This window comes from Gossypium hirsutum, chromosome D12 (genome assembly GCF_007990345.1).
Source record: "Gossypium hirsutum isolate 1008001.06 chromosome D12, Gossypium_hirsutum_v2.1, whole genome shotgun sequence".
NCBI classification, from domain to species: Eukaryota; Viridiplantae; Streptophyta; class Magnoliopsida; order Malvales; family Malvaceae; genus Gossypium; species Gossypium hirsutum.
In genome coordinates this window covers 60,414,033-60,472,618 of record NC_053448.1, presented here as the reverse complement: position 1 = coordinate 60,472,618, position 58,586 = coordinate 60,414,033, and the positions used below count along the sequence as shown (strand labels likewise).

Genomic DNA, 58,586 nt, shown 5'->3' with positions numbered 1-58,586 from the left:
ATGAAGTACACTTGGATTATCGTGTTTAAAATTCAACATCAATTCGACTCTTTTTAAAAGATTGATTGTCAAATTTGACTCTCTTTAAATGGTGATAGTCAAATTTAACTAACAAAATAAGTGTCAAATTGACAAAATTATAAACATTAATAGTTAAAATTTTTATTACGCGATGTTTAAAAAAAAATTGAAATTCATGATGGCTAGTTGTGCCATAATTATATATATATATCTTAAAATTCAAATAAAATAAAAAAAATCAATAATTTTTATATAGAATCTTTTCAAAAACAATTTTTTTATATAATGTTTTAAGGTTAATTTTTTACTATTTTAAATATAAAATAAATTTTACATTCATAACAAATTAATAAATTAAATAAAAATATAATTCGAGTTGAATAACTAGTATACAAGCTATTTTTACCCATTTCTTAACAGATTCAAATCGATTTCCATTTTTCGATTTTTCTTCTCAACATGATCTCTTCAATTGAAGACTAAAATCTGGATGGAGCTCATTTACTGTATGCAGCCCAATAAACCCTAAATGAGAAAGAAAAAGCTTCTAAAGCCCATTTAGGCTGAAGAGGCCCCTTTTTAGAAGCAGTAATTAAACGACCAGCCAAGATGGGCTGTCTTATTCATAGCCTTTTTGTTGTTTTTTTCCCTTTTCAACCCGTTATTTTCCCAAGTAATTTGTTTTGCGATTCATCTTCTTCTTCATCCATATAATTTTTTATGTAATAAAGAGAAAAAAAAAGGTAATTGAATTGAGATCTTGAAGAACAGAGGGACAGTAGCTGGCGCAAGGCACCGGCCATGGAGGAATCTGTTAGAGAAGTGCTATTCGAAGCACGTCATCACGCCTCCCGGCCTTTCACTTCCAATTATCCTCCTCTTCCTCTTCAACAGGTCTCCTCTTTTCCTTTAACTTTATTTTATTCTTACAAATCAGCTCAGTTTTACAATTTTCTATTTTTTCTTCTCTAAATTCAGTCAAGTGAAGCTGATAAAGGCGGTTTCTTATCGTTTCTTTCCTCTCGAGGTATACTAGATTTAATTATTTAAACACCTTTATTCTTTTTTATGTAATTCAATTGCGATACTGATATGATTAGTAACTATTCTTGTTTTTAGTATAATATATGTAGTTGATAGAATTGTTTAAAAAATTGATTCTTTTGTTGAGTGAAGGTGTAAGTCAGCTGAAAGAGAAATTGGTTGGCAATAAGAATCCGAAGAAAATAAAAAAACCAGTGTCATTGATTGTATCCCCTAGAGGTGAGCGTGTCGCTGTGGCTGCTGGAAATCAAGTCACTATATTGCGCAAGGAGGATGATTACCAGGAACCTTTTGGCATTTTTACAAGTAAGATTTGTGTTCTCTAATTTATGCTCAATTATTTTTCTGATGAACATATATTTAGATTCTTTTTACTGATAGAAGGATAAAAGGTTCGGGGTGATTTAGATTCATAACAAGAAACTCGTGATAATTACAGGAAAAGAGTTCTTGTTATAAGATTGTACTCATTCCATGTTATAGCTTGAGGCAGAAGAAAATATATTTCTTTTTGGTTAAAGTTAGAATTATAAGTTCTTTATAGAAGCTGTTCCTTGCAGTTTATAATGGTCTCCAACTTGGCTTCTATGCATCAGGTCACAGCATTATTTCGTGTACATGTGGAGCTTGGTCAGAATCTCATGATATCCTTGGAATCGTTGATGATGCTGATGTAGTGTATTTTATTAAAGCAAATGGTGAAGAGATAACAAGGATTACTACAAGACATCTAAAAGTATCTTCAAAAGTAATAGGTCTGATTGCACCGGATGAGTCTGATGTAAAACAGTCTTTCTTGTAAGCTTTTGTTTCGCTCATGCTAGTTTTATTTCCGGTATGAATTCATATAACAACTTTTGCTTGATGATCATGTTGCTTGGATTTCTAAATATATTAAAGTACTATAGAAGGTAAAGAATTACTACATGCATGTATTTAATGGGCTTGTTTTCAGGTGTAGCTTCACCGTTTTGACATCTGATGGAGCTTTTCATCAAATTGAGATCAGTCAAGAGCCAAGTGCCTCTATTTCCTCCTCTACAATCAACAGTGGCTTAGCTTTAAAAAAGCAATTCCCTCGGAATGTTTTCTGCTTTGACTATTGTCCAGAACTTTCTTTGCTTGTTGTTGTTGGTAGTGCTGGTGGCAACTCCATTACTGCTGATAGGAAATCTGGTATGGTTATATACTTTATTCTCCTTGACCTTAAATGAAAACTCAGATCTTAAATTTGAACTGTCTTTAAACCATTATGTTGCATGTCTCAAATCTTCTAGGCTTTGTTAAAAGTACTAAACTTAATCAAATAAGCATTTGTACCTGTATGATAGAGGATTGGATGAGCAGATGAACTTTTACCATTATCACCTTTTAGTTTAAGACTTAATAGTTCCTTTTTATCATTCTTTATAGGATCCTGTTATCTTTCTCTTTGGCGTAAAGGTCAGGATTTGGTTTTGGAGCCTGTAGCCTCTACTCAATTTGAGGGCCTTTACGGTGAGCAACAAGGTTATGCAGCTCATCTTGCCTACCCAAAGGTGTTAATTTCACGCCAAGGAAATTATATTGCCACTTTGGATATGAATGGATGTTTGCATATCTTTAAGCTGGATAAAGAAAGCTGTTTGGTTACGAGTTTTGCTTTCAGAGTGAGAACTAATTCTCAAGTGACCGATGAACTGTTAAATGGATGCTCAGAAATTTTAGCTGACATTGTTGATTTTACTTGGTGGTCTGACCACATTCTTACTCTTGGTAAACGAAATGGCTTTGTTACCATGCTTGACATTCTTAGTGGTCTGAAACTAATAGAGAATGAACCTATATATTCTCAGCCTGTTGTAGAAAGGGTACAGCAGTTTGAAGGATATCTTTTTGTTTTAGAGAGTTTATCATCTGAAAATGAGTTTGATTTATCTAATAGTAATAGAATAACACATGACTTGAATCAAAGAGAGGAAACTTCTGAAAATGGATCCAATCTATCTGACATTTCTAAGTTGCATTGGAGTTTGAGATCTTTCTCAGAAAGATCTGTTCCTGAAATGTTTAAGATACTAATTGGTAGTTCCAAGCATCAAGCTGCCTTGGACTTTGCTGACCGTCATGGATTGGATAGGGATGAAGTTCTAAAGTCACAGTGGTTGGGTTCTGGCCAAGGAATAAACGACATACATGCCTTCTTGTCAAACATTAAAGATAAAGTTTTTGTGCTTTCTGAGTGTGTAAATAAAGTTGGGTCATCAGAAGAAGTAGCAAAGGCTTTACTTGCATTTGGCCTGCAGTTAACTAACGGATACAAATTCTCTGAATCAAACAGCCAAGAATCTGATGAGATTTGGGATTTCCGTATGTCTAGACTTCAGCTGTTGCAATTCCATGACAGGTTGGAAACATTGATTGGGATAAACATGGGCAGGTATGTGCTTTCGAGCTTTTAATAGTTGCACATGCTACTTCTAGTTTTGAATGTATAGAGGTTTCCACTTTCTTTTGTTTCTACTGATCGATGGTTTAATGACATGGGGTTTGTAGGTTTTCCGTGCAGGAATACAGCAAGTTCCGTGTTATGCCAATGAATGAAGCAGCCATTGCACTTGCTGAAACGGGGAAAATTGGGGCTTTAAACCTCCTGTTCAAGCGTCATCCTTATTCACTTGTTCATTTCATGTTAGATATTTTGGCCGCTATTCCTGAAACAATTCCTGTGCAAACATATGCGCAGCTGCTTCCTGGAAAGTCTCCTCCTGCAAGTACTGCTATGAGGGAAGAAGATTGGGTTGAATGTGACAAAATGGTAAGTTTTATTAATAAATTACCCGAGAACCATGACATTGGGAGTCAAATTAGAACTGAACCTGTTGTCAAGAGATTGCTAGGATTTTTTTGGCCTTCAACAGATGACCTTGCAGTTTGGTATAAGAATAGAGCTAGAGATATTGATTCCTACAGTGGGTTGCTGGACAACTGCCTCTGCTTGATTGACTTTGCTTGCCAGAAGGGTGTCTATGGGTTAAAGCAGTTTCATGAGGACATCTCATACCTGCACCAGCTGGTTTATGCTGATAATGATGGTGAGATAAGTACCAGCATGAGTCTTGTTGCATGGGAACAATTATCTGACTATGAAAAATTTAGAACAATGCTTCAAAGGTGCAAAGAGGAAAATGTTGTTGAATCATTACGGAATAAGGCAATTCCATTTATGCACAAAAGGTCCCATAGTGTTACCTTGGCTACCCAACAGCACACTGCAGATGGCCATTCCGAAGTAGATCATACTAAGGGTGAGTCATTTCTGGTTAGATGGCTAAAAGTGATATCTTTGGCCAATAAATTAGATTTATGCTTGATGGTTATTGAGGAAGGGTGCAGGGAGCTCCAAAGCTGTGGCTTCTTCAAGAATGAGGTTGAAGTTGTAGATTGTGCTCTGCAATGTGTATACTTATTTACAGTTACAGATAGGTGGAGTACCATGTCTGCAATATTATCAAAGCTTCCGCATAAGCAAGGTAGTTTCTGCATCAAATGGACCCAACTCGCTCAAAATATTCTACTTTATTACTTCCAATCTGTTTTTCTTTTTGTTGTTAATCATTAATCAGTTTCACATGATTGTACAAAGTGTGAAGGGGCTTGGAATGAATTATGATTTTCATTTCATCTTGGTAGTGTCCTTATATTGTGCACAGACTGGTTAGGTCCTACCATGCTGGATTATATTAGTGGCATTTAAAAATCTTTTACTTTAGGAAATAAGGCTATATAAGGTTTAATTTAGGGCTGTAAGTAAGATGGAGAGTTTTGAGTGAATTAAGATTTTAGAAGTCATATATGCTCTGGTTCTCTGTCTTTCTCCTCCTTTTCATCCTCCTAGGGCTTGAGTTGTTTCCATTTCTCCACCTGGGTCCGTCACTTCTTTGATTCCAGATCCCTTTATAACTTTAGGCCTCAGTTTTGTCACATTGAGCTCTTATTCTCCATCTATAATTAATTCAGATTCTGAAATATGCATTGGCATCCTTGATCAAAGATGTAAAGTGGCAGAAGGCCATATAGAAGCAGGGAGACTTTTGGCCTTTTACCAGGTTTGTCTTCATTCTTCTATGCTTTTATCATGACAAATGTGAGTGTGAATTTTTGTTTCTAATTGTTTCCCTTTTAAGCATCAGTTTGAGGTGTTTATCCTGCAGAGCTCAATGCTATAGGTAGACTAAGTCTATGTTGATGATATTTTTCTACAGGTCCCAAAACCAATGAATTTTTTCTTAGAAGCCCATTCTGATGAAAAAGGTGTAAAACAGATTATTCGCCTCATACTCTCAAAATTTATCCGCCGTCAGCCTGGCCGATCTGATAATGAGTGGGCAAACATGTGGCGTGATATGCTGTGCTTGCAGGAGAAGGCTTTTCCTTTTCTGGACCTTGAATATCTGTTAACAGAGTTCTGTAGAGGACTGTTAAAAGCAGGGAAGTTTTCTCTTGCAAGAAGTTACTTAAGGGGTACGAGTTCAGCATCCTTGGCAACAGAAAAAGCAGAAAATCTTGTTATTCAAGCTGCAAGGGAGTATTTCTTCTCAGCTTCAAGTCTGTCTTGCTCTGAAGTAAGTTTGGAGTCAGTTCATGATCTTTTATGGCTTAGTTTATACAGGAATAGCTTAATAATCCAAAACTCTGGTATCCTTCTAAAAGATTAATCTCATGTATGATTCCTCTGTTATGATCATTAAAATCAATCGAATCCCTGTTCAACTGATTGAGCTATTGTGATTCAATGATGACAGCATAAATTCATATTGTGGTTCAATGATGTCAAAAGGAATGAAATATACTGTTTTTTCTTTTTGTTTTTCATTCAGAAAACAAAAAATTGATTGTGTTGCTTTAACTTGTTTCAGATCTGGAAGGCTAAGGAATGCCTGAACTTATTTCCAAGTAGCAGAAATGTTAAAGCAGAGGCTGATATTATTGATGCACTTACTGTTAAACTTCCATACCTTGGAGTGACTCTTCTACCAGTGCAATTTAGGCAAATAAAAGATCCAATGGAAATTATTAAAATGGCAGTCACAAGTCAAGCTGGAGCTTATCTACATGTTGATGAACTAATTGAGGTTGCCAAACTTCTTGGATTGAGCTCCTTGGATGAAATATCAGCTGTGGAGGAAGTTATTGCTAGGGAAGCTGCAGTTTCAGGTGATCTGCAGTTGGCCTTTGATCTCTGCCTTGTTCTGGCCAAAAAGGGTCATGGTCTTGTTTGGGATTTATGTGCTGCTCTAGCAAGGGGTCCTTTTGAGAATATGGACATTAGTTCTCGAAAGCAGCTACTGGGTTTTGCTTTGAGCCATTGTGATGAGGAGTCAATTAGTGAGTTGCTCCTTGCATGGAAAGATTTAGACATGCAAGGGCAGTGTGAGACTTTGATGACGTTGACAGGGACCAATGCTCCGAATTTCTCCATTCAAGGTTCCTCCGTAATCTCACTTCCAGGTTACAGTATTCAAGATATTGTCGACCTGAAAAATTCATCTGAACTGGCTGATGGGTTTAATGGTGCTGATCAAGAAAGTCATTTCAGTAGCATTAAAAATACGCTTTCTCTTGTTGCTAAAAATCTGCCTGTTGAAAATGGAACAAATTGGGATCTGATTTTGCAAGAAAATGGAAAGATTTTATCTTTTGCTGCAATACAACTTCCATGGTTGCTTGAATTAACTAGAAAAGAAGATTACAGTAAGAAATTTACTTCTGGCTTGATTCCTGGGAAGCAATATGTAAGTGTAAGAACACAAACTGTGATAACTATTTTGTCCTGGTTGGCGAGGAATGGTTTTGCTCCTAGAGACGATTTGATTGCTTCTCTGGCAAAATCAATTTTAGAACCGCCAGCTACTGAAGAGGAAGATGTCATTGGTTGTTCCTTCCTATTAAATCTTGTGGATGCTTTTAGTGGTGTACAAGTAATTGAAGAGCAGCTGAGAACAAGGGAAAACTACCTCGAAACATGTAGTATTATGAATGTTGGAATGACCTATAGCATATTACATAATACTGGAGTTGATTGTGAAGGTCCTACTCAGAGGAGAGAGCTGCTACTCGGGAAGTTTAGAGAAAAGAATAAGCCACTTAATGCTGGTAATAGACTTAGTTCCTGTAGTTAACTGCTTAAACCAGACCACATAATTTTGCTTGCACTATCCTACATGCACTTTCATGCAATGATGTTCCTTTTTTCTGTTTTACTTGTTTTCAGATGACATAAATAGGATCGATGCAGTACAATCCTCATTTTGGAGGGAATGGAAACTAAAATTAGAAGAGAAAAAGCGTGTCACAGAACATTCTAGATTCTTAGAGCAAATAATTCCTGGGGTTGAAACTACACGTTTTCTGTCTGGTGATGCCAGTTACATTGAGAGTGTCATTTTTTCTCTAATTGAATCTTTGACATTGGAGAAGAAGCACATTTTAAAGGATACTTTGAGAATGGCTGATACCTATGGCCTAAACAGAGCTGAGGTATGTGGCCGTGCATGTATATGTTTCTTAGCTCAAAATGGTAGATTATTATGGTATGCCCTTCTAAGCCATTAAATGACCTTTTTTTTTCTTTTGCAGGTAATACTCAGGTACTTAACTTCAATCCTTATTTCTGAGATCTGGACCAATGATGACATCATGGCTGAGATCTCAGAAATTAAGGGAGAAATACTTGATAATGCTGCTGAAACTATCAAAACCGTATCATTGATCGTATACCCTGCAGTTGATGGTTGTAATAAGCACCGCCTTGCTTACATCTATAGCCTCCTCTCTGACTGCTATAAGAAGTTAGAGGAAAGCAAAGAACCTTTACCAATGATACTCTCGGATCAAACACATGCATTATCTTTGGGATTAGTTCATTATTACAAGGTTATTGAGCAAGAATGTAAAAGAATTTCCTTTGTGAAAGACCTGAACTTCAAAAATATTACTGGATTAGGTGGTTTGAATCTGCAGTGTTTCAGTAGTGAAGTCTATGCTCATACCAATGAATTTAGCTTGGAAGCTTTGTCTGAAATGGTAAAGACTCTGGTCAGTGTCTACAGGGATCCAGTGCCTGAGGGTCTCATATCGTGGCAGGATGTCCACAAACATTATATACTGCGTTTATTGACAAAATTGAATGATAGATTTAGAACAGAGTTTAGCACTAAGAACCCTGAAACTTTTCTGAACACAAGCAGTGAACTTGAGCATATATATGACTTGTGTAGAAAACATATTATACTCTTAGAACCTTCAGAGGCATTGGATATTATGAAGCAATATTTCATTGTAATCTTACCTCCAGATGGTGCATATGAGAATCTACCTGATAACTCGACATGGCAAGACTGCTTGATCTTCCTTTTGAATTTCTGGATCAGGTTGACTGAAGAAATGCAAGAATTTGCTTCCGCTGAGATTTCTGTAGAGAAAATCAAGTTCCACCCAGGTTGCTTAATGAGTTGTTTAAAGGTTTTCATGAAGTTGGTAATGGAGGACTCTGTTTCTCCTAGTCAGAGCTGGAGCACCATTGTTGACTATGTCAAAAATGGTTTAATCAGTGACCCTTCTAGAGACATTTTCACTTTCTGCAGAGCTATGATATTTTCTGGCTGTGGTTTCGCCACTATTTCAGAAGTATTTGTTGAAGCACTGCAACACCATGCAACCACTGTAACTGCGTCAGCTGAAACTGAGTTCCAGAATCTTTCCCATCTTTATTTAAAAGTGCTAGAACCAATTTTACAGGATTTGGCTAATGGATCTCGGGAACACCAGAAATTATATCAGTTGATATCATCCCTGAGCAATTTAGAGGGTGATTTCAACGAGTTAAAGAAAGTCAGGTGTGCAGTTTGGGAAAGACTTGCCAGATTCTCTGAAGATTTGCTGCTAGCTAGTAATGTTCGAGTTCATGTCTTAGAGCTTATGCAATTTATCGCTGGTAAAAGTGTGAAGGGTTTATCTTCTGAGCTGCAGCTAAATGTTCATCCATGGGTAGGGTGGGATGAGTCACTATGTGCTAATAACAAGAGCCAAATTACTTCAAATGATGGGTTGCCCGAGCAAATAGATACTTCCAGCAGGTTTACAAGTACTTTAGTTGCCCTGAGATCATCTCAACTTATGGCAGCCATTTCTCCTGGCTTTGAAATCACCCCCGATGACCTATCAAGTGTTGATACGGCAGTTTCTTGCTTCTTAAAATTGTGTGCCATTGCCAATGCAGATCCTCATCTCGATGTTTTGGTAGTCATTTTGGAAGAGTGGGAAGGGCTTTTCATGATTAAGAAAGAAGAGGAAGCCTCTCCAGAATTATCTAATGCAGAAAATAGCTGGAGCGATGATTGGGATGAAGGATGGGAGAGCTTTCAGGAAATTGAACCTTTGGAGAGAGAAAAGAAAGGGGATTCGCTTTTGATCCATCCTTTACACGAGTCTTGGACAGAGATTTTCAAGCTCCTTATTAAAGCATCTCGAGTTAAAGATGTCTTAAAGCTGATTGACCAATCCATATCAAAACCCGGTGGAGTATTACTTGATGAAGGCGATGCAAGGAACTTGAATGACATCGTACTCGGAATGGATTGTTTCATGGCTTCAAAGATGATGCTTTTACTTCCTTATGACGGGTTGCAGGTGGAGTCTTTGACTGCACTCGAAAACAAGATGAAACAAGGTACTTCTGACATTGCCAACGACCACGAGTTCTTAACGCTAATCCTCTCCTCAGGGATTTTATCAACTGTCATCAACAAATCTTCCTTCGGCACTATTTTCTCCTATGTCTGCTATTTAGTAGGCAATTTCTCTCATCAGTTCCAAGAAGCACAATTGCCAAAGCTTAGAAAGGAAGGAAGCAATGAACATGGAAACACCAAGGGAGACATCTTGTTTCTATTTGCAAGAATCTTGTTCCCCACATTCATATTGGAGCTCGTTAAGGCAGATCAGCTGATTCTAGCAGGATTTATGATCACAAAATTCATGCACACAAATGCTTCATTTAGACTCATCAACATTGCAGAGGCAAGTCTTAGAAGATACTTGGAGAGACAATTCCAGGTACAAGAACACAACAAGATTGATGAAACGAGTTGTTACGAACCATTGAAGAACACAGTTTCAAGCTTGAGAGACAAGTTAGGGAACTCACTTCAATCTGCTTTGTCACTACTTCCTAAGAATGAAAGCAATAGATAAAGAAAAGCCTGCTTTGAGCGGCTTTTAAGAAAAAATCATGGAGCTTTGCAGAGTCATTGTAGAAACTAGCAAAAGACCATGAAAAGTAATGGATATTTGTAATTTTGGATAATGTACACAAAATTTTAGGGGGGTCGTCGACCCAAAGTACCTGAGAGGACAAGTTTTCGTATACTTGTAATCGTCATGGATTGGATGAAGGATCTAATTTATGTGATTTATTGAATCTTTCTTTCTTTCTTTTTTATAGAAAATGAATTATTATTGTATCTTGATTGCTGCTCGGTTTGGTATTTAGTTAAGAATTCTAAATTTTTGTGGTGGCGATAGTCAGTACTTTCATCTGCGATTTAGTTTATGCATTATTAAATTAACGTGCACGAGCATCGTCACCAAGGATAGTTATTACATCAGATCTAATCTTTTTAATCTTTTCGGTTTCTTAAGCTCACCTACGTATATCCAGATTATTAAAGAAGTGATAATGATAGAGTTGCCCACATCAAGCCCTCCTCTTATAAATACCCCTTTTTCAAGGAAAAAGAATTAATACAAATCTCAAACCTCCATCATGTATTTTTAATATTGGTAAAAAAATAAAATTGATAAGAAATAAAAGTCCAAATTTAGAGTGAATTTCAATTTTGTTATATATAACACATTAATACAAATTAGAAACACTTTTAAACTAACAAAATTATTATTTATTATATAACAAAATTGACATTAAATTTTATTTTATTTTATTTATATATACAATAAAATTTTGGATTCAACATATTCATGTAATATTAATTAATTATTAATGATAGTCAGAATCATATTAATTAATATATTAGATTAATTATCATGAATAATAATGATTAAATATAACAGGCTTTATCACGTCTAGCCGAGCGAGAATATCTTGTCCGGCTTAAAACTAGACATTGCTTTGAGTGAATCGAGTAAATAGATGGCATTTCTAATGTTCTCTTTCTTTCTGCATGGAATAATTTAGTTCGTATTATGACTTTGGAAATAAAACCATTTTCACCTACTCATCAAAAGAAGAGAAATTTTAAAAAACTAATTATATCTAAAATAATCTGATGGAGTTTATTCAATTAATTGAATAAATTATTTAAAATATTTAAAAGAAAAAAATTAAACTAATTTAATTTTCAATTCAATCGATCCGACCAATCGAGTACTCGATTCACAAGTTAACCATTCCAACTCTTATTCTGAACCGATATTTTATGATTTTTTATCCAACCAATCTATCCAAACAGTTAGATTCTGAAATCAGTGATTATATTAATCAACTTAAACATAAAATCAAGTCTTCGATTGACATCATATTCAATTTCTGGACAAAGACTACCCTTACCCTTTATGTTAAAAAAAAATCTAAACCACGTACCCATTAAGAATTATGAAGCACTCTAGAAAAAAAGAATAATATCAAAATCAGAAAGATTTTGAAACTTGGTTAATTATTTTTAATGCTGAACTACTGACAGCCAAAAAAAAACAAATCATGAATAGTCGATAATGACCTATTATATAACTCATATCTTCTTTATTGGGTAGACCCCTATTTTCTTATACACTGTATTTTTACCTCTTTTACCATGAAATCAAAATACAAACCCTCCAATCTGTATCAAGTAGCAATTGCATCTCTAAAAGGGAAATGAGTTATGTTGTTGCTTTCTACCTACCAAGAAAATCCTTGGTGACCCTGTATGTAGCCCAAACATCACTCTCAATCATTTAGTGGCTCTGCCTCAGGGTCCCTTTCTTTCATAGCTGTCCAGTTTTCCATCTCTGAAAAGAAAATAATAATAATCATCATCAAAATGTTTGAAAAGAGAACAGCTTGAAGTGACTTGAAAGATAACACAGGAAAATGAAGGATGTTTGGTGTGATATGATGTTGTATACATACTTGGCTTGTCTGAAATTGCCATCAATCGTCTTTGCAAGATAGAGGCCACGAAGAGGAAAATCGAGCACATACCGAACATAACAGTGATGGGAAATGCATTAACCTTCACAGCCAAAACAAACATTAGCTGGTTAGTTACAGAGTTAAAGCTTTATTGGGTTTGGTCTATGGCACATGATCAAATAAAGCTATTATAGAAAAGCTTATAACATACGTTGTACAACACGATGCAGACAAAGATGTTGAGAGGAATGCGGAAAAAGTTCATAATGGTGCTCCTAGCTTCCTCTGGGATGTACTGGGATCTCATTTTCATAATGGATGGCCAGAATATCCCTACACATGCCTCAAAAGTACAGAAGCCAAGAAGCTGAAGACAGCCAGCAAATGAGATGCTTCCGCCTTTCTCCTTTGAAGGAGGCACCAACAACTGTTACAATCCATATAGTTAGGAATCACTCAATAGAATAATCTACAGATATATATATATAGAGAGAGAGAGAGAGAGATGTTCAAACATACATTAGTTATAATGGGAAGCAGGAGAGAGGCAGAGGAAATCACGAAAACAATCTGCATGTAGCTTTCTACCCTGGGTGATGAGCGAGCCATCAATCGAGATGCAAGGGAGCTTCCCAGCATAGAAGCCAACATGAATGTGGCAAAAATAAAACCGTGAGGGATCTCTTCATCATTGGGGCTCAAAGCAGGAGTCCAAAGGAACACAAAGGTGTACATTGAACCTTCAAACAGAGACTGGATGGCACCCAGCAAAGCAATTTTTTCATCTGAAGTGCACAAAAAATTAGACTAAAGGGAACAAAAAGAAACCTAAGGAAATAATTATTGCACGATGGAGGATGACTGACAACAAGAAGGCATCAAGAGACAGTACTTGGCCTGCAACTTGTCAATCTGATCAATGTATGAGTTTATAATAAATATTGAACTCTACCAGAAGCTATTGCTACAGCAGCACCCCTAAACTGGGTAAGCAGGTCCTTATTTTCTGAGGAATCTCCAAAATTTTCAGTCCATGATGATAAAATAATGGCCATTCCAATGGCAAGAAAGCATGCAGCAGCATCAAAAGGAGCCACAGGTCCAAGGGATAGTGAATCAACCAGTAGGTTCCCGAACAACCCAGACAAAATGGCAACAAGACCATTGCCAAGAAATATTGCCTTAGAAAATGTTAGTGACAACCATTGTTGCTCAAAGCCCCTCTGCAAAGATTAGAAGCAGAAATAGAATTGTAAGAACAAGATTAAATTTAAAGGAGATATCAACATCAGTGATGCAGGCGAGAATGTAGCTAAGCAGAAACAGATGGTTCATGCCTTGACATCTTTGAAAACAATGATAGAAAGTTCAAGAATCGAAGTTTGCATTTTCCTATATACCATTTTCAATATGAGATGTAAGCTAAATGTCTTTGTCATTGTTTTTTTCCCCCAAAATAGGGCATGGTGGCAAACAACCTGACAGACTAACACACAGCATCCATAATAGTAAGGAAGCAAGAGTAAAGGGCACAAAATCAAACACATATATGCCGTAAGTTGTAAGCTTGACTGATATGCATAAGAGTAAAGAGCACAAAACAATTGCTCACCTTATTATGTTCAGCAACAAGCCAAGACTCAAATGCTGAAAACAGAAGGGAGGTGGCGATACCTCCCAAAACACGACCTATCATCAAAATTTTGTATTGAGGAGAGTGCTTGGTGATGCAACTAAGTATGTAAGTTATGCAGTAAGTAACACATGCCCTCCTTCGGCCCCTGAATAGAACAAAAGGTATTTTAGCATTTAAGACAAAACCTTAGACATTCATTCATTGAGTATGACAGGATCACAACAGAAGCCACAGTAAAAGCTTACTGTTTGTCAGCTAGAGATCCAACAATTGTGCCAAACAACATGGAAGATCCAAAACCAGCAATAAAAAGCTGTCCAATCTCCCCTTTTCCAAAGCCATATGTACTGTAAAGATAGTAAACATATGGACCCTGCAGCCAGTCTCCAGCTATTGATACATAAACAACCATTTATCAGAACAGCAAGACAGATATATCACCCAATGACCATGAAGGTTATCTTTCACAATTACCAGATCATACCTCCAGAAGGTTATCATTCAAACATAAGTAGTAATATGTTTATGATGCATTTGATTAAGATCGTTACAGATATGTCATCATAAAAGACTTGTATCAAAAGCTAGATTGACCACAAATTTTGATACAATTCAAATTCATGACCAATGGCATCTCAGACCATTAAATCTCAAGTAGATACGTATCACCCCTACATCTATTGCCACAAAACTTATTAAAGAAGTTAACACAACGGTGCTAAACTCAGCAAGAATCACGAGTTCAAGGCTTCCACTGTAAGCTCTAACAACAATGGATAGTTTCATCCTCAAAGATTTGGTTGTTTCTTTATCCAAGTAATAGCAACCTATCACCAACACACACAAAGATCCAATGTCTCAACCAGAAAACAGAAAGGGACCGACAATCCACATAACGCTTATTGGAAGTCATTTTCTTTACTCTTTCCTTTTACAAGCTGAAACATATGCAGGTTATCCCGTTTTCCATTTCAAAGTGAAACCAAATCACAAAAGAAAAAAATTCAATTACACTCTAAAAGTGAACATCTAGGGAATAGGTTGTGGATTCACGCGCGCACACACACAAATAAAAACCAGCATTAGATCAGATACATGTTAAGAGTAAAAAGAAAAGTGAGATCTAAAGGACAGAAATTAAATCAGATCTGAGTAAATACAAAAAAAAAAATGAGGGGGAGTTATATAGTTACCCATCATGAGAGAGTAAACAACGAGGTAATTGTTCTTAAAGGAATTGAAAGCAGGGGAAGTGTTGATTCGATCTTTGCTGTTCTTGCTTAGCTCTAATGCTGCAACCACTGCTCCCAATGCACCGAACACCATGAAATAGAACAGTTCCATTGTTTCTTCTGCCTAATACTACTACTCACGGTCAAATTTTCTCCCCTTTTTTTCCTTCTGCGAGAGGACGCAGAGATTTTAATATGAAGTTGCGAAGACGAAAGCCAATGTGTTGGGCTTTTAATCAATGAAAAGAGCTCGCATTTTGATTTTTACCTTTTAATGGAGAAAAGGAGTGGGTCAATTTGAAGTGTTCAGAAGTAATGGGTATATTGGATGTGGGATAAATGATGGGGACGAGTAACTGTGGATGAAACGGGAAACAGAATCGGAGTACGCGTTTGGCACAACTTGATAGGAATTTTATATTTTGAATGTAACACGTGGCAGGATCTGGGTTATCCGATATGAATAGTATTAAGGAAGAGGAGGTGTCGGTGGCTCAGATGGCGTAGGCATCATTTGTACTTTGACAAAGGCTCCTTTTGGTCGGGAGACCTGCGACGGTGGGAAAGTGAATGGGTTAATAACCAAATCAATGGTCTAATACGTCAAATAATTTGTTTTCGATTTAATTAAAATTTATAAATATTTTAAAAAATTATTCAATTGTCAATTTTTAATTCAATTTTTAAATTTAAGCTATTTGCTTAAAAGTTGATTCAACCCATTATCCAAATAGATATATTAATTACTTTCCAATTTAACTAGCTAGACCGATTTGGTTCAAATAGCACTGGAAAAGGCCGCCATACTTAATGTGGTATTTATAGATGTAAAGATTATGGTTTGAATTTTTATATTCAAATCTTTCTAAATTTAAATTTCTAAAAGGTTTAAAAATTTGAACCAATAAACTCAACTTAATTCATACATGAACTCAAAATTAATCCAAACACAAAATAATATAAAGTTAATATAATCCAAATCCCAAAATAACTCATGGTCAAAATGAGTTGATCAAATAACTAAAATAGATCAATGCTCAAAATGATACAAACTCATAACCACCCCAACTTGAACCACCCAAATTCAAAATAATCCAAAATCGAGACTGAATCGAAAATCTTAAAATCCAAATTAACCCAACCCAAATCAAATCTACTAATCCAATTAACAAATTTGACTAGTCTGCGTATTGGTGTAATTTGCGTGTTTAAGATTTTGTTGTAATGATTTATATTAAATACATTTTGAAATTATATCGTGTTGCAGAAGTTTGGGCTTTGTCACGGAAAAAAGTGAGTTTTCCTTTGAAGGTTAGAGAGGAAAAGGAAAAAGAAATCATGCAATTGTTATGTAATTACACAGAACATGTACTGACAATTCTGAACTATAATGTTCATCGGCAGTGGCGGCCTACTAATGGTCGTATCAAAATGTAACTACACTCGTGTAAATAACTGCATCAATTCCGAGTCAGCTGAAATCTAGCAAGCAAAGTATACAAAAGCCATTATAGCCCTTCCAAATAAACAACCCTGTCTTCCGGTAATTTTCTTTTTCTTCAAGTTTTAACCCTAAGCTTCGCGGCTTTACAAAGGTACCACAAGTTTAATCACTGTTCTTCTTTACTGGATGGAATGTTAAAGTTTACATGTATATGATGCTTACTCAGGAATCCAGTAGCCTGTATATCGTAATTTCTTGCTGTTTGAAATATCGACGATCCTCTTCATCAACAAGCACGAGATTCAAGTAATTCTTCACGCTGAATTTGTTGTTTATGTTGCGATGCGTCGGCGTCAGTTCATATGGGCTGAGAAACAGCCTGATTGGAATTGATTCACCTTCAATACCAAGAACATGATATGAGCATAGTACACAATTTAATAAAACTAAAATTTCAGCCCAAATCAACATCCTTCAAAGAAAACAGGTTATGAACATACCTCTGACAGGAGCACCATCCATCAACTCATATTTAGCTAGTGTCTCAGTCTCAACATGGGTATTTGCTCCTGATCCTGTTGACTCTCGACGCCGTATCTCAAGATCCATATTCTTAATCTTGATCCTCACAAGAAGAAAATATATCTTGCCGATAATAACATCTTTCAGATGATACCTGTGCAAATTGGATTTCAATAAGTAAGAACTTCAATATATAGTCAAAACTACTTCACAGAAAGTGACTTGGAAATTTGGTTCTTATAGTAGTATAAGTTCAAGAACTTAAATCCTATATGACCACTGACCTAAGCCAGCCTATTCTTCCAGATTTAAGCAAGATCATTAGATGTTTGACTTACTTGCTTTTATTGTACTCAAATTCAATGTGCAGGCAGTCTTCAATTCCAACTTCCATCTGTAGATCGGATTTGATATTCATTAAAATTAAATATTATGAATGAAATCAGTGGTGAGCAGCTCATTAGCAAATGATGAAACAAACAATCTGATGTTCACAATCATAAGAATAAGTTAAAACTATTGCACACACCTTGATGCTATTATTGATGGATGGAGGTGGAGAATAATTGCGAACCTGATACACATAAACCAAGCAAAAGATAAGTAGCCAAGACTGCATAACCGATAAATTGTATATAGCTATATAGATTGATGCTGATTTTCGTGTATAAGAGAAGCATATCAGGTATGAGGGGGAAAGCATGACAGACAATTTAAGTTCTGCCTTTAGTGGCACACAATGTATATGCTTATTTGCATAATAGTGTTAGTACATATGAGAGTAAGGAGCCATAGTATGCTAAGCAAAAAGGAGATGAGATAAAGAAAGCAAAAATTGAAGAGAAAAGGAAGTGGATGCTGCATACCATAAAGTCCTGGTATTCCACTATGCTTCCACCATAATTACGGCTGACTGTCACTTTCAGGACATACCTGAGGAAAGCATAATCAAACTACTATACGATGAGTTGTCACATTATAGCCTCAAATTAACAACCTCATCATCAGACAAACAAAACTAAACCATTTCATAACTTCAAAATAAGCATCTTTTAGTAACATGAATCGGGATAATTATAATCTTTATTAAGGTAAGTACTCCAAAACTATTATCATGATAAGAAACTGATTAATAATCCTTGAAAATACATAGCAAACAAACTTTTGGTGATCAGGGAACCAGTCTTTTCAAATTGATCAAAAGAAAAATGAACAAAATTCTTCAAAGAGTTTAAGCAGTGGGTAGCATACCTGAGCCGCACATTCACACCACTATAAGTTTCATATGGCATTTCAACCGTAGAAAACTCAAATGGGTAAGTTTTCCTTTCATATATATCCCCAGGAACATCCAACTCACGTACTGCAAATATTATGGATATACAAAAGATTACAAAAACTCAACAGTCTACAAGAACTTATTATATGCAAAAATATTTTAACAGACTGAAAAAGGATATAAATATCACAAACTGCAAAGCACAAACTGTACTCTTTGAGTTTTTATTTTCACCCACATCCATTCCAAATGCAACTAATGGAAATTAATTCCTAAGTTGAAGAATGTTGAAACAATTTCCAGGAAAAGCAAACAACAGTAAGGTCAGACTACAGTACTCACCAAGAGAGGTGAAATCATAAAAGTTGCCTCTGTCAAAATACATCTCTGCAAGCAAAATCAAAGTTTGTATAAATTTCATTCGACAAGAAACAACACTCTCAAATGTTCAACCTCATTCTTTCTACCACATCTGAATGATATTTAAAAATTGGGATCAACACACTGAACAAGGGACAGGGACCGACCTATTTGACCAAGAAGCTCGACTTTCACACCATTATGTTCAATTTTCTTCCCTTGAAGTGGTTCTATGGAGATCTGAAGGCGACAAAGAAATATCTTCAAAATTTGAAGGTTGATAGTAGTACATTTAAAGTTACAAGTACAAAGCTCAAATACTATGATCCTCAATCTGTTGAAATAAATACCTTCGCAGCAATATTTTCTTGACTTTGGAAAAGCGGTACCATAACCATTTGGCCATTTTCGTTTTTCATGGGGACCTAATCACATAACAATAATCCAGATTCCAGCACTATGACTCGTGAAAAATAAATTGAACAATCACAGTGATCTAGAAGCATACCTGCTTGCGAGTTTTAGCATCGGAAAATGTGATCAAGATATTGCATGCCGGCTTGAAAGCTCCAAGCAGGAAATTCTAATTTAACAAAATCAAGAAATTCGAATTGCATTCGAATAAAAGGTATATTAGAGTCTTAACTGCAAAATCCAGTCGAAGTAAAAAAATAAATAAATAAAAAGAATGTGCGATCTCACCATGCTGTTACGATTTAATTAATCTAAATCGCCGAGAAGAATAGACGGGAAAAACGATGAGATCAAGTGACAATTGGCAGGTCGAAATCGAGTATCAGCTAAAGATTTTCTTTTTTTTTTTTTGAAAGAGAAAAGGATTGAGATCGGAAATCGCGGCAAGAATTGAAAACCCTAGACCGCAGCGACAAATCCGAGGTTGGCGAGGAAGGGGAACCCCAAAGACTTTTTGAGGTTTGACAGTTGGGAATCGGAAAGCAAAGATTGGTGGCGTCCAGTACTAGTACAAAGCTCGTTGTCGCCGTCGCGAAAAACAGGATAATTTGGGCCGGACAACCACTCGTGGTGGCCCGTGCCAGCTCTTTGATTTGGGACTTCAATTGTCCAATATACATGCTGTATAGGCCCATTAACTTCTCTTGAATTTGAAGAAGCTGGGTTTTCACAGGCCTCTGAAATTTGAATAGAACTTTTCTTTTTCTTTATGATAAATTTCTAAAATTGCTACAAACAAACAACGTAACAATTACAAAACAATTCTTCCCCCGTTTCTAAATCAGTACAATTTCCTTGATGGAAATCAAATTTTCAGTTTCTGTAACTCAAGCTCCTTTAAAATGCCTTCGATTTCTCTCTCCATAAGATAATGAATGCATTCCATAATAATTTCAGAATTAAAGTAAGCAATGATTTTCTCTTGAGAAGAGAAACTACACACTGAATCTCTTGACTCCAACTCATAGTCTCTCTATGAATATAACAAAAATAGAAAACACTCTTCCATACGTTCTTCGGATACTAAATATAAATATTATTAAATAAAATCCATTGTCTGCTCTTGGTAGCACAATTTATGTCTGCTCTTGATAGCAAATGTTTTGTCTTTATGTTTGTATGTTAATCGTGGTACCAAAAACAGAACATGGATTTTATTTAATAATATACATATTTAGTATGCGAAGAATTAGTAAATTTAGATGGTGGCAAAATACACTATTATAATAATTATATTGTTCTTTTATGGATGGTGTTGTGTAAAAAACATATTTTATATTTTTATTTTCTCCCAATATATTTTATAGTGTTATGAATAAATGGTTGACCCCTCCAAGAAAAACCAAATTTTGACCTACATGATGATAAATTTAGTATTTAATGGTTATCTATTTTATCATTTTAGTTCTCAATCTTTTCTTTTTTATCATTTTGGTTTTTGAATTTCAAAATTTTGTTAAATTACTTTTGTTCCAAATAGAAAATTGACTATAGAATTCACAAGTATTTAAATATTCTCCATACCTCCTCAAGCTGTGTAGGGTTTAATTCAAAAAGATATTTTGAACTTTTGATTTTATGTTTTTTTATTGTAATCGTCTAGTGTTGTTCTTGTTTACCAAAAAAAAATTGACTAACTTGTTAAAAATTTTACAACATTCATGTGGTAATTTAGACGGTAATCCACGTGTACTTAAAAATTTTCAACAATTTTCAACAAAATTTTAAAAAAATTCATATTTTTTAAAAAAAATATCCATCTCATTAACGAAGTGCACGTAAATTTCCATACAATTGTTACGTCAATTGTATTAAAATTTTAATAATTCACTCAATTTTTCTATCCGAAACAAAACAATTTAATTACAATTTAAAATTTTTAAAAGTCAATGTAATCCAAATAAATAAATATAGACAAAAAAAATAAAATCAATAAACATCAAAGGTTAAATTTATGTTTATGTTTATTCCTAACAAAAAATTGCCTAGAAAAACAAGTCTAGTGTGATAAAATTCTCTTTTTGCCTAGAATAACGTGAAGCTTGACGTTACAAATTTCAGAACTTTCTAATTCTCTTTAGTTACAAAATTCAACCTTCACGTTTTGAACCTCGTAAAGCTCAACCTTTTTCTTATAGAACCAAAAAAAAAAAAAGCTCCAACTTTTTTTTTACACTAAAAGACGAAGTTTCAATGTTGCTTCAATTATTTTATCGATTCCCAATTGTTAATATCCTCTGTTTCCCCTAAGTAAATAATAAATAGGGTAAATTATATTTAATGTTATTAAATTATTAATGAATTTATGTTTAGGTTATTCAATTTTAAAAAATTATAAAATGGTCATTAAATTATACAAAAAAATTTATTTAAATTATTGAACTATTCGAAAATTTTTTATTTTAGATATTGAGTCTTAAGATTTTCTTTTTAAAGCCCAACTAGTAACCCCAAATAACAATTCAACGATCAGTACAGTAAATCAGTATCCATTAAGAGTAAAAGAACATAATTTAGATTCAAGCTGATCTGACAGTCAATATCAGATATTAGAGAACAATGTTGTTTGGACTTTGGTTCGTAAAATTGTGACGTTCAAACCTATTTCATAAAAAAACACTAAATTGTAGAAGAGAAGGAGAAGGATATCTTCCAATTAGTACGGGCAATGCAAACAAAGAAGGCCATACAGTAACAACTTTAACAACCCAATGACTTAAATAAAAATTTTTAAATTGTTAAATGACCATTTTATAACTTTTTAAAATTAAGTGACCAAAATATAAACTTAGTAATAGTTTAGTGGCGTTAAATATAATTTACTCTCACATTAAAATTTGAAAAAAAATTTATCCAAAATAATATCTCAACTTAACAATTATTTTCAGAACTATTTTTTTAATATATTTTCTAGAAAAGCCTAACATTCTTTTCAGAAACAACCATAAGTTTAACTTTAATACGTGTAGAAACCTTTAAACATGATACCTACTTTCTTAAAATTGACGCAAGTTATTTTAAAACCTAACAGCCTGTACACTTAGATTAAGCTAAACAGCCTAACCAAAACCTGGGAATTTAAGTGTTAGTTAAGACGTGTTAGTTGGGAATTAAATTAAGATTGTGTTTTGTAGTGTTTTTTATAGATATTTTTGAAGCAAAATGAATGCTAAACAATTAACTTTGAAGGAAATTTTTGACTTTTTAAAAGTACTTTTCTCCAAATGAAAAAATTAAAATTTTCAACTTTTCTCTCCTAAAAGTATTTTTGATAGCTTAATTACGTTTTCATCTTTCCAACATATGGTACTTTCCCTTCTCTGGTTAATTGTTTAAAAAATATTTAATATTTATTTTTCATCATATATTAAAATATCAATAACAAATTATAATAAATTATTTTCTATATTCTTATTAAAATATCATAATATCAACTAATTTAAACAGTATTTAAATACTTATTTGTTACTTTATAACAGTACGTTTAAAATGGACATTTTATTTCTCAAAAAACACTTGTTGACAACAATACTAAACATTTAAATCTTAAACTAAACTTTTCAAAAATACTTATTAAAATCACTTTTATAAAACATGTTTTAAAAACAATTCTAAAAAACAATACTAAACTAGCTATAAGCTAAACAGCTTAACACAAAGCTTAGTGTGATCCCTTTACATGAATTTAATAATTAATTAAAATTGCTCACATTTGAAATTTAATTCTATTATTTTTTAGATATTAAAAAATAATTTTAATTTCTAGCACTATTATTTTTTAATTAATTTTAGATTTATTAAAACCTCATTTTACGTTGATAAAAATGGATTCTCAACTAATCATATTAATATATAGCATAAATGTTAAATTTATGGAATTCCATAAACTTAATTTTTGATATATGCGAAGTTATTTGATCGTGATGATTTTTTTTTTGTTTTACTTTTAGTTGTACTTATTAAAAATTTAATGTAGAATTTATCTGATCAAAATTTAAGTAAAATTCAATAACAATTTAATTAATTTTACCAACGAATGAAATAAATCAGGACAAACATGAAAACACCACAAAATTTCAGGACTAATTTGAAAAAAAACTGATGGCCAGAGAAAAACGATAAAAAATAAAAACTGAAAAATGTATTCCTGAAGAGACAAAACTACCCTCATCGAACTGATTATGATCGAGGATAGTTCCGTAAAGTCTGAAGATTATACGGACGTTTTTTGGCCATCAACAGCATAAGTAGAAGCGAAGATCCACACTTTCTTTTGAGTTGGCAATTAGCACTGTCCGTTTGACGCAAAAAAAGCACAAAGACAGTGGGGGACGTAAGCTAAAGCCTTTTCTCCCTTTTCATCGTAAATTCTCTTTCTCTAGTTTTTTTCTTCTTCTTCTTTTTTAAGAACATAGTTGAAGCCTTTTGGACTCTTTATTTTTATAGTTTAACTGGGCTTTACTTTTTTTATACGCTTTTATAGCTTTCTTTTGTGGGTGCTTCAGATCTAATCGGCGGTGGGGTTTTGAAATTTTTGGTGTTTTTCTTTGGTTGGCAGCGTTGAAGGAATGGCTTCAGATCCTAAAGTGCACATTTTCGAGGAGGTTGCCAACCACAACAAAACCAAAGATTGTTGGCTGATTATTTCTGGGAAGGTCAGATCTTGTTCTTTCTTTTATTCTATTAATGTTTCTGGTCTTTCTCTGCTGGATTGTTTTAGTTCCTTTGCTTTTATTTAAAAATCATGCTCATTTTGTTTGATTATGGATGATTTGTGAGTTTAGTTCATCTTTCAATTGCAAGTTTCATCTATGTTACTTGGAAGGCGGATTCTACGAGGAATGAAAATTGGAATGTGAAACGTTTTTTTTAACTTAAATGTATTATTTTTGTGTTTATATGAATACATAATTCTAAATATATAAAATTTGTAAGTTTGTGAATTATTTGTTTTGCTCAATAATTTTATACTAATAAACTATAAGCTAGCGGGAGGATTCCCTGTTCTGAAACATGCGTACCAGTTCGAAAATGTCTGTATTTGTCATAATGACTATTCTCAAGTTTTTCTTTTCATAATTAGGAGGATATATGACATGAAGAAAAAGAGTTTGGATTTTTCCTTCTAATGGAGAGAGAGAGAATTAAAGAGCTATTTATTATATTCATTTTCATGGTAGTTGAAATTTGACTTTTTGCCTTTTAAGTATTTGGATACTATTAATTAATCTTTTAGTTATATATATAAGTGTGTGTGTGTGTGTGTTTTGCAACAGTTTATGCCATTTATGTGGTTGCTTTTGTCTGATAGATTGAAGTTTTTTCAATTGGCAGAACTCATATTATCTCTAATTAGTTAAAAGGGTAATGATGGGATCTAATCACATAAATATGCAAATGAACCATTCCAGTAGTTCCATCATCTGCTCTCATCCAACATTACTTATGTGAAAAAAAGGAGTAGAGTGCTACCTGTAATTGAATACGGGGAATGAAAATTTTGATTTCTGGTGTTTGTAGGTCAAATTTTCGTTATATATCGAACGTTTCTCCTTTGATGTTTAGTAGTCCATTGAAGTCAAGAACAAGGTATTTGATCTTAAACTATTGTTTAAGATTGAGATTTCTCTTGATCCAGGTTTATGATGTAACTCCGTTCATGGATGATCATCCTGGAGGTGATGAAGTTTTGCTGTCAGCTACTGGTAAGTTTTTACAGTCGATTTTGTATTTGGTGCTTTAAGTAACTAACCTTGAATTCGGTAGTTTGATCATGTTATTTGTCCCCTAATTTTTTCAGGGAAGGATGCCACCAATGATTTTGAAGATGTGGGTCACAGTGATTCAGCAAGAGAAATGATGGAAAAATACTATATTGGTGAGATTGATCCAAAAACTGTCCCGGCAAAGCGCACTTACATTCCACCCCAGCAAACGCCTTACAATCCCGATAAGACCCCTGAGTTTGTCATCAAGATCCTACAATTTCTTGTTCCCCTCTTGATCCTGGGCTTGGCTATTGCGGTACGTCACTATACCAAGAAAGAGTAGCTTATTACTATACAGGACTTTACCTGTTACGAGGGAAGAATCAGTGTGTCTCATCTGTTAGTTGAAATAGCACAGTCATATCTTTTGTTTAATTTCCTTTTAGCATTTGTGTGTCGAACTAAATACCTGTTGATGATATGCTCCATTGTCAAAAGACAATATATTTGAGCATCTTTGAGCCCCCATTTAAGTTAGCAGGGAAACCAGACAATGTTTAATATTGTTGGAATTTAAAAGCAGGAGCATGTTTTTATAATTCTGTGTCCTCTTCCTTTTATACTTGTCAAATGACATTGTGATCCATTGCAATTTAGCAAAACCTATTTATCATCTTAACATTTCCAGCATAAGTCCCTAGTCTTCACCCTGATCTAGATCCCATAGACGGGCAAGCCCTCTCTATGTAAGAGCAAAAAGGGCTAGTGGCGTGGCAGGGGCTGACATGATGGATCTCTTATTATGTCTCTTGCAATATGGTACATTGATTGGAATTATGGGCTCTGATTATCATAGTGTCATTTGTAGCATGGAAGGTATCATGCACATGAGCATTTCTTCCTATTATGTATACTAAACCATGGAGCAATGGGATGCTAATTTATAGACTAATAGGCAATTTTCACCATTGCCACTGGCTACTTGGCTTTGGCTTTAGAGTAAGAAGTAACAAAATGGCTAAATACTCGTAGTGGAATCCTTTTTTATAGCATGTAAAAGCCAAACCTTTATAAATTGACATTTAAGGGTCAAATCAACGGTCAAATACTCAAGTAAGAGTTTTCCAAATATAGTATAATTTTTCCTCTTCAAAGTTCTGACTTGTTTTATTCTAAATACATTACATTCACTTAATTTTTACTTCGATCCCTTTTTTTTAATTTAATTTGTCATTTTGGCATTAATTCTAAAAAATTCAATAAATTTAGTTTTAACATTTACACATTTACACAAATTTGAGTAATTTTGTTAATTTATGTAAATTTGGAGGGACAAATTTATTATTATACCAATTAAAATCATGTAAACATTAGGGTAAACTACACAGATAATTACTTAACTTTCAAAAATTTTCATTTTAGCCACCTGGATTTTTTCTATATATAATTTAGGTACCCACATTATATAATTTGATCATTTTGGTCACTCTGATAAAATTGTAAACCGAAATCTGACATGGAATTATTTCTAAATTTTTTATTTTCCACATGATTTAAATAAAATAAAAATTATCATCTTAGTACCAAACTTTTAATATAAATGAAGTTTAATCCTACCTAAAAAAGAGTTTAACCCTACAAATTGGCGACAAGAGGCATCACCCACCTCCTCTGTTATTTTCTTCATCTTCGAAGTGAACAGTATTAATGGGAGGTTTGACTGTGTATTGGATGAAACCTCAAAATTATGAATGAAACCCCAAAAGATAAAATCAGAATAACCAATTCTCTTAGCCCAAACTCTCCACACTTATTTGATGGTTCAATCACTTAGGCTATCACCTAAAACCAACATGGTGAAAGCTTGTGAGTTCCCACACGACACAAATTGCTAGAGATTAGGGGCATACAACAAGCATTGCTTAAAGTTATAAGATAGAAGTTGTGCTTAATTTGTCAAGTAAAGGACCACCGAAATGCAGAAGATGCAACAAAGTGAATTTTAGGTATAATAAATTTCTAGGGATTAAAAAAATCATTCAACTTCCAGTTTCAAAAAAGCTGCACTACAGTTATGTCCTTAGAGCAACGGTACTGGAGGAAGCAGAACAAAAACGATTCAGCTACAGATTTTCCACAAACCCCCTTTCTTTTCTTCAATTTTAGGGTTAACCTCATCCTTTTAGAAAAGGATTAAACCTCATTTATATTAAAAGATTAGGGACTAAAATGTTAATTTTTTTATTTTACCTAAAGTAAGTGGAAAAAAATTTTAAAAATACTTCCGAATGACCAAAATGATTATTTTCAAAATGCAAACTTTGATTATTTTCAAAATGATTATTTTTAAAAGTGATGACTAAAATGCAAACTTTTTTTCAAAATTAATAGTAATTAAATTGCTTTGATTATTTTCAAAAGGACAAATTTGCTCTGAGAATTCTTTTTAACCTTTTTACCGCAAACTAATTTGAATAAGTGAAAAACTCTTGAAGAGTTCTGTAAAATTTTGACCATTATCTGAACGCAACCTTATTCCCTCTAATTTAAGCATTTAGACTAAACTAAATAGTAAAAAACAGAGACAACATTTCAAGCGGTGCCTATAATTATCATGGTAAGACTACTTTTAACAACTCAAGCCGCAGATGATGCAACCATGAAATACGTTTTATTGAACATAGCATGTTTTCATCATGAGAAAAAGAAGAAAATGTTTGCTAGTCGATAACTATAGTGGAGACGAACTCCGGTAGCACAATCACTGCTCAGACCAGTGAACTCCAATTTAACACACTCAAAGTAAGTCTCGAGTAACAACTCAGATAAGCTATAGGCTTAAAAACTTATAGCTTGGAAGCTGCATCTTTGTCCAAAAACCAAACAAGCTCCCCTTCTGGTGAAACCATCTGAACAGGCAGTGGATCGGAATTTTGACTATTTCCCAATGCGGAATGCACCGGACCAGCTTTACCAGCACCACAGATCACAAGTGCAATGTGAGCAGATGAGTTGATAACTGGGAAAGTAAAGGTGATTCTCTCCGGGGGCGGTTTTGGTGAGTCCTTAATGAAGGTAACCCACTTTTCGTTCTCCTTCACCAGAGGATGGCCAGGAAAGAGGGAAGCCACGTGTCCATCCGGTCCCATTCCGAGAAGCATGAGATCAAACTTAGGAAACCCAGTGGCTGTTGAGACACTAAGCACGTTGCTCTTCACCAAGTGCTTGAGACAAGTCTCGTAATCATCGGCTGCACCTTCAGCAGACAGTGCATCATTGATGGCGTATACATTACCAGGGAGAATCGGTACCTGTAGGTGAGAAAATAACATGTTTTAAGTACTTTTAACTTGTTACCTAGGGAAAAATGGTATACTAACATCATCTTAGAACCAGAATTGGCAGAGAACTTGGCTAAGAAAAAAGGAGATAAAAATTTAACAATTTCATATTAACAATTCAAAGACCAAGACCCTTTCTTGTATCTTTTGGATGATTCGAATGAATTAAACAGGCAAACCTGCCACAAAGAAAGCACAAAGCAACAGCACCTTGCAGGGTGAAAGTAGCAGGGTGAAAGTAGTAGGAGTCAAATTGCATTTTACCCCTTTACTAAAAAAATAAGCAAATTAATCGAATTCGTTATTAAAGAGCAAACTGATCTTTCTGCTATGCAGTACATGTACCTCAACAAGACCATTTTTAATGGTAGAAATGAATGGAACTTTAATAGAAAGAACAGTTTGCTGGACTAATTTCCCCATCTTCTTAGTAGAGGAGGCAAAATGCTATCTGATTTACATGGTACTTTTACCCAACTTGCACAAAGTAGAAACATCTATGATCTATCTTCTCAGACCCTAACCTTTCTCATGTCCACCACATTAGCATATCAATTTAGTCACAAATAACCCAGAACGAACTATAATTTCTGTGAGAAAATAACAAAGTGGAATCACTATGTTCTTTAATTATACCTTCGATAGGAACCCATCAAAAGCTAGCTTATAGTTACTGTCATCATGATCCTTAGGAACAACCCTTTCATCCACCCAGAAAACATGCCATGTTGACCAATCAATCGCATCAACATATGGGGGTTCCACTAGTTTCCTGAAAGTTCAATTAATTTGAGAAAAAAACAAGTAGAAATAGAAATGAGATGGTGAAAGTAACTAAGAAAATGAAAGGTAGCTTAAGACCTGAGAGACTTGATGAGGGAGCCGCCAGACAAAACCACGGTGAAACTGTCTTTCTCTTTGGAGAACTTAGCGGCTAGATCGGCGGTGTATTTAGCGAGCGAAACCGAAAGATTCTCCTCGGAATCAAAAACTTCGACTTTCCCTTTCCCTTTCCCTTTCTCCATGGCGGTCCCGGCCATCGACGCCTTGGCTCTCCAATAAAACTTCCCGGACCCCGAAACGGCTCTAGTCCCAATCGAAAAAGTGAGGGTCTTCTGAGTAAGGGGCGGCGAGAATAATGAAGGATGGAAAGGAAGACGAGGGGATTTTCGTAACGACGGCGATGATAATAGGAGAGTGCGAAATGGAGTGGAGAATTGAAGGGGTGAAGATGCCATTCTGTGATGTGCCCTTTTAACTTATAATTGACTGTTTGACAAAGAGCGAGCTTGGACCTGACTGATTGATTAAAGTGGGGTTTAGTTTCGGTCTTGTCGAGGTTTCGGGCAGGAGTTCTTCGGTGAAATGATGAGGTGGCATTACCAATGTGGGGGAGGGGTTAAATTATTTGGTCAATATTTGTATCATGGTTCAAATATATATTTTCTTATAAGAATTTCAGTTACCAATTTAATCGATTTAATTAAAAATTATTAAATTTTAATTAATTAAACTTTTAGTTATATCGATATTTCAATTAATTTTTAATTTAAATAATTAATTCAATTCGATTCATACATCATTAATTATTTTCAATAACGAATTCTTTAATTTAAAAAAATAAAAATAAAAAGAGTGATTGATAATATCAATTTAGAATGACTTTACCAATTACGACGGTAAATATGGATTTGTTGACACATTGCATATATGCCTAAGTATTTACTTTATTGATCCATTGTACATATGCCTCTTGGAATAAAGATTTGCATATATGTCCCTTGGAATAAAGGAAAATCTTTTAGAATATAAATATTTTCATTATAGATTTTGATTATATTTGTTCTTTTAGAATTACATATAGGTCGTAACTCATTCTCAACCCATACATAAGAGGAAGATACACGTCAGCACACTCGAACTTACGTGTTTCTACATTGACAATAATATATATGTCAATCGAGCTAAAACTCAATCAACTAAATAATTCATTATTGTAATTGTATTACATGTACAAGTCCTTTGGAATAGTTAAGATTTTGTTTTTATGCTAATTAAATTGTAATATCACTGTTTTTAATTAAGTATTTTAGATTTTCCTTTTAAATCAGTTGGATTAAGAAAAAATAAAATCAAGTTAATTTCATCTTATATCTCTAAATTATAGCACATATTTGTATTTTCAATTAATTTAAATTTTTAAAACATTATAAATTTCAAAATATTTTAATTTAGTTCTTAAAGCTATAGAAATTTGGAGCATATTTAAAACATATAATTTAAATTAGATTTTGTTGCACCACAATTTAGGTAGAAATTGTATATAACAAATTAAAAAAACGGGTATAAGAATAAAAAATGTTTCTGGTTAAAATGATAAAGTTAAAAATGAAAAAAAAAACATAGTGTTTTGAGTTTGAATCTCATTTTGTGAAGTATTTTTTTTTCTAGATTTTAAATGAAAAGATAAAATTACCCTTGCAATAATGTCTATTGATTATTAAAAATGAAGGACATTTGGTAAATTCATTACTAAGTTAGTGACTCGATCAAATGTGACATCAACTTAGTAAAACTCTTAAAGATCTATTTGGAGAGCATATAGTAATTGAATGAAATCGTAATTATTATCCTAATAATTACATTCTCTTGTAATTGCAAAGAGTCATAATTCCTTTAGGGTGTTTGGCTGACAAAATGTAATTCTCTATATCATATTTGGTAGTTCAGATTGTAATTACACAATTACATAATTTAAAATTTTAAAAATATTAATTAATAAATAATATTTATTAGCATGACAAAAGAAATTCTAAACAAGTAACAACATTTAAAAACAAATTATCATATATATTATGTTAGTCCAAAAAATTAGTTTATAATATTATCATTACTACTGGAAATAACAAGAAAAATAAACATCATATACAAATTTATCTAATTGTTCTAGTGTTTCATATTTGTTGGCACTATCATCAAATGTCGATCGTTGGTCGAGTTTATCACCATCATCATTTGAATCTGTATTATCAAGATCTTCAATATATCTTTCTTTCAAATATTTTTTGAAAAGTAGATCATCTCAACTCCACCTATGAATGAAGCTATAAAGTTTGCAACATACTAATTTGATCCAACATTGTTTTTTTTTAAGTTAAATTAAGGCTGTGTTATTAATATGAGAATTTTTTTTTTCAGAACAACAAATGCCCTCTCAACCACATTTTGAAGTTTTGATTATCTCAAATTAAAGAGTTTGCTAGCCATATCCGGTGCTTGTGTCTAACTTTATTATCTCAAATGGTATCATATCCCATGATATGATTCAAAAAAACCTTTTGTACTTATATAATTAACGTCTACCATATAATATTTGGGTTCACGATGCAAATAATTTGTAACTTTAATCATATAATTTGTAACTTTAATCATAAAAATTTATATAAATTTATTTTGGAGAAAGAATTATATAGGTTATAACTTTTTTCACAATATGTAAGTTAAGTAAAAATTATAATATATAACATTTATAAAACAAAAAAAAGTTTCTATAAGGTGTCAAATAGCTTTTATAACAATATTTATAAATAATATAATTTTTTCATAGTTTTAAAATTTTATTTTTTTTACAAATAAGTTATGATAAAAAAATTTTATAACATTTTTATTTTTTACGAATAAACATATTTTTTTAATATATAACATAGGCACATAAATAAGTTGTATCCATACTTCTTGATCATAACTTTTTATAAATAAATATATTAAAACACTTTTAAAACATAAAAAATATTTTTTATAATAAATTTTACGGTCATAACTTAAAAAAATGATTTTTTAACGGTAAAAATGGATGAAGTTTTTAAAAAATGATCAATTTACTATTTGATTTAATGTATAGGAACTAATTTAACCATTATTTGAGTGGAGAGAACAAAATACAATCTAACTTCTAATATAAAGACATTCATGATACTTTTTATCTCATATCTAATTATGTAAGTAGATATATGCATTTACGACTGTTAAAAAAAATAATGATGTATGCATTAAATATGTATAAATTTTATCTCATATCTAATTAATTATGACGATCTGACATGAATTTTTTTTTAAAATATTTTAATTATGTTTCAATGTTTAAAAGTTAAAACTTTTAAGGTTTGCAGATTTTCCTCCATCAAAATTTTTATTTATTTTTTTCACAACCAAACACTATTTGCAGAGCATTTTCAGAAAAATTACAAAATAAAATATTTCCATAAAACTTTTATTTTTTCCACCATCTATAAGCTTAATAGTTATTTTTATCAACCTTCATCCTCCACTCACTACTTAGTCGTGAAATTGAGATAAACTCATCCTAAACAGCTCATTCACCATTGCTAAACTCGTGTCCACCCTCACCACTAAAGTTAACCCCTAACATCGTCAATTTTTAACAAAAATAAACCATAATCATACCCTAAACAAAACTCAAATCATTAAGTCAAAGACAAATGTTTAAAATGTATAAAACTCAAATCAACAAGAAAGTGACCCGTTAACAAAAATAGGTAAACAAATTTACCAAATTTCCTAAAAATATTACAATAGCACTAATCAATAAAAGCTATACTTTTCTTTTTGTAATACATATTTGATTAGAAAGTCCTCGGTGGAAAATACTATGGTGGATACATTCACCCATTAGTTGAGTAAAAGAGTGTAAACTTGTTCTATGTTTGATAACTAAAAATTTTCACTCAATTCCTCCGATTCTTTCGAGTCATTGAACTTACAAAGAAAAAAAAATCAATGGCGATAATGAATATAGGTTAAGTTTTTGAACACAAGGTCTAGATTCACAAAGTTTCTGTCAGCATCAAAGGAAATCATTAGGGAAAGAGAAAGAAGGGGAGAAAGGGCTTTATTCCAATGTTAAAACGAGAACCAAAAGAAATTTCACCGACAACAAGATGATGAGTAGTGACCATTAGGTTTAGAAAAGAGAGGATTCTTCATTTTGAGAAGAAATTTGAAAATAAAGAAAAAAATGTAATAAAAATTATTTTTATTAATTAAGTTCCACGTCATGATTTTTTTTAAATTCTATGGAAAATTGAATATTTAAAAACAATTTAAATCAACTTAAATCGCTACGTTATCAGTTACGTTAGTTTTTAACAGTCAATGTTAGTTAAAAAATCTATTTAATTAATTTTCTCAGTTGAAGGACTCAATTAAATGTAAAAAGGTCGGAAGGGCTTAATTTATTTTTTTGAAAAAGTTTGAAATTTTTTTATAACATTAAACCTTTTTAAATATACTCTATTATAAATTAACCTAATAAAACCGGATATTGCTATTCCTATATCTGTAACTGGCTTGCCAAACGACGGGAAATTGAAACTATAAGCTTGTAACCAAACAACATCTAAAAGCCCTAAATCCCGAATAAACCCATCTATTTAAATGCCAATAAACGAGTAAGAAATTTTGGATCAAAGAGAGAAACATAAGCGGCATAAGAGTTTTAAGGAAAATGCAGATCTTCGTGAAAACCCTAACTGGGAAGACCATAACCCTAGAGGTTGAATCCAGCGACACTATCGACAATGTTAAGGCTAAGATCCAGGACAAGGAAGGTACACGCTTCTCTTTTTCTTCCGTTTTTTTTACTGTTCATGTTTTAGGAATGGAATCAGATGGCTTACATTATCCTTTGTAAAATCTTGCTAGGTATCCCGCCGGACCAGCAGAGGTTGATCTTCGCCGGAAAGCAGCTTGAGGATGGTCGTACACTTGCCGACTACAATATCCAGAAAGGTAAGTAGTACTGAACATAAAATCTGTTTGATTCTCTAGAAAATTCGTCGCAATTTTGGACATAGAATGTTACAATTTGTTTTTAATTTATATTTATACGACCTGATCTGCGAATCAAAGCTGTAAACATGCTTAATTATTGTTTTCTCACCGAGGAAATGCGAGTCGATGGCAAGCAACTAATACTATAGGAATTGTTAGAACCTATTTTAGCTCTCTGTTACCAGAAATCCTAATCTCCTTAGTGATTTTTGAATCCTTACCTATGTTCCGAATTATGGAACACTAGGGATCCAATTCAGTAAAACTAAGGTTCCATTAAGCAATATTTTATCATAAAATTATTGAGTAAAACAAATAGTTCATGAACTTCTAAATTATCGAGAAAAAGTTTTAGGTTTCAATAAATTGAATTTTGTTCATGCTAAAAGAACCGATGAAGACTACCCTGGCAAATTGCGATTTAGTTTTCATTCCTCGTATTGAACCAATCCATGTTTCCCATCACATTGTTTCAGCTAGCTCCCCTATATATGATAAGAAGAAATAGAATTCATGTTATCCCTGAATCTTATTTTTCTTCTTTCTTTACTGAATCTAGGAGAAGCTCCCTGTTGTTTGATTGAATGCCTGAACATTTTTGTTCTTTTTATCTGAATGTTTGTTCGGAATTGTGTAGAATCAACATTGCATCTGGTTCTGAGGCTTCGTGGTGGCATTATCGAGCCATCTTTGATGGCATTGGCTAGGAAATACAACCAGGACAAGATGATCTGCCGCAAGTATGTCTGCATTTTCCTCATTTGCTTATTTATATGAAGGCTCCTTCTAGATACCTTAGTTTGAAATTTGTTTGTAATGAATTGTTCTTCGAGCACTATCAATTTATTTTTTCATATGCATCTGGTTATATATTCTCTTTCTTCTACAACTTCATATTGTTGATTCTTGACATAAGCATCTTTTGCCCATATTTTTTGAAGTATACAATATTGTTTATTGTGCCCCAAATCATGTTACACCCTTGGTTAAATCGCTTTCCTTTCCTACTGCTTTAGAAATCGGGCTTACACATTAGAACTGAAATCTTTCTATTCTCTATGTCCGTACTGAAAGCCATACCATTGATATCTTTTGTTGTAGGTGCTATGCTCGTCTACACCCCCGTGCTGTGAACTGCAGGAAAAAGAAGTGTGGGCATAGCAATCAGGTAAACAATATACGCTAATCCTGTTGATCTGTTAAATATGCGAAGCCCATAAGGCCGTAACTCTTAAGAGTTTATCCAGTAACCCTAATCTGGCGTCATGCTAAATTTTCTTTTAGTGCGTCGAGTTGACACTATTTCTTCTTTTTGTTGACAGCTGAGGCCAAAGAAGAAGATCAAGTAGATTGGATATCTTGATGGAGTTTTAAAGTCATTCAATTTCAGATGTTCTGTTTGGAATTTGAATGGTGTAGTGCTAATAACAGATCTTAATTACCTTCTAAGTTGGCTTTGATTTCTTTAAGCTTGAACCTCTCCTTGTTTTATGTCATTAATTTTGAATTTTATGATATGATATTGGAGTTCTCTATTTATGGTTAATTGTCGTTGCGTTTTGCCTAGTAGTAGGGCCGAGAAAAAAAAACCTTGAACCCAAAAATTGATTCGAATTAATGCCATTTAGATAGGGTTCTTTTCTAAGTTAAGAAATTGCGGTTAACCGAATCAATTTATATTTTTATTTAATTTATAACTTGTTTAATTTTTTATGATTAAAAAAAATACTTTATATTTTAAATAGTAAAAATAATTTAAAATGTTGTATAATTATTTTTTAAAAATATTATGCAAAGAGTTATTGAATTTTTTATTTGATTGAAAATTAAGTTTTTTGTAAAAGTATTTATGAAAAAATATTAAAATTTTATCAAATAATGCTTCAATTCATGAAGCAAAGCTTCTAATATGGTAAACTGAGGATCAAATAAATTTGAATTATTCAATCAAAACAAATTGAATTTGGTCCGACCGGGATTGAAAGCTTTTTTCAGTCCGAATTATCCGATTGCTGGTTGCCCCATGCCCATGTTATTATTGGAGAACATGCTAAATTCTTTCATGAACAATATTTTCGTCAAACGTTATTACATCGACTTAAGAAAATTACTTTCATTTTCCGTCGTTGGTGTATTTTTTTCTTAAATCTTAAATTTATTATTGGGTGATACTTCTTCAAGATATTTAAATGGAACCTATGATAAATTTAATTCCCTTATGAAATTCAAAAGAAAATTAATTATTAGCATTGGAATAATAAAAAAGTAAAATAAACAAGAAGGAATATGTATAGTTTAATTAAGGTTGGTCTCTAATTCCTAGTCCTTTTCATCCACTAAATGGAACCTATGATAATTTTAATTCACTTATGCAATTAAAAAAAGGCAAAGTATTCATAAAAAAAAAAGTAAAAGTAAAATGTAAAATGTAAAGTTGCAATAAGTAAGGTTGGACTCTAATTCCTGGTCTTTTGCATTACACCGAAAAGCCTCAAGCCCGTTAAGAAGTTGGATTTTAAGCCCAATAAAATAAAAATATAATAAAGTGACAGCTGTGGGATTTGAACCCACGCCCTTTCGGACCAGAGCCTAAATCTGGCGCCTTAGACCACTCGGCCAAACTGTCACAGCTTGACTATCAAGCCATATAAAACATATTTATAATAAGAAAATCAGTAAAGGATTATTGATATTATTGTAAGGATATTTTAATTTGTGATACTTTTCTATAATCTTCAAACAAAAAAAATTAAAAAATGTTATTTGGGGATCAAACATAAGACCAATAAATTCATATAATAAATTATTTATCACTATACTAATAATCATTTGCTAATATAATTTTTAATGATCATAGGTGTGATAAAATCTATCACATATTAATAATGATTAATTGAGTTAATTCATTTTGGTCACTCCCGTTAAAAACTCTAACAGAAATTTGATATGACATTTTTTTGTTACGTGGACTAGTCATTGGATGTTTCATGGCACAATGACCATTGAATACCGCATTAAACTTGAAAGGACTAAATTATAATTTACCCAATACTAATTATTAACCAAAATAAAATATTGTACGATCCGTTTAAAATTTTAAAACCGAATGCAGAGAATCTCAGATCTCGTTCCTCTGTTTTCCTTCTCGGTGTCTCAGCAGCTGCTGCTTGTTTTTATGCTTGGTTTTGTTGCATATACAATTTGTATTTTGGCCATTGTGAGTTCGTGGATGAATTACTTTGTTTTTGCTACATATAAAGGCAATGGTGGATAAAAGGATCCTATATTCAAGAGAACAGATTTCAAGTTGTAAAACTTCAGCAAAACGAAGTAGCAAGATTTTAGTTTTGTTCCCTTCAAGGAATGGATGGAATATAAAATCAATATTATATTCTGCATATGATTTTCTTAGTCAGAATGGGCATACAATTATTGCAGTAAAACTTTTGGTGCTGTGAATTATGATAATAATCTTCAATTTTGAATGGTATAAATGTAGCATCTGTGTTAGGGGTGTGTTGGTCTCTAATGCAGAGGTACTGAATATTTTGGGTTTATTAATGTACCAACAGGAAATGGTAAAGATGGGAGTTTGAAGTAAAAGGTTTTTGTGTCTAATCTGACTTTCAATCTGTTAATGACGATAGTGTACTTTCTTGAATGATACCATTCTACTCCGTTTCTTTATGGTGCGAACGGCTGAGCAGAGCGGGGAAGCTGTGGCTGAGTCGACCCGGGAGGAGACAGCTTAGGACGGTGTTCAGTCGGCAACGACTAGGGTGGGTCGGAACCCAAACCCCAGAAAATAATAAAATGTTTTATTTTGGTTAATAATTAGTGCAAGCTAAATTATATTTTAGTCCTTTAAACTTTAAAGTTTAAACTGGTATGCAATGCTAAATTGTGTCATGTAGCATTTAATGTTTGGTCCATGTGTCAAAAAATGTCATATCACTAAAATAAATAAACTATGTAACGTAGATGTTTAAATTGTAAATTTTTTTATTTTTGGTGCCTAAAATGAGAATTTTTATAGTTGAGTAACTATTTATGTAGTTTACTCATTTCTTAATAATATTGGCATGACAACTTGTGTGACAGTGTGAAGGCAAAAAAATTTAGGAGAGGCTAAAATTAAAATTCAATTTTTACGATAGTAAAAATATAATTTTACCATTTGCATACCTTATATATTTAAAATTTTAAAGGGACTAAATGAAAAAAAAATTATTTTAGAGTGCCGGGGCCCCGGCTAGCCCACGACTGCGCCCCTAGACATAACATTATTTGCCATATGTGTTACGTCAACAAATAATTTAAAATTTATAAAATATTTAAAAATTAATAATAAATTTAAAAAGTAAAAAAAAAACATATTTTTTTTAGAAAAGCATAAAGTCCACCTTGATTATCGTATTTAAAAATTTAAAGTTTTAGTTAATATTTTTATTAAAAAATAAGAATTCGACTATTTTTAAAAGGTTGATGGTCAAAATTGACTATTTTAGAAAAGTTAATGACTAAATTTTAAAAAATAATAATAAAAATGACCAAACAAAATATATAAATAATAAAAACTAAATTTCAGATTATACCAAACGAATAAATAAGAACAGTGTACAATTAATTATTAATGGAGGAAAACTGAGTGTTGCCCTTTCAATTGGAGACATGAAATTGAGTAATAATTACACACTTTAATTCTGCCATTTCCAAAATATTGTCCCACGATACGGATGGATTAATTTAAGATTCGGCAATTATCACATAAATCATGTCAACCAATTTTTAAAAATATTAATTATGGTTTCAGCAGTATGTTTTGTCTTTAGTTAAAGCAACCACACAACTTTTGTAAACCTGTTTGTTATTATTGTTATTATTATTATTATTAAATTTGATTTTAATTTAATTAAAATTTGTTTGGTTTCAGTTTATAATTAAAAATTCAAATTATTTAAAACAAATCAATACTTTATTTTCACAATATAAATATATAAAGGACAAATCTCAAAATTATACATCAACTTAGATTTAGTGTGCAATTTAATACATAAATTTTGATTTAATGGAATTATACACCCTCAAAAGAGTTAAATGCATCAATTTATTTTTATATTGAATAAATATAATTATTTTTTTATACAATAATACATATAAACATAAAATGAAGATATATTAATAATGTTGTTAATAATTTGTAAGATTGTTCACGCATAAAATAACATAGAGATCCACAAATCGTAATTCCACATGGTAGGACTCGAATATAGGTATTCAATGATTCAAAACTTCCGTCTTAGCTAATAATATCGAGATCTTATTGCAGAATATATTGTTTTTAAATAAGTGAAAAAAGTAAAATAGTATATAAAATTACAGTAGTTATCTGAATTTACAAAATAGACAAATTGAAGAAATTCGAATGCGCATGGAATTCAATTTTGGTTGGTTTAATGATTTATGATATTATTTGTGCCATATTCAAAATTGGAGAGGAAAATAAAATTGAACGTTGAACATCGATGTTATCGTAAACTTAATTTGATTTTTTTTTAAGCCACAACGTTACAGTTGAATTATTTTTCAAAACAAATAGAAACATCAAACCAAGCTTTTCTTACCGTCAAATGAAAATGCCGTAATGTGCTTTGTTATCTCTTCCTTGGACGTGTGAGAATAAGACAAATTTAAAAAAAAAAGAAAAGAAAAAGAAAAAAAATCAGAAGGCAAAATCATCAAAAAGTCATTTAGATACCCTAAATCCTTACAGGGGAAGCTGAGAAAATCAACAGACAAATAGATACGTTGAGGACCTAGAAGTTAGAATTTTTATTTTAAAATTGAAATAAAGTTATAAAATTTGAGAAAAAAGTTTTAAATTTTATTAGCTAATTTTTTATTTTGTTTCATTTAATCGAAGATTAAAAGAAATGCTAAATTGAATCTTATAGGAAAAGCTAAAGCAACGGAAGGAGGTAAGGCTGTAGATCTATCTATGGGTTGGACCACTCGAAAAGTGGGGGAGTTTTGAGAAAAAATAAAACCCAAGTCTCAGCCTTCTCAGGTAAGTCTTTTTTTGGTTTGGGCGGAGCTTGGCACGGTTTGAATTTGCAAAAATTAAAATAATCTACTGTTTTCCTCATTATTTTGTTGTCATTTCACTATTATGTTGATACTATTTTGTTGTTATTGTTTGAATATTATATAACTCTTATTTTATTGTTAATTTTATTATTATCAAACGGACGTAAAATTTTATAAAAACTCGACCCATAGATTGATCTAATAAGTCTTCTGCCTAACCCCTTGAATATGCATAAACTAAATTCAAAATTAAGTCTGGTTGTAAACCAAAATCAAGCTCTCCTAATATTATTTTACTTATTTACAAAATTCGAATTTAATACTTTACTTAAAAAATATTTAACTCTTTAATATTTGCCTCAATAACCATTAGTTTCATATTTACCATTTCACAACATTATTTTAGCATTTACATTTGGAAGGAAAACCTTTAAAAAAAGGGTGACAAAAGCCCTTAATTACGCCTCACTTTGCTCTTCCTTTGTCATAAAGCCAAAGCCAACCGAGAGTCCCACACACAAGCTCTTTTCCTCTCTTCAAGATATGCATACATACAATACATGCATTAATATTCTTGCAATTAACAAAATAATAATATTTTAAATATTTATGGATAAATAAACTTTTTAATCTAACGTGTGATTTGACATATAATTATAATACAAACTAATTTAGAATTTTCATCAATTTATATAGGATTATATATGTGAAATTTTAATTGTAGTTTAAAATAATAATATTTTAATTTTTTAATAATAAATTAAAATTTATTATAATTTTGAGATTTATCTCAAATTTATATTATATTATCCGTTAATTTAGTTTGTGAAATTAAAAAAAAATCATAAGCACACTCATTTCTGCCTATGATTAAGATGGGATAAGAACCAAGCATGCGCCTTTAATTTAGTCCAATCCCAGAAAAAAAGGTGGTTCATTTCTAGTAATTAATAAAATGGAAACTTCAAGGTCTAATAAAATAATTTTCCTTTTTAATGTGATTAACATGACTCCTGCATTTAATTTGGATTGTCACAAGTCTCATGTAAAACGCTATACTACGAGAAATGTTCATTGGCTCGTTTAAAACATTTCAATGTATAATTTGGCTTTTCCTTTTTAGTCATTTTCTTTCTTATTTTGTTGGTTAAATTATAGTTTTATCCCTTTACTATTTTAAAATTAGAGATTTAATCTTTATATTTAAATTTGGCATAATCTTTATATTTAATCATCGTACTTTTCATAAAATTTGGTATATTTAAATTTGGTATAATTTTAATCTTTATATTTAAAGTGCTGACATGGGATTGTTAATCGGTTTGCAATTTTTTTCCTTCAAACAACTTAATTCATTAAAATAATTCAATGTGTCAACTAAATTTCTAATGGTAATTTAAAAAAAAAATTCACATAAACATTTAATAAAATATGTTGGTGATCGACCCGTATAAATAACTAGATAATAAATGTGAAGAAAAACAAACACAAATATTTTACGTGGAAAATCCTTAGAGGGAAAAACCACAAGCAAATAAGACTTCTACTTTTCACTAAATGAGTAAACAAACGAGAGTACAATATGAATAAAATAAACCTAAATGTACAACTTATACATTACCCAAAACCCCGAATATAAAGCTCAAAATCCCAAAGAGTAAATTGGTAAACAAAACCCTAAGGCACGTTTGGTTCGCTGTATTGGATTAGAGGTGTAATGGAATAGAGGTGTAATAGCAAATCAACTGTTTGGTTGAATGTAATGGAATAGAGGCGTAATAGTAATCTTGTGTTTGGTTGAATGGAATAAAGGTGTAATAGCATAATGGAAAAAACTAAAATGACTAGAATACCCTTAGCATAAATTTATTTTGGTAAATGATTATTGTTATTGTTATTTACATTTTAATAAGATTATTATTATCAATAATAAATAATTTAATCATATTTAAACATAATTATTATTAAATATATTATAATTAAAATATATAATTTAATAAAATTCTTAATAATTAATATTCTTATATGAATTTACTCAAATCATAATATATGATACTATAAAATATAATTTGAAATAATTAATATTAAATATATTTTAATTAAAATATATGATTTAATAAAATTTATAATAATTATACCTAATAAATTTTCTTATATGAATTTGTATAATTTAAAATAATTATTATTAAATATAATTTAATAATAATATATAATTTCATAAAATTCTTGATAATAAATTTTCTTATATGAATTTATATAATTTAAAATAATTAATATTAAATATAATTTAATAATGATATATAATTTCATAAAATTCTTGATAATAAATTTTCTTATATGAATTTATATAATTTAAAATAATTAATATTAAATATAATTTAATAATGATATATAATTTATACATTTAACCAGTGCCAAGCATTATGACCTTTAAGCAATGTTGAACTTGATCACCCAAATTTTCACAAATACTATTAATTACTTAATTCAAACTGCATTGTACAAAATGCCGGTCAGATCATTTCAACCTTCCAGCTACCAACTAATATGTTTTCCAATTTTCTAGCCCACCCAAACTTTACAAAATGCTAGATAGCATATTAGTCACAATCATATTCACATCACTAACTATATCCGAAAATGAATGACCCTGGGAAAAATTACAAATATTACATGGATTTCATTCAATCAATGTTGATGTAGAAGCATCCTTGCCCTCTGTTGAAGTTGAGTCAATGACCTAATACAAGTGCCCTCCTCGCATGTCTTTAAGCGTGTAAGGCTGATTAGTTCCCGAATAAAAACTACAAGACTACTTTGCATTGGCAACTTGTCTTCAGATCCCTTGCTTCGGTGTTTCCCTTATACAACCTCAAATTCTCTAGACTTACTGGCAGTTGTTCGTAGTACTGAGTCAGGAAGCCCTGAAATGATTACCAGTCAGGTGACATTCATCATAGCAGATGCTAAAATTTTGCAATTCAGTCGATTCTCTATAAACAAAGATGTAGATAAATACAACAAAATATATCTACATCTTTTTGTCCTAAAAGTTCTCAATAACAGAAGGTATTGATTAATGCACATTTCAACAATCTGAGAATATGAACTAAATTCAAGGAAAAATCAACACTAAAATAGCAATGAGCCCTGCATTTTACAAATTTTCACTAAACAAATTGGCAGATAAGACTTCAAACTGATGCTGTACAACTCAAAATATCTCATTCACTCTCTCTGCACCTAATATAATTTGCCAATTATAAATGCTATAAACTTCAGTTTAAAAAATATATTATCCAACAGAAAGCAGACACACCTTGGAATTGTTCCTATAGTCCACAGCTAAACGGTGGTAGTGTGTTGAAAACATCCCTCGGCATTGCACCTAATATAACTCATATTTCAAATTACAGCAAAAGGGTCAACAAAGAACTTAATTTGGAAGGTTTCAGAAAGATGAGTGAAAATTTCTGCTTGGACTGATGGAAAAAGTTGCACCAACTTACAAAATGGAGGACCTAATGCACATGTTTAAGGAACTGCTACAAAGATTTGATCGTCAATCAACTAAGTCCGTCCATGCCAAAGCCCATAATTCAAATATCAGTTAAAAGAAATGAAACAAATGACACTCACACTTCTCCAATATCAGATTGACAAGCAGATCAGACAACTAGAAGAACAATAAATAATTGAAATGGCCAAAGAATCCTACTTTCAGTACCCACTACCATTTTATTGGGCTTGAATTGGTAACACAAACACACACAATCAAGAAATTAAATGTAGATGAAATCTAACCTTGAATAACATTGTTATCTTGGTCAATTTTTTCCAATGCAGGAATGCAAAATGCTGCAGTTTTCCCAGTTCCATTTTTGGCTCTAGCAAGAATATCACTTCCAGTTAAAGCAATGGGAATACTCTCTTCCTGAATAGGAGATGGTCTTTCAAAGCCCTTCTCATATATTCCCATAATAAGTTCACGTTTCAGAAAGTAGTCTTCAAATTCATTTCCTTTGGTAGCAGTCACATCCTGGCACAAATTTAATAGGCAGATCAGTACATAAGCGTCAAAATTAAAATTTTAAAAAATATCCAAATACCAACAAAAGCACTGCCATGCCCTGTGTGAAATTTATATCAGAGAAACAATATGGAGTGCTATCGAGGATAAAGAAATGCAATTGCAAGCCTAAAAATGGCCCTTTGTTCAAAAGGCCTCAACATCAAGGAACTAGTATCAGTGTCCTTAAGTTATAATCTTTGGAAACTGTCCATTCAAAATCATATACCTTATAGGAAATTAATGAGTAATTCACCTGCATTGCCCAAATAACATAAGCCAGAAATTTTTCCTTCGAGAATTTTCATAGTTTAACGAAGGTATGACAATTATATATAGTGAAATAAACAAAACCAATGCTACAATTTCTTTAACCATAACTGGTAAAAGCAGAAACTTCAAGGAATTTTTAAAACGATAGGTAAGCTATGCAATATTATTAAAAAGGTTGTATTAACTTCAATATCTACTCGATTAATATCATTAACAAAAATACCTCCGTTTTGTAGCGTGTATCTGATGGTGGCATCTTTAGCCTTGCCTTCCAATCATGTGAACTGAAAGATGAAAAAGAATGTAAAACCGTGCACAATTCAATATGAAATACATAAAAGAAAATTCAATAAAAAAAATTAATAACTGTAAACAATGCACAAGAAATTTAATTTGTGAAAAAATATAATTATGAACATTCAATACGTAACATGTACAAGAAAATTAAATAAAAATTAATCACAAATGCAATTAAAAAGAAAAAAGGAGAAGAAACAAAAAAGAACCTTGAGTTGACGACTTCAGATTGTATGGTCTTCTCGACCTCATCGGCGACAGTGGAGTCATTTTCGCCGGGCAATTGGTTTCATCTGAGCCACTGCTGTTGATGTTGTTGCTGTTTGCAGATGATGATGATGATGATGATGTTGTTGTTGTTGAAAATGATGATGATTCTGCACCAAATTTCTCTGCGCATACTGCGGTTGCTCCAGCCTCGATTGAAAGCTAGGGTTCGCGTTCGCTCCGCGGCTACGGCCGAGCACCGATGGATACCTCCCTCTATTATTCATAGCACGGCCCTAAACTCCCTAAAAAACAAACAAATTCTAAAACCTAGGAAAAAAATAGAAATCTATATATACAACCGCAAAAAAGGAAGTTAAAGAGTGGAGTTTCTTCCAATGGGTTAACGCCGTAAATAGTGGCAAAACCAAGGGTCGTCCTACGAAACAACGCTGCTAGGGTTGGTTAGATGAAGAAAAAAAACCGGTTAGATGGGAAATTTGAAATGAAAATGGTGGGTGCTGCTGCGCAGATCTATTGAGAAAATAATAATACAAAAAAAAACATATAACAGGGAGAAGGAGAAACGGCGAGGAGAGTGGAGAAGAAAGGTAGAAGGAAGAAACAGAAGACTTTGGGTAAGACAGAAGCGTCAATCGGGAGGCTAAAACAGGGAAGAAAATTGAATCAGGACCTAAACTGAGCAAAAGGGATGTATTACAAATCGGTGGATTTCACCGATTAAGTAAGTAACGTATTACACCCGTAATAGCATTACCATAAACCAAACAATGGACTAAAGGGGGCTTAAGTGGGGCCCACTGATTAGGGGTGTATTGGCATAGCCAATACACCCAACCAAACATGCTGTAAATCTCATAGGACATTCACAAAATGGGTACAAAATATTGTTCATAACTACCATGAAACTCTCACAAAAACTCATATGTAACTACATATTGTCGCCTCCAAAGAAAAACCATTTTCTGATTGGCATATCAAAATAGGGATAGAAGGCCCCTTTAAATAGGCCAAGATTAGAGGTCTAATCATACTAAAATATTCCTAAAATAATCAGAGTCTAAATGGGAGAAGAAGTCCTGTTTGAAGTCTAAAACGTGGTTGCCAAATAGGAGAGTACATCATGTCGCCACAACGTCCCATTAGCCTCGTCACGAAGTGCCGGTGCTCCTCGTCCTGATGTCGGGCATGTTTTGGCCATTCTTCAGTTGCTAGTCAATTCTTGTCTAAGGTGCCTACAACATGTCCAATAAATGCAATACACACCCCACAAAATAGTTAACAATTCTTACAAATTGGACTAACTAATAATATTAAAAAAATGAACATTGAATTAAACTATTGATATTAGCTGATAAGGCCTTGGCTTAAGGTCCAAGTTTAGGCGCTAAAAACATTGATATCTTAGATTTGAGTTCCACCATATGCAAATACTCGGGTACTTCCTAAAATTTATTTTGATTTATTTGTTGAGTTAATTATTCGATTTAATATTGATACTGGTGGATTCTATTAGAATTATTGTAATTTAAAAAATACATAGATATTAAACCTGGTAACACAATAGAGGGACCAAAATCATAAATTTTACATATTCTAATGAGGCCACTACCATGATAAAAGGAAAGTTGGAAACTAAATTAAATTTGGTGTAAATGTTTTTTTTTTTTTACTTTATCATGAATCAATGATCTGTCACCAGCTAAAGAAATCCTCATTGGGGGCAGCATATTCTTATCTGGAAACATGGAGATGAAAAAAGAGAGAGCAAAAGTTTGAAAAGAAATTTGAAATTTGCATATAAAAAAGATAGCCGAACTAGTAGTAATTGGAAATACTGTTTCTATTGTCCAATGATTGCATGACATTTGGCAACTACAACATTTGCACTTGACTTTTCCATTTTAGTGGATCATAAAATTTATTTTTTTATTCATTCTAACCTCAAATGAGAAAATCTCGATTAATTTTTTTTTAACGTTTAACTTTTTGTAAATTTAATTTTTTAATTAGAATTTTTGTTCAGCCTTTTAAAAAAATCAAGATTAACCTTGAAAAAGAGTCAAATTGATGTGCATTTTAATAAAAATATTGATTAAAATATTAAAATTTTAAGATGACAACTTATATAACAATTAATAATTATTTCATACTTTTTTATTTTTATGAACCTTTTATTATTATTTTCATTGTTACATATTTATTTATTTTGTTGTGACATATAAGACAAATAGTATCATACTAATATCATTAATAATTAATGTTTAATTAAATATTTTTATTAAATAAAAATAATTTAATTTTAAAAAATTAATGACTAAATTAATGTAATTTTTTCTGACATGAGAGAATGATTTATCACGCGGAGAAAAAATGATATTGTTCCAAGATTTTACTTTACAATTACATTATCATGTTTTTCTTTTTTATAAAAAAAATCATAATTTCTTAGTGAAATCTGGCAGGAGATCTGGGGCTTCGCAAAAAGGAGGGCAAATTTGGTATATGATAATCTCATCCGCCGCGTTTGCTTTAGGCGAATGCCCACTTGAAAAGGATTAATTCCACTAAACATCACTACGCTATCATACATATTGTAAATTGGTCCTTGGAAACATTTTATTTGAATCCTTAAAGCATCAATATCAATCAATTTATTTCCTTCAGTCTAATTATTAATTCATCCATTAGATGTCTGATCAAATTCGAGGTGAAGTATATTTAAAATACATATATCAAATTATAAAATATACATATATATCGAATGACAATTTTTCGATATGATGTGTTAACAAAATACCATGTCATTAAAACTTAAGAAGGCTAGTTATTTATTTTTTTGACAAGTCAGATCCAAGTTATCATGGAAAAGGTACACATATGTTTCAATTTGAATTTGTGTTCTAAATGTATACTCAATGTTTATGGACCAATTTAATCCAAACAGTAATGTTGCAGAGACATACAGAATAACCTGAATGATAGGATACTTTGATGAAATAAACCCTAACAAATTCGCTTTTCCTGAATAAAGTTTCCTTCGTCAAAAAAAAATATTTTTTTTAGGTGACACCACTTTTCCTGAATGGTTGCAACGGAACACTGACGTGTGGACCGAGATGCCGGCAGTGTCGGTCGCAAATTATAAGACCCACTGTTGCCAATGTGGCGAAGCCTTTGCCGCTCGTTATCCACGTTTCCTCTCCTCTCAGCAACGTCTTTAACTTGCCCTGCCATTCCGCCACACCATATAATTGCTGGTAAAAATACTTACGAGGTATCTAGATTAAATTAATCTTTTTACTATTAAATAGGTTAATTTAATTTCCGTATTATTAAAAAACAAAGTGAAATTATAATATAATTAATATTTATTGTTTAAAAAATAATTTATTTACAGAATTATAAAAAACTTTTAAATATAATTCTATTAAATAGAAAATGACATTTTTTAAATAATAAATAATCTTTTTACATAATATCTCGAATTGCCCATAGTCCCTCCTAACCCTTAAATATGGAAATAATGTGCTTCAGCACAATTAAACCCACATTTTTCTGCACTGATAATAATATTGATACCAGTCGAGATAAACCTCAATCAACTTGTTAACTCTGTTAAATTTTAATTATTTTACCAGAATAATGAAAGGATTTGTGAAATATATTCACCTATGATTGCTATTAGCTAACCCTTCGCTTAGATAATTATAAAAGTAACTTTCAGAATTTTAGGTTCATCCTTAATGAATAAGAAAATTGATATTTTACCCATTAGTCTACACCAATCACCAACCAAACCAAAAAATATATCTGATTAGGGGCATTAACTGGGAAATATTTAAGGATGGAAATTTAATCGATGTAGATATTCATAATAATAGTACAATAATAAAAATATATTCAAAGAAAATGATATTATACGGGGGAGGGAGGTTTTGAGTTGACTTCCAAAGATTACAAATATTGCCAACAATAGTAGCTCTTAAATATGGGGAAAAATGTCAAATTGTGCTATTAATTCTTATATACCAAGTAAGTTGCAAATTTAGTCCTCATACTGTAATTTGATATTTTTAGACCTTACACTATCGTGTTTTATGTCTTCAATTCTAACCAAATGCTAGCGGATATTGTAAAATCCAATTTCACAATTTTAATAGCTTATACCTTTATAATTTTTTAAGGAGTAAACTAAAATTTTATCATTTGTAAGTTAAAGTGTAATTTTACCATTTACTAAATTAAAATATTCTAAAATTTTAAGGACAAAAAGTGAAAATTTATATTTTAGGGGGCTTAGGCCCCTTCCAACCCCTTGGTATCATTATTGATTTTTACAATTATATATCGTGTCAGCTTGTTATTTTCACATAATCCATAAAAAAAAATGTCGTTTTAGTTAGCTAATTTAAATGGCTATTGTTTGAGTCAAGATTAAAATTTCATAATTCGATAAACATAGTGACTAAAAATAATCAAATAAAAAATATGGACTAGATCAATAATATACACAGAATACAAGGACTAATAATAAAATTCCACCTAGCAAAAATTCCTTCTCGGAAGTAGCCACACGGTTGACCTATAAAATTTCTCAACCACGACCATTTCATAAAAAGGCAAAAAATTATCTAGAAAAATTCCTCAGCCTTACACCTATTTTTAAATGACTTTGTGTATAAGCTAAGCAAACCCCCAAAAACCCTCATTCACCGTTAATTTCCCTTTTTCTTCAATTTTAAGATTATAAATACCCAAATCTAGTTCTCCTCTATCCCTTCACTTTCATTTTTTTTTTCTCTTCTCTTTGTTCATATGTGGGTTATCTCGTTGATTCTCAAATTATCATGAGCAACGTTCCAAGGTCATTAACAGATTCTTCTTTGACTCTCTTTAAACTTGCTATTTCTTCATCTGATCCTTGGCCTTTCCCTCTCGTTTTCTTATAACCTTTAGTTCCTTTGATCCTCTAAAGAAAAGGGTTTCGTTTTCTTTTAAAAAATATGGGGAGTGGAGATAACAACAAAGGTTCCCATCACCATGTGAATTTTCACCTTCATATACCACACCTTCATGGCTTCCATCATCATGAGAAGAAGGGCCTCAAAGATATCCCGAAAGGGTGTTTGGCTATCATGGTGGGTCAAGGTGAAGAGCAACAACGTTTCGTGATTCCGGTGATTTATATTAACCACCCGCTGTTTATGCAGCTGTTGAAGGTAGCCGAGGATGAGTACGGGTTCGATCAGAAAGGACCTATTACCATTCCTTGCCATGTCGAGGAGTTCCGTAATGTTCAAGGGATGATCGATAAAGATCGTCACCATCATAATCATCATCATCATCACCATGTTTGGTGTTTTAGGGTTTGAATTATTGAAAGTCATGTAAATTTTTTCGATATATAGCTTTTGCTTTTGCTTTTATAATGGGAATCCTGCAAATAATAAATGAATGCAAAAGATCATTCCTCTCACATAAATTCTTCATTTTGATTTTGCTTTTGCTTTTGCTTTAATTTTCCATTAAGAAAAAGCATTGGAACCATATAAATTTGAGAAAGATATTAAAGGGACTGTGGGGATTAGGAACGCTGTAAAGGGTTGTCGTTGGAGCCATTAGATTTGAAAGTGGTGGTGGTGGTGGTGGCCCTCTAAATTAATATCGATGAACATCGCGACCCTTCAACCAAATCTTTCTTGATTCTTTCTTAAGGGAAATTAGGTGTGAAGAAGTTGGGATGCGATTTTTTCGACTGCTTAGGATTTTGTAAATTATGGGTTTCCACTTTTGTCTTTTCTCTAATATCTTTGCCTGCCGGCCACACTTTTGAGTGTTGCTTATTTTGTTTAGTTTTGTTTTAGGGTTAAATCTTTTTTGGGCATGAATTTGGAACTTTTCTTAGAGGGGCTAAATATTTCTTCCTTTTAAGTTAGGCTTTGAATTTAGTAATTGTTTAAGGTTTGAATTCTTTTATTTAAGTTAGGCTCTAAATTTAACAATTGTTTTCATATCAGGGCTTGAATTTCTTTTTTTAATTTAGTCCTTGAAAACTCTTGAATTTGAACTTAATGTTTGAACAATACCCAGGTTCAGACTACAAATAATGATTTAACTCTTTATTTTAGGATACAGTGATATTGACTGGCAATTTTTTTTAATTTGATACTTATATTTTTTGTCCATGTTAATCTTGAAACTTATTAATTTTTTTTTAAATTTACTCCTTAAACTTAGATTTTGTTAAGTTATAATATGTTATACTTTGATATTATATCACATCAAATTTTTAAAAGCATTTCAAAATTTTAAAAAGTTATCAAGTAATGATGTGACACTTGGGGTTAGATTGGGAAAAGTTGCTAAATTTAAGGCCTAATATGAACAATAGAATCAAAGACCAAGAAAGAAAATTACCAAATTTAGGGGCTAAATATTATTTTATCCTTTTGTTTTTGCATTTTGGTGGGCAGTGGGCTGAGCTTGCCCCATGAAATTTTAAATCTTTCTTTCAGCTTTTACGAAGTTGGGATTTTTCTTCAGTTGAATGTACTAATAATATCAAGAAAAAAACAAAAGGACAAATTTCTATTTGACTTGTCATGTCCATCAAAATTATTTACTAATATAGATATGTGTATATTTTATTTGAACAAGTGTGCAAATCATTGGTTCTTTAAAATATATATAAATTGTCAAATTGGGTTTGAAAAGAATTTTGTTCTGTTGTTGACAAATTCAGGCAATTTACCAATAAAAGTTTTTTTTTTCAAAAATTATCGAAATGCGCTTATTATTTTATTATTTATCAGAATGGTCCTTTTCCCGCGAAATCGATTCAACGTCAGCGCGATGTCAGGGTATGCATCAGGAAATCGCGTCCACGTCAGCGCGAGTTGCTTACGTGGCAACAAATCGCTTTCCTGGCGCGTACCTTGACATCGCGTTGACGTGGACGCGATTTCGCGGTTTTTCCCACATTAGGTTTTTTGGCTTTTAGGGTTTAGGGTTCAGGCTTTTAAGGGTTTTTAGGTCCTGGAAGAAATAATTTCGAGTTGACGTTTCTGATAAAATAGTATAAAATCACTTCTAGTAGGATGCTATTTGAGAAGAATTTGTGAAATCGCGCCCTCGTGGACGCGCTTTTGCTACAGTAGGTCACGGAAGAAATAATTATTTTTTTGACGTTTCTGAGCAAATAGTATAAAATCGCTAGCAAGATGTTATTTGAGAAGAATTTGTAAAACTGCGGCCTCGTCAGCGCGTTTTTGCTACAGTAGGTCATGTAAGAAATATTTTTTTTGACGTTTCTGAGCAAATAATATAAAATCGCTTCTAGCAAGATGCTATTTGAGAAGAATTTGTGAAATCGTGCCCTCGTGGACGCGTTTTTGGTAAATTAGCATGTTTGGGCTGAGGCTATAAATTAGGCAGAAAATGTTCTCAGAATGCATAAGTCACAGCAGAAACAATTTAGATAGGCTAAGAAGGTTAGAGTTTCAAATATAAGTGAACGTATTAGTACTGTTATTTACTACGATGGTGAGGTTTGCCATATCGAGAATGGTGTTGTTTTTTTGTCGAAGAATATGGTGCGACTGGTTTTTAATCAGAACATAGATTTGACAGAACTTAGTAAAAGGATTAGGCGTAAAATTTTTGGAACGACACCAATGAAAGTTTTGTCTATCACGTATCGATTTTGTTCTTCTGTTGATCCACCCCTAGCCGACACTCGGTCAGTGGATTACAAAATACGGAACAGCCCATGTTCGGTAGCGGTGTCGAATGCACATCCCCTGCAAGACACTATGTCGGTGGATGGGACATGTACATCAGTGACTTGATGTTTGATGCTAGAAATACGTACTGGGGAGTGGCATCAAGTTCTAGCGGGTGACAATCTACATCCAATTGGGGACGTTATTAAATGCCCAGAAAAAGGGATGATGTACTCCCAACGACGTCAACCGGTAATGGGACCTTGTACACTACACATGATTGTGGGTTAGAAGATGACTTTGATGTGGATCCACCTCGAGAGCCCGGGCCGGATGGTGCAGAAGTTGGCTTATTTTCTGAACCGGAGCCTATTCCAACAGAAGCTGAAGATGCTGACAGAAGTTCAGATGAGGAAGAAAATCTACTATTCAGAGCATACTCACCTCCAGCCCACATGCATATTGTCGATCTATCTGCAGATGATTCGTTAGAGTTTCCAGATCTACCACACCGGTTGCGTGATCGTACAAGTTCGAGGGTAGATTTCGGTAAACTTGAAGTTGGTAATCAGTTTACCAACAAGGATAATTTTATTGGTGCTTTGAAACAACATAGCATCAAAAACAGCGTTAACTACCACGTCGTTAAATCAAAATCTGATAAGTTTGAGGCGAAGTGTGCGGTGCAAGATGACACATGTTCATGGAAAATCTACGCCTCGTTAAGGAAAATGACAGGGTTGTGGGAGATAAAAAAGTACAAAGGTCCACATACATGTGCTGCAGGTACAATATTGATTGTATCTGAATAATACTTTTATTATACAATGTTGCATTATTTAATGTGCTCCCTTTGTAGGTGTTTCACAAGATCATCCCAAAATGGATTCAGCTATGTTAGCTAGCTTGATACTGCCCACGATAAAAGCAGATCCTAGGACTTCAGTGCCGGTGTTAATTGCCAATATCCGTAGTCGAATGGGGTACACGCCCTCTTACCGCAAGGCTTGGATAGCTAAACAAAAGGCGTTGGAGAAGATGCATAGTGGGTGAGACGCCTCATATAATGAAATATGGCAGTGGTGTCAGGTGCTAGAGAGATACGTCCCCAGTGACATCACAGACCTTGAAACAGAACATGCGTACTACAACGGCCAATTGCTACGTGGATGCCAAGTGTTCAAACTCCTATTTTGGACTTTTAAGCAATGCCGAGACGCATTTCCATACTGCAAGCCGTTGGTACAAATTGACGGTACCTTCATGTTCGGTAGGTATACTCATCGGCTATTGCTGGCAGTGGCACAGGATGGCGGTGGGAAAATTCTTCCAATTGCTTTTGCAATAACACTGGGGAGTCGTCTGATGACTGGGATTTTTTTCTCTCTAGGTTAAGGAGGCATGTGTGCCCCAAACCTAATATCTGTGTTATTTCAGATCGGGGCGCCGGTATACTAGCTGCATTTGATCGAGAGGGAAGCTTATGGCAGCGCACACACCATAGATATTGCCTAAGACACGTTGCTTCGAACTATTACAGGCAATATCCATCTAAAAGTGAACGACGACAAGTGACTAACATGGATATTTAGTCTATATCTGTGTTATTTCGTTTGTCAATTTGAATTAGTTTTATTGGTAGAAGTGGTATAAATTATTCGTTATGATCTTATATTGGAAGGGTATGAAGTAAATAAAAATCATTTTCACGAGATGTTGGGAATTTTACAATCCCAAAATGGAGAAGGAGCGGACTACCTTTGAAACATACGTTTCGAACAGTAGGCACAAGCATATGACAGCGGCCTACGATATGGCCATATGACGTCGAACCTGGCAGAATGCATAAATTTTGTTCTTAAAGGAACGCGTCATCTACCGATAACATCGGTTGTGCGAGAGACATATTTTCATTTGGCGACGCTATTTCCAAAGCGAGCAGCAAGTTATGCAGGCCAAATGCAGGGAGGCCATGTATGGTGCAGTAAGGTAGTTCAAGAAATTAACAAGGCCAAGGCGAGGGCAAACACGATGCACACAGTGTGTCACGATCGAGAAAATTTATGGTTTCACGTGACAGAGTTTGACAGACCGCACCAAGGTGTTATTGGCGGGCAATATCGTGTACACTTGCAAAATAGGACTTGTGACTGTGGGATGTTTGATGCACTTCGTTATCCATGCGCTCATGTTATTGCAGCTTGTCAGAAACTCCATCTGGATCCGATGAGTTATGTGGACGAAGTGTACAAATTAGAAAACATGTACAACGTATGGAGACACGTTTTCCCATTGGTCCTAGATGAACGTAAGTGGCTGCCCGTATCTCCTGCTCCTTTTAAGTTGTTACCAGATAGTGAATTACGTCGCAAACCAAATAGTCGACCTTGCTCGACTAGAATACGTAAGAATATGGATATCCGAGAAACAACCAGTCAAACGAAGTTGTGCGGATGGTATAGGAATCCAGGCCATACAAGTCGATCATGCCCTAATCGCAATAGTTGAATGTAATTGTAAAAAAATTAAGTTTGTGAAATTATTAATTGATAAATTGTATTAAGTCAAAAAATTGTATTAATGGATAGTAAAATTATCAAATTATATAAAATTATTAATTGTTTGTACCCGTCAAAACATTTTTTCAAATCTAACATTATGTGAATGTAAAATTATTAACTCTAAAAGTTGTATTAATGGTTATTAAAATTATCAAATTATGTAAAATTAGGTTAGGGTTTTTAATTAAATTAGGTTAGGATTTTTAATTAAATTAGGTTAAGGTTAGGGTTTTTAAGTTATGTTAAGGTCCGCTCGGCATAACAGGAAATGGAGCTGAACCGGGCATGTAACACCTCTTACCCGAGACCGTTTCCGGAGTCGAGCATGAGGCGTTACTTGACTTAACTTAAAAGTTCGGGGCATAAAAGTTTACTTTCAAAATTAATTTCACTATTCACAATAAAGCTGTCCACCTGCGCAGCATTCACTAAAATAATTATAACTCAAGTTACAAAACTCAAAATTTAGATCCGTAAATTTTCCCTAAAACTAGACTCATATATCTATTCACCATAAATTTTTTAGAATTTTTAGTTTAGGCTATTAGTACATTTTATTAGTTGAAGTCTCCCCTATTTCACTGATTGACTATTCTGACCTCTCATCACTGAAATTCAAATATCTCTTTTTAAAGACTTTATATGGTGCTTCTACTTATCTCTACTGAAAATAGACTCATTAAGGAATCTATAAATATAAATTATAACTCATAATTTCTTCGGTACAATTTTTAATGAATTTCTAAAGTCAGAACAGGGGACTTCAAAAACATTCTTGCCCTGTTTCACTAAAATTCAATTATCTAAAAATATATAACTCTTTTGCTTATTCTACTTCTTTCATGTGAAAGTAGATTCATTCAGATTTAATTTCATATCTCATTCAACTTCTAATTCTATTTCCACTATTTTTGGTGATTTTTCAAAGTGACATCAATGCTGCTGTCCAAAAACTATTCCATTGAAATTTAAAAAAAATTCAATATAACCCCTTTTATATTTATCTAACCTTCCCTGCAAATTTCAAATCACAACCAATTCTAGTATTTCAACTACTTCACTTGAATACTAATGAAGTTCAACCAATCAACCATTTCAAACTAAAAACATGTATTTTTCAATATCTAACACAACCATCACATTCAAATTTACTTTGCATACTTAGTCATTCATTCTATTACTTTTTACTTCAATTCCTTATACATGCCATATAAATCCAAAAAGTTGTTTAATAAAATCTACCGGAGTAAATCTGGATAGTGTGATTCTCGATGTAGATCCAATCCTCCGAATGTATAAATACGTTAATCTACAAAAACAATAAACACACACATGTAAGCTTATAGAAAGCTTAGTAAGTTCATAGGCACAAACATAAATCTTACCAAACATTTATACACTTATACATAATACACCATTACTAAGTTTACCTGTCAACCACAATCTTTGGTGAGTTCCTTGGTATAACTCACTATTACTTATTCTTTTACCATAATTCCTCCAGCCCATTTGTCACTTACCATCCTTAATCAAAATTAAAGAACGGTTACGGAAAATTGAGTACTTCACTTTCACTTTGCCATAGTATAACTATGGTCTTATGTATGATCACTTATCATTTGTCCCTGATCAGATAAGTGTAGCTAAGCTACCACTTATCACTTTATCACTTGATCAGATAAATATAGCACTTATCACTTTTTTTCACTTGATCAGATAAGTATAGCACTTATCACTTTTTCACTTGATCAGATAAGTGTAGCTAAAGCTACCACTTATCACTTTGTCTCTTAATCAGATAAGTGTAGCACTTATCACTTTGTCACTTGATCAGATAAGTGTAGCTAAAGCTACCACTTATCACTTTATCTCTTGATCAGAAGTACTCAAATCCGGCGTTCCGCTTAATTTGATCATTTATTCGATTTTCACATTTTTATTTTACTCTCATTTCAACAATAAATACATTTCATCATACATTATATAATTCATGAAATTAACATTTAATCATTAAATTTCAGCCATATGAACTTACCTGGGTCAATTTGCAAAATTTGTAAAAGTTCAGGGACTAATCAACTACTTTTTCTTTTCCTCGGCTTGCTTCAGGTTCTCGATCTAAAATAAAAATTTATTCATTCATCAGCATATAATTCTATTCTAATTCATTTCACAATTTATGCCCTTAAATTTTCAAAATTACACTTTTACCCCAAACTTTACAGTTTTTTTACAATTTGGTCCCTACTCAATTAACCCCTCAATTGATCTAATTTTTCTCAATTGACACCTTGTCCAACTATTTTAGACTACTACATATCCTTTCATATTCAAAACCGAAACACCAAACCCTAATTCCAAACTTTTCACAATTAGGTCCCTAAAATCAATTTCTATCAAAATTACTTAATAAAATCATCATATAACAAAATTAAAGCTTTAATTACAAGTTTATTCATCATAAAAATTCAGTACTCATCAATGGTAACTTTCAAAATCAGCCATAAAATCAATAACTAATGAAATAATTAGTTGGACCTAATTGTAAAAGTATCAAAACCACAAAAATTAGAAGAAATAATCAAGAATTAAACTTACATGATTGAAATATATGAAAAAACAGCTTGTAGGGACTCTTCAATGGCGTTTTTTTAGCTGATAATTATGAATAATTACCTAGAAACTCTTTTAATTGAGATTTTTATTTGTTCACTTTTACAAAATTTCCAATTTTACCCTTATTACATCACTTTTCCAGATTTTTTTCTTGCTCAACCGTCCAGCCCATATAATTTGGGCCTAATTTCTTTTCAAATCCCTCCTTTTTAGTCACTTAAGCTATTTAATCACAATTTAACAAATTTTACACTATTTTTAATTTAGTCCTTTTTAGTTAATTGACTATCCGAACGTTAAAATTTTCTAACGAAACTTTAATACCAACTCAATGACACTCTATAAATATTTCTAAAAATATTTACGGCTCGATTTAAAATCTTTGAGGTCTCGATACCTCATTTTTTTATTTTAATTATTTCAATATTTATTCCTAGTACACTATTCACTATTTCAAAAATTTTCCTAACTTCACATTTACTTATTCTTACTAAATTAATAATATTTTCTACTCATTTGTCAGATTTAGTGATCTCGAATCACCATTCTGACACCACTAAAAATTCAGGCTATTACAGGGCATTTGGCTCCAACCTGCCTTATGACTTGGAAAAGGATACATATAAGAGTTAGGGTACATATAAGGGCTA

At 32.5% G+C, this 58,586-nt stretch overlaps 8 protein-coding genes and 1 non-coding gene across 14 annotated transcripts; 4 read left to right on the top strand and 5 right to left on the bottom strand.

Moving 5' to 3' along the window:
• The first annotated feature begins 698 nt into the window (after positions 1-698).
• On the top strand, positions 699-10,525 carry LOC107947205 (MAG2-interacting protein 2). 2 transcript variants are annotated; one of them, XM_016881784.2, is made up of 12 exons: positions 699-915; positions 1,000-1,048; positions 1,198-1,371; positions 1,662-1,863; positions 2,027-2,241; positions 2,479-3,484; positions 3,601-4,577; positions 5,065-5,153; positions 5,310-5,669; positions 5,964-7,200; positions 7,319-7,584; positions 7,684-10,525. In XM_016881784.2, exons 1-12 carry the CDS (start codon positions 823-825, stop codon positions 10,297-10,299), a joined length of 7,284 nt encoding a protein of 2,427 aa, XP_016737273.2. In that variant the 5' UTR covers positions 699-822; the 3' UTR covers positions 10,300-10,525. The 2 variants fall into 2 exon arrangements, with proteins under 2 accessions (XP_016737273.2, XP_016737272.2); XM_016881783.2 differs by having other exon boundaries at positions 2,021-2,241.
• Positions 10,526-11,758: 1,233 nt separating this feature from the next.
• On the bottom strand, positions 11,759-15,528 carry LOC107947204 (molybdate-anion transporter). The gene is made up of 8 exons (XM_016881782.2): positions 15,065-15,528; positions 14,117-14,261; positions 13,848-14,016; positions 13,188-13,458; positions 12,755-13,020; positions 12,447-12,662; positions 12,233-12,335; positions 11,759-12,111 (listed from the first exon to the last, which is right to left on the bottom strand). The coding sequence occupies exons 1-8, from the start codon at positions 15,213-15,215 to the stop codon at positions 12,050-12,052; spliced, it is 1,383 nt and encodes a 460-aa protein (XP_016737271.1). The 5' UTR covers positions 15,216-15,528; the 3' UTR covers positions 11,759-12,049.
• A 911-nt stretch (positions 15,529-16,439) lies between these two features.
• Positions 16,440-19,762, bottom strand: LOC107947203 (vacuolar protein sorting-associated protein 26A). The gene is made up of 11 exons (XM_016881781.2): positions 19,411-19,762; positions 19,217-19,291; positions 19,059-19,133; positions 18,876-18,948; positions 18,691-18,735; positions 18,321-18,432; positions 17,936-18,002; positions 17,599-17,643; positions 17,408-17,463; positions 17,048-17,223; positions 16,440-16,945 (listed from the first exon to the last, which is right to left on the bottom strand). Exons 1-11 carry the CDS (start codon positions 19,411-19,413, stop codon positions 16,770-16,772), a joined length of 903 nt encoding a protein of 300 aa, XP_016737270.1. The 5' UTR covers positions 19,414-19,762; the 3' UTR covers positions 16,440-16,769.
• A 3,627-nt stretch (positions 19,763-23,389) lies between these two features.
• On the top strand, positions 23,390-25,489 carry LOC107947202 (cytochrome b5). 4 transcript variants are annotated; one of them, XM_016881778.2, is made up of 4 exons: positions 23,390-23,545; positions 23,741-23,837; positions 24,821-24,887; positions 24,983-25,489. In XM_016881778.2, exons 2-4 carry the CDS (start codon positions 23,751-23,753, stop codon positions 25,231-25,233), a joined length of 405 nt encoding a protein of 134 aa, XP_016737267.1. In that variant the 5' UTR covers positions 23,390-23,545; positions 23,741-23,750; the 3' UTR covers positions 25,234-25,489. The 4 variants fall into 4 exon arrangements, with proteins under 4 accessions (XP_016737267.1, XP_016737265.1, XP_016737266.1 ...); XM_016881776.2 differs by having other exon boundaries at positions 23,428-23,545; positions 23,688-23,837; XM_016881777.2 differs by having other exon boundaries at positions 23,443-23,515.
• A 2,050-nt stretch (positions 25,490-27,539) lies between these two features.
• Positions 27,540-29,636, bottom strand: LOC107947200 (probable 6-phosphogluconolactonase 4, chloroplastic). Its single transcript, XM_016881775.2, has 3 exons — positions 29,093-29,636; positions 28,868-29,003; positions 27,540-28,201 (listed from the first exon to the last, which is right to left on the bottom strand). Exons 1-3 carry the CDS (start codon positions 29,467-29,469, stop codon positions 27,737-27,739), a joined length of 978 nt encoding a protein of 325 aa, XP_016737264.1. The 5' UTR covers positions 29,470-29,636; the 3' UTR covers positions 27,540-27,736.
• A 3,941-nt stretch (positions 29,637-33,577) lies between these two features.
• On the top strand, positions 33,578-35,627 carry LOC107947199 (ubiquitin-60S ribosomal protein L40). Its single transcript, XM_016881774.2, has 5 exons — positions 33,578-33,858; positions 33,953-34,039; positions 34,719-34,821; positions 35,183-35,249; positions 35,404-35,627. The coding sequence occupies exons 1-5, from the start codon at positions 33,756-33,758 to the stop codon at positions 35,428-35,430; spliced, it is 387 nt and encodes a 128-aa protein (XP_016737263.1). The 5' UTR covers positions 33,578-33,755; the 3' UTR covers positions 35,431-35,627.
• Positions 35,628-36,627: 1,000 nt separating this feature from the next.
• TRNAL-UAG (transfer RNA leucine (anticodon UAG)) lies at positions 36,628-36,707 on the bottom strand. The gene has a single exon. It is a non-coding gene; the product is annotated as a tRNA-Leu (tRNA).
• A 5,971-nt stretch (positions 36,708-42,678) lies between these two features.
• Positions 42,679-44,790, bottom strand: LOC121224363 (DEAD-box ATP-dependent RNA helicase 6-like). Of its 2 annotated transcripts, XM_041107565.1 has the most exons (4): positions 44,734-44,790; positions 43,973-44,207; positions 43,488-43,556; positions 42,679-43,092 (listed from the first exon to the last, which is right to left on the bottom strand). In XM_041107565.1, the coding sequence occupies exons 1-3, from the start codon at positions 44,764-44,766 to the stop codon at positions 43,501-43,503; spliced, it is 324 nt and encodes a 107-aa protein (XP_040963499.1). In that variant the 5' UTR covers positions 44,767-44,790; the 3' UTR covers positions 42,679-43,092; positions 43,488-43,500. The 2 variants fall into 2 exon arrangements, with proteins under 2 accessions (XP_040963499.1, XP_040963498.1); XM_041107564.1 differs by lacking the exon at positions 43,488-43,556.
• Positions 44,791-49,668: 4,878 nt separating this feature from the next.
• On the top strand, positions 49,669-50,514 carry LOC107947198 (auxin-responsive protein SAUR32). Its single transcript, XM_016881773.2, has one exon. The coding sequence runs from the start codon at positions 50,042-50,044 to the stop codon at positions 50,408-50,410; it is 369 nt and encodes a 122-aa protein (XP_016737262.1). The 5' UTR covers positions 49,669-50,041; the 3' UTR covers positions 50,411-50,514.
• The last annotated feature ends 8,072 nt before the right edge of the window (positions 50,515-58,586 follow it).

Bases quoted from the DNA above. Each gene is read 5' to 3' on its own strand.
- LOC107947205 (XM_016881783.2), top strand. From the start codon at position 823: ATGGAGGAATCTGTTAGAGAAGTGCTATTCGAAGCACGTCATCACGCC. The intron at 2,242-2,478 runs GTATGGTTATAT...CATTCTTTATAG, and splicing joins TACTGCTGATAGGAAATCTG to GATCCTGTTATCTTTCTCTT. The intron at 7,201-7,318 runs GTAATAGACTTA...ACTTGTTTTCAG, and splicing joins GAATAAGCCACTTAATGCTG to ATGACATAAATAGGATCGAT.
- LOC107947204 (XM_016881782.2), bottom strand. From the start codon at position 15,215: ATGGAACTGTTCTATTTCATGGTGTTCGGTGCATTGGGAGCAGTGGTT. The intron at 14,017-14,116 runs GTAAGCTTTTAC...TGTTCTATTCAG, and splicing joins GGATCTCTAGCTGACAAACA to GGGCCGAAGGAGGGCATGTG. The intron at 12,336-12,446 runs GTATGTTATAAG...TTGGCTGTGAAG, and splicing joins TCTGCATCGTGTTGTACAAC to GTTAATGCATTTCCCATCAC.
- LOC107947203 (XM_016881781.2), bottom strand. The intron at 19,134-19,216 runs GTATGCTTCTAG...TTATGTGATTAG, and splicing joins ATGCTAAAACTCGCAAGCAG to GTCCCCATGAAAAACGAAAA. The intron at 17,464-17,598 runs GTGTGTGCAATA...TCCGATCTACAG, and splicing joins CCATCAATAATAGCATCAAG to ATGGAAGTTGGAATTGAAGA.
- LOC107947202 (XM_016881778.2), top strand. From the start codon at position 23,751: ATGGCTTCAGATCCTAAAGTGCACATTTTCGAGGAGGTTGCCAACCAC. The intron at 23,838-24,820 runs GTCAGATCTTGT...CTCTTGATCCAG, and splicing joins GGCTGATTATTTCTGGGAAG to GTTTATGATGTAACTCCGTT. The intron at 24,888-24,982 runs GTAAGTTTTTAC...TAATTTTTTCAG, and splicing joins AGTTTTGCTGTCAGCTACTG to GGAAGGATGCCACCAATGAT.
- LOC107947200 (XM_016881775.2), bottom strand. From the start codon at position 29,469: ATGGCATCTTCACCCCTTCAATTCTCCACTCCATTTCGCACTCTCCTA. The intron at 29,004-29,092 runs GTCTTAAGCTAC...TTGAACTTTCAG, and splicing joins TCCCTCATCAAGTCTCTCAG to GAAACTAGTGGAACCCCCAT. The intron at 28,202-28,867 runs GTATAATTAAAG...TCTCACCTACAG, and splicing joins TTGATGGGTTCCTATCGAAG to GTACCGATTCTCCCTGGTAA.
- LOC107947199 (XM_016881774.2), top strand. From the start codon at position 33,756: ATGCAGATCTTCGTGAAAACCCTAACTGGGAAGACCATAACCCTAGAG. The intron at 34,040-34,718 runs GTAAGTAGTACT...GGAATTGTGTAG, and splicing joins CGACTACAATATCCAGAAAG to AATCAACATTGCATCTGGTT. The intron at 34,822-35,182 runs GTATGTCTGCAT...CTTTTGTTGTAG, and splicing joins GACAAGATGATCTGCCGCAA to GTGCTATGCTCGTCTACACC.
- LOC121224363 (XM_041107564.1), bottom strand. From the start codon at position 44,766: ATGCCACCATCAGATACACGCTACAAAACGGAG. The intron at 44,208-44,733 runs GTATTTTTGTTA...AATTTGTGCCAG, and splicing joins ATACACGCTACAAAACGGAG to GATGTGACTGCTACCAAAGG. The intron at 43,093-43,972 runs GTTAGATTTCAT...TAATCATTTCAG, and splicing joins AGATAACAATGTTATTCAAG to GGCTTCCTGACTCAGTACTA.
- LOC107947198 (XM_016881773.2), top strand. From the start codon at position 50,042: ATGGGGAGTGGAGATAACAACAAAGGTTCCCATCACCATGTGAATTTT.